Raw genomic sequence first — 70,769 nt, forward strand, 5'->3', positions numbered from 1 at the left:
CATTGAGGTACCCTCTCTCACAACATGGGGCCAGACTGGAATGAAGAACCAAGTAGAGAATGTCTCAGTATCCCATTGCAATTCTTCTGTGCCTCCTGTCCCATTCTTTAAAGCTACCCCCAGGCATTGCTTTTCAAAGCTTAGACGTCCCTGAACTCTCACACCTTCCCTCTAGATGATGCCCCATTTTCAGGTCACAGCCAAGTGAAGGTGGAAATCTATGGACTTTGAGTGTTCTCCAAAATTTCATTTAAGGACTTTTGGAAGATCTTATCGGGAAGGTTTACATTTCTTATCAGGGCTATTAATGCGATAAGAAAAGCTCTGGGCTGTGTTTTATAAGAAGCAGCACGCAGGCATTTCTCTACATTCACCACTCATCACCACTGGCTTGTGTGTCAGAAAACATCATGAAGTGGCTTCTGCTCCTGAGTTTGGTGGCACTCTCTCAGTGCCAGGTGACAAAGTGAGTATTGGGGGAACACACCACTTTGGGCTGCTGAATTTGGCTTTCTACATAGCAATGTGTGATTATCAAGGGGAGTGTCTGCACCGCTCTCATTCTCTTCTCTACTTTCCATTCATGTATAGGCAGCAGCTGGGAACTACCCCTTAGCTTTGTGTTGTAGCAGAGAAATGAGGAAGGAAGGTCTTGTGGTTAAGGCACTGGAGTGGCGCTTGAGAGATCTGGGTTAATTCCTGGCTCTAATACAGACTCCGTATGTGACCATGGGGAAGTGATGGAGTCTCTCTCTGGGGATCAGTTCTCTGTGATAATATTAGTGTTTATTTTGGATCATATGAACTGGAACCATAAACTCCCTGAACATTAAATCTCACCAAATGAGGGTCAATCCATCCTCATCATCATATCCACTCATTATACTCCACACCCGAACATAGCCACTCTATGAACTTCATACCCTCATATCTCAATGCCTGTACGTTGACCCATCAACCTTTTACCCCCAATCGGGGATATTGCAAATTATGTATTCCTTATGCGCGTGATCTTAAACCAAACTTTGCACCCTCGATAATCTGTGTGTTATTCCCTGATAACCACAAACTTCTATGCTCAAACTCTGTTCACTTTTTTTTTTAACATCATCTTAATAAAATTTTTAAATTTGTATTATCACAGCATCTAGGACCCACAAATCATGGACCAGAACTCCATTGTGCTAGGCACTGGAACACTGTCCCTTCCCTAAGTAGAAAACAACCTTAGTATGAGATAAGAGACAACAGATGGATACAGACAGACCAATGGGGGAGTACAAGTACATGAGGGACAGTGGTCTCTGCACACCAGCAGCCAAACTTTTATTAGTGTTGGGTTTTTTTATAGGCATCATGACAGAGGAGAGGTTTTAAGGAGGGATTTGAAGGAGGACAGTGAGGTAGCTCTGCAGATGTTTATGGGGAGGACCTCCTAACTGTAGGGGGCAGGTGGGAGGAAGCATGAAGGTTCTTGATTGGAAATTTTCCAAGTGGGCAGTGGAGGTTGGCCTCATGGGCCAATGGGAGGTGCGTATCAATAGCTTGATAGCAAATGAGGGATGAGAGGTAGGGTGGGATTGATTGAGTGTGCAGGGCCTTGAAAGTAAAGACAAGCAGCTTATGTCTGATGAGATAGAGAGATGCAAAGAGAGGACTTTAATGGTGTCACGGGATGCTATACTCACTGCTGGATAGTAACTCTTCCTGGCCTCTCTGGGGATTAGTTCTGTGGGGCCAACACCCCTTTCTGCAGTTGCACTCCATCTCTTTGTTGCTTCCTTTTGATCTGCAGACCTTCTGTCACTCCAGGAACTACTGCTGCTGCCTCTTCGTGACTTGGCCCTCTGTCCAGATCACCACTTCCCCTTCTGGGGTATCACAGTCCCTTCTTAGGCTCAGGCAGTCTTCCCATTCCCTGCACAGCTGGTGCCACTACCCCAGTGGCTGTTAGGGGAACCCGGACCCGTCCTCTACTCTGGGTTCCAGCTCAGGGACCCTCTAATCAGCAGCCAAGATCTTTGCTGCCACTTTCCCTAAGGCTTTCCTACCAATCTGGCTTCCTCCCCTCTCTGGGTTGGCCAGCCTCCCAGCTTCCTCCTCCCAGGGAGGCTACCTGCCTCTGTAGTCTCAAAACATGCCTCCCTTCTCCTAGGGAGTGACTGCAGCCTATTTCCCTGCAGCCCCCTTCTGCTGTCTGCTCCCGGGCTTTATGGAAGCCCTGCCTGTTCCAGTACAGGTGAGCTTCTTCTAATTAGGGCTATTCTCTCAGCTTTAATTTCCCCATCTTGCTGCCTAATAGGTTAATTGGCCCCTCTGGCCTACCTTAACCCCTTTAGGGGGAGTGTTGGGAGGACACGCCATCACACATGGTCAAAGTGACACACTAGGAAAATTATCTTTGCAGCAGCATTCTGAATGCACATGAGTAGGGCAAGATGGCATTTGTCAAGGCCAGGGAGAAGAATGTTGCAGCAACTGAGACATGGAATGAGGAGAGCTAGGACAAGAGCTATAGCTGTGTGAAGGAAAGGCTGTGTCTCTGAGAGCTTATGCAAGAAGATTTGGCAAGATTTAGACATAGCCCGGATGTGAGGAGCTAGAGGAAAGTCCATGTTGAAGATGACACCAGGTTATGGCCTGCGTGAGAGGCAGGATGGTGTGGTTGCCGACAGTGATCAAGGAAAGAAATAGCGGGGGAGGGCTTGATGGGAGGAGGAAGATTAGGAGCTCTGTTTTAGTCATTTTGAGGTGGAGCTGACAGTGAGACATCCATGGGGAAATGTCAGGGAGACAGGCCTGTTGGAATTTCTTCCGAGACCCCTTCCCACTTGACTTCCCAAGCACTCAGTTTGACTCCGGATTTCCTCACTCAGGTGTCTTTAGTTGGCATACAGTAAAGCTACGCTGGGCTGATCAGACTCAACTGCAGGGGGTGGATGCAGGGTGCATCACAGATCCAAAGTTACACAAATAACCCTGCTTCCTTTACATACTTTACATCACATTCGTTGCATTTACTATATGTTGTATCACACATTTTGGGATTGGCTTGGTTACTTTGTAGGAACCAATCTCTTTACAGCATACTCTATCCACGCCATGTGCGATTTACTCATCTTTATATTCCCAGCTTATCTTGTCCATTGTAACCCTGTCCTTTGTAAATAATTCCCTTGATGTTCCCTGCCTTATATTGGCTAGTTCAGCCATTCTGTCTCTTGGCTTACCACCCACTTACCTGTCCCGGTTAGCACAGACATTCTGTGTTCAGCCTGCTGATCTATTAACCTCCCTAATCCTGTCTCCCAAAAAATGAGGCCTCCCCCATGTTCAATTACTCCCATCAAGCCTGGCCTACAAGGCCAAGATTTCAATTTGGACATGAGGAGACAGGTCTAGTGGAGGGCAGTAGATTTGTGAGTTATCGGTATAGATACAGTAGTGGAATTTATGTTTGTGGATAAGATTGCACAGAAATAAGGGGTAGAAGGATAACAGACAGGGATGAAGGATCCCCACAGAAAGTTGAAGGGTGGATCCACTGAAGGCATCAAAGAGTGAATACAGATATAGGAGGGAGAACCATGAGAGTAGAGAGACATGGAAGCCAAAGGAGAATGTGATTTCAAGCAGAACAGCATGGTTGATGGAGTCAAGGTGGCGGATCATACTTCCTTTGTCCATTTTGTCTATTTCAACAGTAACCTCTACAGGGCAGGGACTGTCTCTTTCTATGTATTAGTACAGCTCCCAGAATGTTGAGCCATCTCTCTTCTAGTACATATAGGCTGGGATTTTCCAAGAGTCCTACAGGAATTATGTGCCCAACTCTCATTGACTTTCAGTGCACTGGGCACCCAACTCTTTTGCACTCCTTTCATAATCCTAGGTGTACTAAGGGGTCTCAGTGCAATGTAAAAGCTGGATTGCACTTTAGGCTCTGAACACAAGGCTTGTCTATTGTTTATTTCCTATTGATCGGTCTCTCTCTCTCCCCTTGTTGATTAGGGTCTCCCTGAAGAAGGGGAAATCCCTGAGGCAGAACCTTAAGGAACATGGCTTGCTGGAAGATTTCCTGAAGAAACACCCTTACAACCTGGCCTCCAAGTATTTCCCCAGCCTGTCCAATGAGTTTGCCAGTGAGCCCCTCACAAACTACATGGACGTGAGTATGGCAGGAGAGCAGGTCTTGTAGCCTCCCTTTCCTCATCAAAGCTTCCCACTCCTCTGCCAAGAGCTGATCTCTCCCTCCTCCCAAAAGTGCCCCAACCGCACTCCCTTACCCATGTGCTTCCAACCAAGCTCCCATCTTGCTGCTGCCAAGAACCTGTGCTGGGCCACCCAGCCCTGATTGGATGGGATTAAGAAGAGCACTGGGAACAGCACTCCCAGGGTCTGCTGGCTCCCCCCTACTCACCGCCCCCTCTCACACCCTGATATTTATGGGACTAGGGTTAAATGACTCTGTGCCTCAGATGCCAGTAGGTGCTAGGAGCCATGCTTGGCAAAGTGATGGCAGAGGAACACCAGGTCAGGCTGAGCCTGTAGCGAGGGCACCATAGTCCAGACCCTCAGCTGGTGTAAATCAGCTTGTGTAGCTATAAGGGTTTACACCGGCTACAGATCTAGCCCTTGGATGGCAATAGTTCCCTCTCTTTACATCGTTCTTTGTCCTGCTTTGGCAGATGGAGTATTATGGAACCATCTCCATCGGCACCCCAGCCCAGGAGTTCTCCGTCCTCTTCGACACCGGCTCCTCCAACCTGTGGGTGCCCTCCGTGTACTGCTCCAGCACACCCTGCAGTAAGTCACCTGTAACGCCTCTTGTCTTGGCATTCCTGCTGGGCGGGTTGATTGAAATCATAGAGATTTACATTAGCAAGGAGGAACCTTAATTGAAATAATTGATTTTAATCTTGCTTTGCATTTGTACTTTTTAGCTATTTTTCTAAAGGAAGTTGATTCTCACTGGTTTGTTACCACTATAAACATATTGATTTGCAACTAAATATAGCCTTTACATTATATTTGGTACTTTATTTAGCTAATCAGGGGATACACTTAGGGTTGCCCACTGTCTAATCACACAATCCCAAACACCCTTGCTTCGCCCCTGCCCCTTCCCAAAGGCCCCTCCCCAGTCCCGTCCCTTCTTCGAGACCCCGCCCAACTCACTCCATCCCCCCTCCCTCTGTCGCTCACTCTCCACAACCCTCACTCACTTTCACCGGCTGGGCCAGGGGGTTGGGGTGCAGGCTCTGGGCTGGGGCTGAGGGGTTCAGAGTGTGGGAGGGGGCACTGGGCTGAGCCTGGGGCAGGGAATTGGAGTGCAGTAGGGGGTGAGGGGTGTGAGCTCTGGGAAGGAGTTTGGGTGCAGGAGGGGGCTCTGGGCTAGGGTAGGGGGTTGGGGTACAGGATACAGGCTTTGGGAGGGAGTTTGAGTGAGGGAGGGGGCTCAGGGCTGGGGGTCAGGTGGAGGAGGGGGTGTGGTGTGTGGGCTCTGGGAGGGAGTTTGGGGGTAGGAGGGGGCTCAGGGCTGGGGCAGGGGTTTGGGGTGTAGGGTGCAGGCTTTGTCCGGGAGGCGCTTACCTCGGGTGGCTCCCGGTCGGTGGTGCAGCAGGGCTAAGGCAGGCTCCCTGCCTGCCCTGGTCCCACGCCACTCCTGGAAGCGGCCAGCATGGCCCCGGGGCGGGCGGGGGGGGGGTGTGTTTCCGTGCTCTGCCCTTGCCTGCAGGCACCAACCCCACAGCTCCCATTGGCTGGAGTTCCCGGCCAATGGGAGCAGTGGAGTTGGTGCTGGAGGTGGGGGGAGCGCACAGAGACCCCCTCGCCCTCCCACCAGGGGCCGCAGGGTCATGCTGGCTGCTTCTGGGAGCAGCATAGGGCCAGGGCAGGCAGGGAGCCTGCCTTAGCCCTGCTGCGCCACCAGACTTTTAGCGGACTAAAATCTCCCAGATTGACTTCAGTAGCCTCCGGGAGATAGGGCCTGATTCCGGGAGACTCCCGGCGAAACAGGAGGGTTGGCAACCCTAGATACACAATGTCAATACACATTTATTTACGCAATTATATAGCTTAATATACAATTATTCAGATAAATAATTTGTACGTTGTTTAATTATATTAGAGAATGGTGAGGGATGCATTTCTTATTTACTATGTAATTACTTTTTGATTTGTGTCAAACTCAATTTGGATGGAAATTGGAATTCACTTTAAAATGCAAAATCCAGCTTTTTAAAAAAATTAGTTAAAACTCCTTTGAATGGGCTGGATACATAAGAAAGAAAAATTTACCAAAACATGTTTTGCATTTAAAAATAACAGATTTATGAAAAAAAGGAAGTGTTATCTGTAGTTAGTGAATTGAACTGATTGTTTCTGATCAGTGTGTCCTTCAAGCTTTTAGAACTTGTAGATCTCATCCTCTCGCACCTAGCTTTTACTCAGAGAAAGAGGAAAACAAGCATTCCCGCTTTTCAATTTCCAATTAACTTCTTAAGATAGATTGAACTAATCCGTGAACTAAACTAGTTAATAAACAGATATAAAGAAAGTATTCACTCTGCACTTGCAGAAGAGGCTACTGCTGTCAAAAGCTTGTTTAGCACTTGAAGAAATTCTGTTTCCAAATTATGAGAGCATTGAAATTCCACCAGTTCTGTTGACTTTCTTTAAAGGCAGAAAACATGCGCTGCTTAATAGTAACCTTTGTATGTAATTTAAATTATTTTAGTGAATTTTAGTAAGTTTAGGCCTTAACATATGTTATCCTAATATCAAGGTTAATTTTAAATAGGATTTTTTTTAATCGTCTATTTTTATCCACCTCAGAAGCCAGACAGCAGTAGATCTCCCTCCATTGTTCCTCCATGTACTACATGGTGTTAGAGGGGAAACAGGCCCTAGTCAGACCAGAAGCTAGATCCAGAAAGGCACTTAGGTGGGGCAATGCTGAGCACTGCAATGCTTGCCTCTTAGGCACCCTGCCCCCACTAAGGAATTCATAGCCTGTTTAGGCATCCAGGCTCTCTATACAACACATGGGGAGAGTTACAAGTGTCAGTCTGTGACCATCTGACTCTTTTGTACTTGCAGCAAACCACAACCAATTCAACCCATCAGACTCTTCCACCTATGAGGCCACTAATGAGAGTCTCTCCATCCAGTATGGCAGTGGCAGCATGACTGGATTCCTGGCCTACGACACCGTCCAGGTAAATCACAAGAAAGGATCAAGATTAGGAGTTATGAGGACAAGACGCATCTAGGAATATAAAGAGGAATTCCACGTGGAGTAAACCGGGAGAGGGGGATAGAGAAAGGGTAGAGAAGAGAGCAGATAAAACCGGAGAAAGAGGTGGGAAACACAGAGCAAGCCAGAGATCATCTGAATTTTTGTATCATGTTCATTTAGATTCTGTTTTACCCACTTACAGAGTGCATCTCATAGGTTGACTCATATTGAAGAGGGTAGGGTGTACAGCACCTCTGCTCCCTACTGTATGGAATAGAGCTGCTCTGCTGTGTGCCGTAGGTCCTATAGAGTCAGTGACTATAGGAGTTTCTCCTTTGTATGGCAGGGAGGCTTTTAGAGCAGGAGGATCTCAGTTTTCCCTCTGCTGTTGGCATGAAGTGTGGAGTGAGTGTGGCATCCAGAATAGGAACAACTGCTAAATCCTAGGTGATCAAAGGGTTTTTATAGGATTGTTAATACATATAATACCCATTCAAACTATTCTCAATGCTGAGGCCTCATTCTGATCTCATGCTGGTAACTCTGCCCACTTCAGTTGAACGATTTCACAAAGAATGAAATCAAAGTCAGACCCATTAGCGCCTACACACGTAATCGTCATTCATAGGCTGCTCCTATATGGGGGGAGAACAGAGTTCAGCCTCTGAGAACTCCCCACCTAAGAAGTTCCCTCTGGTAGGACTTAAGAGCTTCTCCTCGGATGTAGCATGTGTCTGATTGTCCCCATCCCTCCCCCAAGGTTGGAGGCATTGTGGACACCAAACAGATCTTTGGCCTGAGTGAAACTGAGCCCGGCTCAGCCTTTGAGTACTCCCAATTTGATGGGATCCTGGGTCTGGCCTTCCCAAGCATCGCCTCTTCTGGAGCTACCCCGGTCTTCGACAACATGATGAATGAGGGTTTGGTGTCCCAGGACCTCTTCTCTGTCTACCTGAGCGCGTAAGTCAGGGCTGGAAACAGCCCATCTGCTGCAGTGAGATTACCGTTCCTATAGCGCCTCTCACACTGAGTGATCCCTGCAACATTTGCATCAGAATTCCCCAAAAGCAGCTGTGACGGGTTTGGTCACAGAGAACCCCTTGGGACTGTTACCTGAGGTGCTGAAGTTACCTCTGAGCCCCTTTTCCCTGCCAGCTTGGGACTCCAGAACCCTGCCTTGTTGAGCCAGACACGCTAACCTGCTGCAACACAGACCCATGTCTGGTCAACGCTCTTGAAGCTGCAGACTTTAACCAAAAACTGCTCAGCAGGTCACCTATCTCCAGCACCCAACACTCAGTTCCCAATGGGATCCAAACCCCAAATAAATTCGTATTACTCTGTACAAAGCTTATACAGTGTAAACTCATACATTGTCCGGCATCTAATAACACTGATAGAGAAATATGCACAGCTGTTTGCTGCCCCAGGTATTGATCACTTACTCTGGGTTTACTAATAAACAAGAGTGATTTTATTAAGTATAAAAAGTAGGATTTAAGTGGTTCCAAGTAATAACAGACAGAACAAAGTAAGTCACCAAACAAAATAAAGCAAAAGCACGCAAGTCTAAGCCTAATACATTAAGAAACTGATTACAGGTAAAATCTCACCCTCAGAGATGTTCCAATAAGCTTCTTTCACAGACTAGACTCCTTCCTAGTCTGGGCCCAGTCCTTTCGCCGGTACAGTCTTTGTTAGTTCCAACAGGCATCTTAGGTGGAAACTAGGCGTTTCTCATGACTGGAAGCCTCCTTTGTTCTGTTCCACCCCCTTTTATAGCTTTGATACAAGGCAGGAATCTTTTGTCTCTCCCTACGCCTCCTTCTAAATGGAAAAGCCCCAGGTTTAAGATGGATTGCAGTATCAGGTGACATGGTCACATGTCCTGTGAGACTCCAAGCCTTCATTTTTCCTGGCCTGACTGACAGGAAGGCTTGCAAGTAAACAGAGCCATTTACAACCAGTTGTCCTAGTTGATGGGAGCCATCAAGATTCCAAACCACCATTAATGGCCCACACTTTGCATAACTACAATGGGACTTCAGAGTTATATTTCATATTTCTAGTTTCAGATACAAGAATAATACATTTATACAAATAGGATGAACATACTCAGTAGATTATAAGCTTTGTAATGATACCTTACAAGAGACCTTTTGCATGAAGCATATTCCAGTTCCATTATATTCACACTCATTAGCATATTTTCATAAAATCATATGGAGTGCAACATCACACATTCTGTGCTGGTGATGTAAGTTTTTGGGATCAGAAATGAACACTACTATCTCTAATGATTACATTAAAGCATCAGGGCCATATCAAGCACTGCCCAGTGCCGAAGTAAGTCATTTGTATTACATTGACTCCAGGGGGAAAAGTTCCCCCAAACGTGTCACCCACATGGTTCCCTCACTTAGCATCTTCTAGCACCAGACAGTTTTAGGGCAGGTCCAATCATGATTAGCTTTTGAGATCTAGCAAGAGACAGGGAAAAGTGATATTAAAGTAGGGGGTGAGACACCGCTCTCATCCAACCATCTTGTCCTTACTCTGCTACTAGATGCTGATGTGCCCAGCTCTGACTCTACCCCAGCACTCCCCAGCTGTGGTCCTTTTCTAACAGATGGCGCGTTTCCTATTGTCTTGTTAGCCGATCATTCATGGATCTTCCTTGACTCTCCTTTCTCCCTTCTCCAGTGAGGAGCAGAGTGGGAGCTTCGTGATGTTTGGTGGCATCGACTCATCTTACTACTCTGGGAGCCTCAACTGGATCCCTCTCTCTGCTGAGACTTACTGGGAAATCACCATGGACAGGTATCACCCACCCCTTGGCCCTTCCCCTTCATTGTGCCACCTTGAGGAGACAGGCAAAAGGAGATGTAGGGGAAGCTTAAATTACAGAGTCTAGACAAGATGAGAGACCCGGGAGTCAGAATCACACCTTCCTTGGAGCTATAGGAAAGGGGCTCACCAGCGAGGAGGTTAGATCAGTCGTTCTCCACCTCGTCCACACCAGGAATCTTCATCTGGCCAGCTCTGCTTAGCAATAAAGGAAAGGGCTTGGTGGTCACGACTCCTTGACATCTGCTTGTGACCCCCTGGCTAGATCGGTCACAGTCCCAGAAGGTTGTAGGACGAGGAGCGACGGGCAATAGCTAAGGAAGGTTGAGGCTGAAACATCAGGGGAAAGTTCTTGGCAGTCGTAGCAAGGGGGCGGTGGGGCAGCTCCACCCTGCAGGCCTCTCACTGCTGGCTCGTGGGCTGAGTGGGAATGAGATTGGGCGTGTTTCTAGGGACGTCCCCCCTGACTCTCTCTTCCAGTGTCACCATGAACGGAGAGACCATCGCTTGCTCTGGTGGCTGCCAGGCTATCATTGACACTGGCACGTCTCTGCTGGCTGGGCCCCCTACTGGCATCTCCAACATCGAGTCCTACATCGGCGCCAGCGATGGCACGGTAAGGGCAGGGATCAGAGACGGACACTTTTAGAGCTGTCTGCTACACATGGATGTGACGCTCCATCTCTCTCATTGGAGAGCCTAGTGGCCAAGACACGCCTAACCTTTCCTCCATGTGTTAACTTCCTCCCTGCAGATCAGCTGCAGTGCTATGAGCAGCCTGCCCAACATCGTCTTCACCATCAACGGCATCGAGTTCCCTGTGCCCGCCAGTGCCTACATCATTGATGTGAGTGTTCTGCTCAGAAAGCCGCCTCGGGGCTCCTTAGCGAGGGCTTGTGCCTGAGGCCATTGCACTGAGCATGCTGGCAACTGCCCCCTGCACAGCCGGCATGAGCCTGCAGGAGCATCACTGAGACGCAGCTCAGACTCTGTCCCCAGTATGAGAGTGGGGAGGCAGAGAGCTCTTCCCCCAAAGGGATCCAAGGGGAGGGACGGTCAAAATCAAGGAAGGCCCACAGTGAAAGTCACATACCGCAAGAGAAGTAAAGCAGCCTGTAGAGCTGGCCACCGTAGGAGATCACCAGGGCAGGGGCCTTACTGGGCTGGGAGAGAATTAAATGAGCAGCTACCCAAGCTGGGAGGTTAGATCAAGAGAGATCACTGCCTTGCGCTCCAGGGCATGGGTACCTGGGCATCAGGAAGGAGTTTTCCTCCCCCATGATAAAAGTTTGCTCCCATCTGGGGAGGAACAGGTAAGCTGTTTAACAGCACACAACAACACCAGCTGATAGCAGGTAGAGGGGAAGTCCAAATCCACTTATAATCACAGCAGGATTTCTGGTGGCAGAAAGTAATCGCTCCCTTTGGAATCCGGCCAGGAGCCTGGGGAGAGCATGCTTTGTCTCCCCAAGGGATGTGTCATGAACAGAAGTGGTAAGGACCTTGCTTTTCTTCCCATTTGAAAGTTTGCATCCCTTAGCCTCAGGCCCTCACCCCTGAGGCTGTTCTGAGGCCCAGATCCACAAAGGTAGGTCAATAGGGGTTAGGTATCTAAATAGCTCCAAACATTGGGGACCAACTCACCAATGCCACTCCCTATGGCCCATAGAGATCTCCCATCAAAGCCCTGACCCAGCCTAATGCTCCTTAGCTTGGGAGCTTTGAGAGCCCAGCAGAAGATGGTACAGGCACAGGCACAGGTATGTGCAAGCTCTACAGGATGATAACTCAAGGGATTATTGAAGTTCCTGCTCAATAATTATGTCCTATTTTTCCTGGTGCAGGACTCTGGCTCTTGTAGCTCTGGCTTTGAAAGCATCGACATCCCCACCTCCTCTGGAGAGCTCTGGATCCTTGGAGATGTCTTCATCAGCCAGTACTACGTTGTCTTCGACAGGGCCAACAACCAGGTGGCCCTGGCTTCTGTGGCATGAACACAGCGCCATCCCTAGGACACTGCCATGGAACACTGACCCTGGAGAGTCTCTGTTTCTCTAGAGCCCCAACACTGCGTATCGGTCTAGTGACCCCACCCCACACTCACCCTCTGTCCTGTAATTTTACCCACAGTAGAATAAAGTAATATAAGTGCATTCGAGTGAATTGTTTCTCTTTGATGGGGTGAATGACTCAGATTCCACTGTGACGGGTTGGATCACAGAAACCCCCTTGGGAGCTGCCACCCGATGTGCAAAGACTACCCCTGCTCCTGTTTTCCCTGCCAGCTCAGGACTCCAGCACCCTGTCTTGCTGAGCCAGACACTCCAGTCTGCTCTAACACAGACCCAGGGTCTGAATCACTTGTCCCAAAGCTGCAAGTTTACCTGAAAACAGCTCACAGTAGTGTGCTTGTCTTTAGCACTCAGATGCCCAACTCCCAATGGGGTCTAAACCCAAATAAATCCGTTTTACCCTGCATAAAGCTTATGCAGGGCAAACTCATAAATTGTTCGCCCTCTATAACACTGATAGAGAGATATGCACAGTTGTTTGCTCCCCCAGGTATTAATACATACTCTGAGTAAATTATTAAATAAAAAGTGATTTTATTAAATACAGACAGTAGGATTTAAGTGGTTCCAAGTAGTAACAGACAGAACAAAGTAAGTCACCAAGCAAAATAAAATAAAATGCGCAAATCTATGTCTAATCAAACTGAATACAGATAATCTCACCCTCAGAGATGCTTCAGTAAGCTTTTTCTCAGACTGGACACCTTCCAGGCCTGGACACAGTTCTTTCCCCTGGTACAGCTCTTGTTGCAGCTCAGGTGGTAGCTAGGGGATTCTTCATGATGGCTCCTCCCCTCCTCTGTTCTCTTCCACCCCTTTATATATCTTCTGCATAAGGCGGGAACCCTTTGTCCCTCTGGGTTTCCACCCCCCCTCACTGGAAAAGCACCAGGTTAAAGATGGATTCCAGTTCAGGTGACATGATCACATGTCACTGCAAGACTTCATTACTCACTTGCCAGCACACTGCACAACGTCACATCCACCACTGTGAAGAGGGAGATGTACCTTCTGCGAGCGCCCCTCATTCCTGACGGGGAGCCCCTATTGCTATTCCTGCCTTGCCCCTCCCCATCTCCCTCTGTGCCAACACATCTCACTCCTGATCTGTTTGATTTGTTTACTTCCAACAGTAACTTGTGAAATGGCTTTCTGGGTGTGAGCCATGCTATCAAATCCTGATGCCTTAAGGAGGGCAGGACTGTTAATTGCTTATCACAGCAGGCCCCATCTATCTGGGCGGTGAGGTCTGGCTCTGTAGCCTAATGACCTGACCTCTGTCCTTCCCTGCAGTTTCCTACTGAGCTATCTGCACTGTAGCGCTCCATCCGAGGGGCCCAGAGGATGCTCATTGGCTGCAATGATTCACACCCACTCATTGGATGTGCCTATCCTGCCATCTAGCACCTTGGAGCTGGCTGGGAGCTGCCCTGTTGCCCAGCGGTTGGTGCTGTGCAGTCCCTGTGTTACCCCAAAAATTGGATTTTGGGGTCACTCCTAGAATAGCTTATCGCCCCCTTAATCTGTTCTTCCTGAGGTAAAGGTTTCCGGGATAGTTAGTAACATTTAAAGGACATGGATACAACCTTTCAATAAAATGAGTGACACAGGCAGTATTCTTTTCCAAAACCTGATCTTTTTATTAATGTAACTAGTAATCCCTATTGCGATATGATCTAAAATTAAAAATGAGACATGAATTCCCCTATTGCAAGTTAAAGATCATTTAAACCACAAGAGCATGCAGTTTAAATGATTCTAAGTGATGTGCTCTATTGCAGATGGCCAGTCTGCAATAGATCACTGACAGCAGTTCTTCAAATGTACTTTAAATTTTACATATTTAAACCACAATTAACACACGCATACATCCACATACTAATACCATTACTCTATCACTATACTAGCCTATGCCATGCGATACAATCTAACAGGCTTACGGTGATTTAACTGTATTGTCTCTGCCACTGCGGCTGCTTCAACTTTTTTGCCTGGTTGCTTTTCTCCACTCTTCTCCCAACTTTTCTCTCTTACAGCTGGTTCTTCCAATTGATCTTCTCTGTTCTATCTGTCTCAACTGTGTCATCATTTTATATTGTCCTGTCTGAACTTTCTATATGCTTTTTTTAAACTTTACAACTTCATTCATTTTTTTTTTTACTACACATTCATTGATGCTCACTGACACTTGTTTACTTCAGAGTTACTGGCTGCTGAGACATATCATGTGACCCTAAGCTTCCAATCGTATGTGGTCTACAGCTTCCAATGGTGGAGTGACTTTTGCTTATTTAAAAATGTAGGTCAGGAATACAAAATGTAGTCTGGGGAATTTCTGGTATCACCTGCTCTGATTCACGTTCGCTGACTGACAGACCAATTAAGGTCTGAGCCAGCGCCTAGTAAAGACTCCCATTGACTCCAGTGGGCTTTGGATCAGGCTGTTCTTTGCAAAGTCAAGTCCATTTCTTGCAACAACATTTCTTTGACCTGGTTATTGGCTATGCCAAAAATAAGTCTGTCTCTGATTAGTCCATCTGGTACTTGTCCAAATTCACATGACCATGTATTATATAATAGTCAGTGGTTTCAGATGGCCCCTTGTTCTTTGCAGAGAAAATGCATCATTCCCAGTTGACATATTTGTATGAATCACAGTATTCCTGGAATGCCTGATGTGATGTTGCACTCCATAATGTTTTATGGAAATATGCTTATGAGTGTGAATATAATGGAACTGGAATATGCTTGTCACACAAGGTCTCTTGTAAGGTATCATTACAAAGCTTATAATCTACTGAGTGTGGTCATCCTATTTGTATAAATGTATCATTCTTGTATCTGAAACTAGAAATATGAAATATAACTCTGAAGTCCCATTGTAGTTATGCAAAGTGTGGGCCATTAATGGTGGTTTGGAATCTTGATGGCTCCCATCAACTAGGACAATTGGTTGTAAATGGCTCTGTTTACTTGCAAGCCTTCCTGTGAGTCAGGCCAGGAAGAATGAAGGCTTGGGGGGTCTCACAGGACATGTGACCATGTCACCTGGTACAGGAATCCATCTTAAACCTGGGGCTTTTCCATTTAGGAGGGATGGGGACCCAGAGAGACAAAAGATTCCCGCCTTCTGCCAAAGCTATAAAAGGGGGTGGAACCAGTAATTAGCTGCCAAAATCTTAACAAACGGTTCCCTCCTCACCCCACAAGGGGGTCGTGGCCCGCCCCCCCGCCCCCCGGGACTCCTGCCCTATCCAACCCCCCGCGTTCCTTGACGCCCCTCCCGGGAGCCCTGCCCCATCCAACCACCCCTTCTCCCTGTCCCCTGACCGCCCCTGGAACCCCTGCCCCTGACTGCCTCCCACCGCCCCATCCAACCCTCCCTCCTTCATGACTGCTCCCCCAGGACCCTTGCCCCCATTCAACCCCCCTGTTCCCCGCCCTCTGACTGCCCCGACCCCTATCCACCCCCCCACCCCCGACCACCCCCCCGAACTCCCCTGCCCTCTATCCAACCCCTCCCCCCGCTCCCTGCCCCCTTACCGCGCTGCCTGGAGGTGGCTGGCGGCGCTACAGCCGCGCTGCTTGGCTGGAGCTGGGCCACACTGCCGCCGCGCAGCGCCTGGATCACGGGGTCAGGCCGAGCTCGCAGCCCCCCCGCTTCCTGCGAATCAGCTGTTCGCGCGGGAAGCCTGGGAGGGCTCCAGAAGCAAGCGGCGGCTTCGCGCTCAAGCCCAGGGAGCCGGAGGCGGAGGTGAGCTGGGGTGGGGAGCGGTTCCCCTGCGCGCCCCCTGGGTTACCTGCTGTGGCGCGGGCTGCCCCCCCCCAGCCCCAGCTCACCTCCGCCTCCATAGGCCTGAGCGTGAAGCCGCCGCACCGCTTCTCCGCCCTCCCAGGCTTCCCGCTCGAACAGCTGATTCGCGGGAAGCGGGGGGGAGGGGGAGAAGTGGGACGGAGCGTTCAGGGGAGGAGGAGGAGGCAGAGCGGAGGTGAGCTGGGGCTGGGGGGCGGGGCGGGGAGCTGCTGGTGGGTGCTCTGCACCCACCAAATTTTCCCAGTGGGTGCTCCAGCCCCGGAGCACCCACGGAGTCAGCGCCTAAGGCGCCACTTTTGGATAATGTGCTCAGGGGAGCAGCCGCTCCCCCTGCTCCCACCCTAGCTACGCTCCTGGGTCACTTCAACTTACTGGTTGCTAAATTTAGAAGCCCTTTTAGAACCGGTTGTCCCGCGCAGGACAACCGGTTCTAAAAGGGCTTCTAAATTTAACAATCGGTTCCCGCGAACCGGTGCGAACTGGCTCCAGCTCACCACTGGGTGGAACAGAACAAAGGAGGCTTCCAGTCATGAGAAACGCCTAGTTTCCACCTAAGATGCCTGTTGGAACTAACAAAGACTGTACCGGGGAAAGGACTGGGCCCAGACTAGGAAGGAGTCTAGTCTGTGAAAGAAGTTTATTGGAACATCTCTGAGGGTGAGATTTTACCTGTAATCAGTTTCTTAATGTATTAGGCTTAGACTTGGGTGCTTTTGCTTTATTTTGTTTGGTGACTTACTTTGATTCTGTTATTACTTGGAACCACTTAAATCCTACTTTTTATCCTTAATAAAATCACTCTTATTTATTAGTAAACCCAGAGTAAGTGAACAATACCTGGGGCAGCAAACAGCTGTGCATATCTCTCTATCAGTGTTATTAGAGAGCGGACAATGTATGAGTTTACCCTGAATAAGCTTTATACAGAGTAAAACAGATTTATTTGGGGTTTGGATCCCACTGGGAACTGGGTGTCTAGGAGATAGGTGACCTGCTGAGCAGTTTTTGGTTAAAGTCTGCAGCTTTGGGGGCATGGACCAGACCTTGGTCTGTGTTGCAGCAGGCTAGCATGTCTGGCTCAACAAGACAGGGTTCTGGAGTCCCAAGCTGGCAGGGAAAAGGGGCTCAGAGGTAACTTCAGCACATCAGGTGACAGTCCCAAGGAGAACTCTGTGACTGAACCCATTACACCTGAATAACTTTGTCAACAGTTTACAGTGTCCTTGGTGTTCTCATTTTGGAGATTTTCAATGCCACTGGGCCTGCCATGTAGAGGATTTCACCCTTTCTTGTCAACACCCCTTGCTTTCATGAGAATTTGCTCTTGAAGACAACAGAGTCAGGGGGCTTCATTCACTCCATTTTTGCCAAGGAGTTAACTTGGAGTTAACAAGGAGTTAATATGGGTCTAACACAGCGATTGTGGGAAGAAACTGATCTTTATTTCCTGGCTCATCATATGATCTGGGTTAACCAAGGTTATACATACCATTGTCACATGGTGGAGGTTGATATTCAATGCCTACAGTGGCTAATGTTATAATTTATTTATATTGCAACAGCATCTAGATGCACCAGTCATGGATCAGGATGCCAATTTTCTAGGCATTTTATACCTATCCCCCCATCACATCTTTATCTAATTCCACCCCTCTAGTTCTATGCCTTCTATATCTTTACTCTCCATCTGCATCTTCATGCTCATTGTGCTTATTTTGCCCCAGGGCAGACTCCTTTGCTGTTCTTCTTTGTTACTGACAGGACTGGACTTGGCAGGAATGTGTCTGATAGGAATTAGCTTTACTGAGTACAGAGGCATCGAACAAAGATGGGTTAATCAGTGCAAGATGAACTGTGTATTGGGATTCACAGGGAGCCTCCTTGTTCTACTGGAAGGTCCCAGCATTGCGGGAAGTCATCCAGCTCTGAAGAGACACCAAAGACAAAAACCTTGCATACACTGGGGTTTTGGCTCAATTTCAGCCACCAGTGTAAAACCCTAGTGTAGACAAGCAAAACTGCTACTTGTACTGATGGAGCTGGAGTGGCTGGGCCTGATAGCTGTACCCAGAGCAAATCCCTACATAGACGTTGATGTAAAGAAGGGGAGTGAAGAGAGTGATAGGAAAGCACCGACTGGATCTGCTATTGTTCAATTGTGCAGTGAGTCAGTTAACTGGGGAAGCAATTATATAGTGAATCAATTATGATCTGCAGCAATAACACAAGGAATCAATAATGAAACAATTATGCCGGGAGTCCATTAATGAAAGAGTCAGTTGTACACCAAATCAATTATGCAGAGGGCAGTCAAGGGAATGAGGACAACAGCCAGCTAGTCGGGAGCTGATACAACCAGGTCTAGACGATCAGGGAAGGAGTGATGTCAATAGTCAAGTAAAGTTGTAAAGACATGACTACGACTCTGGTGTTGGTTGGGTGCCCGGTTCCTCCAGCCCAGCAGGAGACAGGGAGAAGATAGCACTGGCATGGTGATGCCTGGAAGAAGAGGTAGTGAGGGCCAACAGGGGTCTCATCAGCAACACCTTCATGATTGGGAGCAAAGGGGAAGGTTGGGAAGAATCTGGATTCCATGAAGGCTAAATCCATCAACTCTCCCCTCCCCCCAAAAAACAAACAAAAAATCCTAGATAAACATTAAATGAGATCTGAATCCCAGGGTCCCTGTTTCCCTTGATAGTTTCTAACCACATCTCCCAAAATCTACATGAGGAGGTGGGGATGGAGGCAGAGGTATTGTTCCCAGCTCCCTTTGTTTCTGCGGAGTAAACAGAAAAGGTCTGGGCCCAGGGGCCCGAAGCCTGTTAGCACTGCTGCTGCGCGATCACATCTGGTACTAAGAGTTTCCCAAAAAACCCCTGCCGGGCTAATCCATGTGCGGAAAATGACTCGGCAGCAATACCGTCGAGCGGGGGTCCTGGCGGCAGCTCGGTGTTGCGTGTGCTGTGGTTATCTCAGCATGATGGTGCTTGCTCTAGGTGCCACGGTTGTCTCCGGGTTCACGCCTGCCCACACCAGGCAGGGACTGTCTGGAATCGAATTAAGTCTTCCTGTGCCAAGGCTACGCCGTGCCCAGGAGTTAACGAAGCAGGGAGTCAGCTGGGGCCTGGGAGGGTTGTGGCATATGCAGGAACCATGGGCAGGGCCTAGTGCTTGGGGGAAGGGAATGGAGGCGTCTCCCCACCAAACATGCTTGGCCCCTCAGCTCCAGAACTCCGGTGCTCTGCGCCAGGGCCGGATTAACCTTTTGTGGGCCTGGCACCAAACATATTTGTGGGCCCCCATGGGGGCAATGGAGCGTGGCACGGGAGGGGTCAGTCCACGGAGCGACGGGCCGACCTGGTGCCTAGCCTGGGCGGCCCTGCTCCGCCAAGCCCAGTGCAAGGGCACTATTTACAAACCGGCAGTTGCCAGATGCACAGTGGCCCACCCAGCCCTGTGCTGCCAGCATGCCCCTTACCCATGGGGGTGGGCCCATGCCACACCACAGAGCCCCCCCCCCCCAACACTGGAACAGCCCTCTGATTCCCTATGGCCAGAGCCCCCCCAGACCCACTATGCCCAGCACCCCCCACAAATGCACAGCGCCCTGCACAACACCACACCTGCCTAGCACCCCCTGCCCACAGCCCCACCACAACTGCCTAGCACCCCACACAGAACCCCCATTCCCTAGTGCCCCAGCACATAGATCTTCCCCACTCCCTCACAGCCCAGCAACCCCCACTGCCCATATCCTCCAGACACCCCCTCCCCCACGCCCTGCCTCCTGGCCCTGCTGGGAGGCGACTATCTGCCGGGTTGAGTTGCCAGTGCAGGTCCCGGGGCAGGGAGTAGCTCTGGCCCCTCGGGAGAGGTGCGATCAGCCAGGCCAGGGCTTGCCCCAGACAGCCTCCCTCAGGACCCAATTGCCTGAAGGGGCCCAGCCAAGCCCCCCACAGTCATCCCCCCAACTGGCTGAGACTGGCCAGGCTTCTGCACCAGTCCCAAGTGCCTCAGCTCCAGGGAGAAAGGTGGGGCCCCAAAGGTGGTGGGAAGCAGAGACTGCCCGGAGCCTGAGGTGCACTGGGGACTGGCCAGGAGGCAGAGAGAAGCCGGCGGGTGGGACCAGGGGGTGAAGAGGAGCAGGGCCGGCTCTAGGATTTTTGCCACCCCAAGCATAAAAATTTTTGCCCGCCCCTCCTTTTTTTTCGTGCCCTCTGGCCCCGCCCCAAGTCCACCCCTTCTGAACCCCTTCCCCAAATCCCCAGCCCTGCCTCCTCCCCCGGGCGTGCCGCATTTCCCCCCCCCATTGCTTCCTGGGGGCCCCCCGCGACCTCCCACCCTAGCTCACCTCCGCTCCACCTGCTCCCTCGGGTGCGCCGCCACTCTGCTTCTCCCCCCTCCCTCTCAGGCGAGGGAGAGCGGAGAAGCGGAGCAGCGGCGCATTCAGGGGAGCAGGCAGAGCAGAGGTGAGCTAGGGTGGGGGGGCGCAGGAAGTAACGGGAGGTAGAGGAACCGCTCCTTGCTCCAGCTCACTTCTGCTCCACCATCGCCGCCTCCCCCGAGCGCCCGCCGCTCGGCTTCTCCTCCCTCCCAGCCTTGCTGCGCGAAACAGCTGTTTCGCACATGGCAAGCCTGGGAGGGAGGGGGGAGAAGCGGAGCGGCGGCGCGCTCAGGGGAGCAGGTGGAGGCGGAGCGGAGACGAGCTGGGGCGGCGGGGGCACTTTTTCCCCATGCCCTGGAGTCGGCACCTATGATGGCCGGCGCCAGAATGCCGCCCCTAGAAATGTGCTGCCCCAAGCACCTGCTTGTTTTGCTGGTGCCTGGAACCGGCCCTGAAGAGGAGCCAGAGAGGAGCTAGCGGTGGGCAGGGTGGGGAGAGCCAGCGGGCTGGTGGGGTCTCAGGGCGCAGTGCAAGCAGCGCAGGCTGGGGCCCCTTCTGAGCATGGACCCGGCTCCATGGCGCCACTGGCATAGGGTGACCAGATGTCCTATTTTTAAAGGGACAGTCCCATTTTTTGGGACTTTTTCTTATATAGGTGCCTATTACCCCCCCACCCCCGTCCCGTTTTTTCACAGTTGCTGTCTGGTCACCCTACACTGGCGCCATTGTAAACCCAGCACTGGCTCTGCCCCCACACGGCTAATGGTGGTGTTAGGTAAAAAGCAAGTCCTTACTCACCTCTCTAGCACCCGAGTTCGTGCGGAGTTGGTATGGGGCTCACAATCTGTCAGAGACCAGACACCAATTCGCTGATCAACGGACTCACACTATCCTTAGCTTAAAAGGCTTCGGAGTAAGTGTGGCAAGTTTATTAGGGGTGAGCATCAATATTTATACACAGAAGTAAACAAAGTGATTAACAGATCATAATGGTCATGCATAATCAATCAAGATTCTACAGGATAAAACAGGTTAAAATGTAAACTTAAAAAGACAAAAGGGGAGATGGCTACTTAAGGGGAGGGGGGTGTCATGAGTAGTTCGCAGGTCAGAGCTTTGATTAAAAGTTTCAGACAGAGACATCAAGTCTGGGTTAAGTTTAAGCTCATCAAAAGTTCAGACTCAACAGTGGCAGCCGAGCCCTGGAGGGATTCGGCCTGTTGTGGACATGGGTGGTATTAGCCCAGGTCAGAGCTGGGCCAGGTCTAGGATTTACCCTCCCCCCCCATCCTGGGGGTGCCCCGCATCCCACACAGGGCACGGGCTGTCGGGGGGAGGGGCGCTTAGTGACAGCAGCTTGAGGCCCAGCCCCACCCCCTGCTGTGGGAGAGCGCTCGGATGCCTCCCGCCCCGCCCCTTCCGCAGCCTCACTGTGGAACAAAGATGGCGCGCGGCTGAAAGCGCTCTATACCGGGCCAACTGCCGGAGCGTACCATTCTCCCAGCGGATCATCTTCTTCCCCCCCCCACCTCCACAGCAATGGTAAGGCTCACTTCCGGACGAGGACCGGAACCCGGAAGTGTGTGGCACTGGAGGTTCCCCGGCTGCTCACAGGTGAGTAATTTCTTACTGATTATCGGCTCCTTATCGCTTAACCCCTTCCCGGTCTTGGTCTCGCGAGAACAGTGGGGATTGGCTTTCTTCCTCCCCTGCCCTCAGCTGGCGACAGGGGCGGGAGGCTTGATGGACTGTGCGCGCGACGATGCACCGACGTTCCATGCGCCCCGCCTTCCCCTCTCGCACGCCGATCTCTCTCCTCCTCCCCAGCTGGCGTGGCACGTGCATCAGCCCCAACTGTCCAGCCCAGCACGTGCCCTTCGCCGGCGGTGGGGGGAAGGGAGAGGCTGTTACGCTGCGATGCCCCCTGACTGTCTCTGCCCACACCCCACCCTGCTCTCGCACCAACATCCCCGGGGCAGTGCCATTAGGGTGGGTAACTCGCCCCCGGTGTGCCCAGCGCTGGCCTGTCCTCGTGCGGGTGACTTGCATCAGTGTCCAGTGCAGTCCCCGTGTGGGTGAATTATGCCAACACACCCAGCTGCACCCTGTGTTCACGGATCACACCATGCTCTGCCCACCTGGGAGTGGGCTGTACCCAATGTGCCTAACACCAGCCTAAAGTGCCAACACTCCTATTGCTGTGGCTGGGTGAGTGACATGTGCCATTGCACCCAGGGCCCCATGCATGTGACTTGCACAAACCCGCCCAGACCTGGCCTGTGTGGGTGACTCATGCCAACACGCTCTGTGCATCTGACCCCATGGGCTGCCCCATAAACCACTTGCTTTCACTATTACTAATGAATGGTCCTCATCAGCTGAGAAATAATATTGCTACTCATCAAAGGGCTTAATAAATAGCGCCCCCCCCCCTATCCCTTTCATACTGTGCTTTCCAGGCTTCTGATTCTAGGGCCTCTTCAGCAGAAGCCAGTTCTACCAGTGAACATCCTCTATTGAAATTATTCTGATATAGGTGTGGCCATACCATTAGAATTGCTTTTGTTCTCTAGGAGATTATAGATACACTGAAGCAGGGGGTAGGGTTTCCAGCTGCCCTGGTTCTCACTGCCCTGTATCATTCATCTTGTGAGTGTGGCTCGTGGGACAGGTAAGAGCACTGAGTTTGTTTCAGAGTCTACAGCGTGATGGCAAAATTTGCTGATGCACATATGCCTTCTGGTTTCACAACATGATTATTAGATGGGTTTGGTTGTGAGACTGATGCAACATCTCCAGAGGCAGAATCTATGAGATGTTTCACTTGAACCAGGGGTAGAACAGACAGCCGCAGCTAGTACTAGGTTAAAATCTGCACTAGTTGTCTCATTGGTCCCTTTTCGCACCTCTGCAGGAATGTACCTCTCTTTTTTTTTCCTGTTTAGTTTTTATTTTGTTCACAGTTACTGTGTATAGCACTTTTCTGACAAAGTGTGACCTTACTGTATAACAAAGCTAAATGGCACAAGACAGCCAGAGCATATATAAATGATGGAAAAGAGTGCTGCAAAGGGTTTATTCCACTGACCTCAGTAGAGTTAATCCTGATTTACAAAGGTGTGAGAGCCCATTGCATGGAAAAGATGAAAGTATTTATTCATAAAGGGAAAAGAAAGGAAAGAGAAATTCAGTGTGACATAGGCAAGAAGATAAAAACTTATTGTCAGACATAATTTGAAAAGGTAGGGAGATACAGGAAGGCTGTTCCAGGTGGCAGGAGTGCCAGAGTGGAAAGCATTTACATCAGGTGATGTGTAGAGGATTAGCATGAAAATGAGCAGGGAAGTGTGTCCAGAGATAGACGATTGGTTTTAAAAACAAAGGGGGATCATATTGAGCAGAATCCTGAAATAAATGGCCAGCTAGTGAAGTTATTTAAGAATTGGGTTGATATAGCCACACTATTTGATATGGCTGAGAAGGTGTTTTTCTCCACTCTTAAATGCCTTTGTCCTGGCACAGAGGAGGAATCACCTCCCTCTTTTGTCCCTGAAATGGAAATGCAATGTTGTTGTAGCCGTGTTTGTCCCAGGATATTAGAGAGACAAGGTAGATGGATAATATCTTTTATTGGACCAACTTCTCTTGGTGAGAGTGACAAGCCTTCGAGCTTACCTCTCTCGCCAACAGACGTTGGTCCAAAAAAAGATATTACCTCACTCACCTTGTCTCCCTAAAATGGAAAGACAGTTGCCAAAATCAAAATGGCTAGATCTGCTGTGTTTTCTTTTTCTCTCTGTCCTCAGACTCTCCGTTGTCTGTAGTATGACAGAACCCCCCCCCACCACTGTTGGTTGACATCATTTATCAAAGCCCCTTGTTAAGTCTGTCGTGGGATTAATATCTATATATTGTCAATGTGCAGCTGGCTTTGTGAAACCTAGTAATTGTCCATTTACACTCCTCATCTCTTAGGAATTCACATTCCCCAGTGAAAATGGAGACATTAAGGGACCTATCTGTGAAGGAGCTCCAGGAGCTGCAGGAGAATTCTGAGGAGATCGAGCGTCTGGCACTGGAATCAACAGAGGTAAACATTAACATGCGTGCTGCAGGGTGAGGAAAGTGTGTGGATGCAGATAGGAGGTGCTGCTCCTCATTGGCTGTGGCTTTTGATCTCCCCTCTCAGGTCCAGGAACTACAGCTGGAAAGGGAGATGGCCTTGGCCACAAACCGAAGCCTGGCAGAGCAGAACCTGGAGTTCCAGACGCCGCTGGAAACTGGCCGCACAAACCTTTCCGACAGATACCAGAAGCTGCAGAAGCTGGCAGAACAGTGCCAGGAACAGAAGGCAAAACTTGGTACATGTCTCTCAAACCACTCACCCCCCCAGTGCAGTCAGGTTGTCTGTAACCAGGGCTTCTTCCCTATCTCTCCCCCCCCCCCCCCATTCCTGCTCAGCAGACTGAGGAGCTCCCTTTCTGTACAGGGGGTCTGTATTCTGAATCTGTCTTCTCCTGGTGTTTGTTCAGACTGACCTGGACAGAATAGAGGTGATTCCCTAGTCAAAAGAGACTGCACAATGTTGGTTTTTCCTTCGGTTTTCTTCCTATATTCAAACTTCCCAAGGCAGCAAAGGTTCCCATTGTGAATGTGAGGGGTTTAACAGAGTCTTGGTGGCATGGGGCAGGAAGGTGACGTAGTTTCTACTTCTTTTGCTGGGATCATGAGTCAGAGCATAGAGCTTTGGGATAGGTGCCTAGTATTGTCTCTGAGAGAGCTGGAGACATGGTAATTTTGCCTAGTTTCTGTATGTCACGTTTTGATCATTGCATTTTTCCTCCCCAGAGAAATTCTCTGCGGCGATGCAGCCTGGAACCCTGTTAAATCTTCTGCAGGTGGAGGGCCAGAGGATCGAAGAGGAATCTGAGGTGATTCTAAGATTTAAGTCCAAATTAAAATAAAATTGACTAATGGCAATCTCCCTGAAAACTTGAAATTATCCTCCCTAACCAGCACCCTAAATTGGAGATTATCTCCCATAGATTGAAGCCATTGTCCTAAAGATTGGGATTATCACTCCTTTACGGTTGAGTGGTTTAATTGTTTCCATGTGATCTAGGCCATGTCTGAGAACATGGGGTCTGAGCTGGAGCTGGGAGAGAACATTGGAGGGGGCAGCAATGGTATCAGTGGTGTCTTGTGTTTCAGACTATGGCTGAGAAGTTCCTGGAGGGCGAAGTGCCACTGGAGATATTTCTTGAGCAGTTTTCCTCCATGAGGAAGTTGTCCCACCTGCGACGGGTCAGAGTGGAAAAGCTCCAAGAGATACTGAGGAAGTCTGAAGCTTCACAGGAACCAGCCAGTGACTCTCATTTTAACCACCAGCCTCCTGCTCCTCACATAACTCCTGGGCCTGCTGACGAGCAGCAGCCACAGCCCTTCCTATCAGGAACACCATCCTTCCCTTTGCCCTATAGTCCAGCCCCATGCATGCCTGTAGGCCCTACAGCCCATGGAGCTCTCCAACCTGCTCCTTTCTCTGGAGCACCAGTTATAATGGGACCCCTCACCTCCTCTCAGCCAAGCACCCAACCCACATTTCCCTATAAACCAGCTCCTGGATACCCACCTGGAGGCTCGACACCAGGATACTCCCAGCCTCAGACAAGAGGCTCATCTTCGGCCCCAGGGTACCCTTGGTCTCCATGCAGAGGTCCACCACCTGCCTCAGGTTACCCTCAATCCCAGCCCAGAGCTCCATCTGGACTAGGGTACCCACAGCCTCCATATTTCCCACCAGGAGGCGGAAGACCACAGTGTCCATACCCAACCCAGCCACCGCTACCTAGTTTCCCAATTCCATCCCAGCCTCCGTATCCCCCAGCTTCACATTCTCCCTTTGGATATCCACCACCTCCACCACCTCGAGGCCCTGCTTGGCCTGGATACTAGTCAGTACTTCTGGAGAGCTTGCTTCATCATCCTCTCCTGTGTCATGGTTTGAGATACCGATACTTGCTGAGAAAAAAGCGAAAGAAGAAAGAGCTGGGAGTGTTGTCCTCAGACCCATACATGTATAAGGATTATGTATGATGAGAGGTGTGGTTCTGGCGTCATATACACGCTAGCAGCATGAGATGTAAGACAAAGTGACACTATAACAGCACATCCGAGGATTGCACTATTTTAGGTTTTGGTTAATGAATAATACCGTGTGATGACTGCTGGCATTCTTCAGTGGCCACTTGTACTGATTGGTCATTCGAAGCTGTGTTAGAAAATACAAATAGTGGGCCAGATTCTCTGCTACTATAAATGGGCAAAACATGCACTGATTTACACCAGCTGAGGACCTGTGTGTGAGATGCCTGTGTGTATATGGATATATACCAAAAGAATTCTAAACACACAGGTGTGTGAGAGATGGAGTGAGAATCTCGAACAGTATTTGACCAGAAATGCTCATATTGCTTCCCAGGGAACTCACTTGGAAACTAGATTAGCAGAGTCAGCCAGATTTAGAATCAATGCATAATTTATCTTGTCAATGAGAAGCGAGTAGCTAGCACGTTGGGATAGGTCAGCCCTTGATATGCCCCATGTCACTGTAGCATAACTCCCAAACCAGCTCCAGTCCTGCCATTCCCAGCACATTGCAGGGCCAACGTTTCCTTACCACTACAATTTTACTGCAAAGCAAAGGTCTGTCCAGTGCTGCCACTGTCTATCCACTTCAGCTGTTTCCAGCCTACTCGTAGGGAAAGGCCTCTTTAGCACTGGCCCCTTTTAGCTATGAGACAGGCCTCCTTTGCAGGATGTGGATTATCACAGAGAAGGCATCAGGGTCATGAAATATCCCTGGGATTCGATATGTGGAATATCAGTTCTACCATGGAGATAAAATGGGTTGGCGTGATGCTTCTGGAGCTGCTAGTAATTTGGAGGCAAGGCAGCATGTGCCTTGACCTGTAGAAATCTGGGTGACTAAGCCTTATTTGCTGATTGATGGTGGAAAACAACACTACTATCCAAACTTTGGTAATGGTTCAGTGAAACACTGAGGCGTGTAAGGCCTCCTGCAATGCCTCTTCCTCCTCTCTAGTGACCTGCGGTAGGGTTGAAGGTACACTGGATCACGAAGCATCTAGTATCCCTTGCATTACCCCCCCCCTTCCTCCTATGTTGACCTGAGGAAACAATGGACCCAACAGAGAGAATGAAGGATTCTGAACATAAATGGTATTTTGCTTTGCTCCGCACTTACCTACCAAATTCTGTTTGCTTGCCTGTAAGTTATTTATAAAGATAGATGACTAATGGACTAGACCAGGTTGAATGCTTTTGGAATTTGATGGAAACGGTTCCCTATCTGTGATTAATTAGAGTATTAAACTTGATTAATTGCACACAGGGTTGCAGCTGTGATTGTTTTGGGACATGAAGTGGTGCCTGGTTGAAATTTTTTATTGATTTTGTTTTTTTGCCAACTCAGCATCCTTCCATTGATTTCCCTTTGATCATGTCCATATAATCTTTCCTCTTCTGTCTCTCGCTGCCAAATTCTCTATGCATCATCCTTCCTGCCTTTCAGTCTGCAACCTACCCTAGGCGCCCATTTGTGCAATCCTCTTCTCCAGGGGCCAATTGATCTCATGCTTCAGGATCATTTCTCCTTTACCTTCCTCTTCTGTGCACTGTAGTTTCTATCCTCCATTTTCCCTTCCTGCGCCTCATTCCTTTGTCTCATTCCCTTTCTGTCTTGGTTTAATACTGACCTCCTCAACCCTCATTTCTGCAGCTTTGGGTGTCTCAAAGCTGACCTGAACGGACCCTCTCTCTCAGCTTGAATGAGAGGGTAATTTCCTCTCCATGGTTACACACACCCAGTCACAATTACAAACCCAGCAAAGACTATTGCCAAAGTTTTAAAAAAAAAATTTTTTTTTAAAGGGCGGGTCCTGTCATCTCCGTATTGTTTGGTCTGTTCCATCTACAGCACCAGCTGAGCAGTTCTTTAGCGCCCAGAATGCATGGTGTGACCTTCACTGTGAAGAGCATTCTGTGAAAGAGAATTAGTCATTGATCTTCTGGTATTGGTTTTGTGAAGTTTTTCTAACTAGTTCCCTAAATTAATGGAAATATAAGTTCTCTGTGTGTTCCCCCTTGCTCACTGTTTCTTTATCTACTGGAAACGGCAACAATAGCACAAACTCATATGTTTCAAACAGATGTAAGGAGTGAGCTTTTTCTTCATTTTGTCTGGGTAAGAAGAGCATAGCTGGGTTTTGTTGTTTATTTCACAAGTAACATCATATGCCTGTCTGTGACATAACAGCTGGCTGCTGAGGAGATAATGAAATTACAGGACAGTGAGTTAAAACAAAGAATGGTTGGATTAACTCAGAATCAGATGTGATAATCTGTTTTCACACAAATGTTCTTTAGTCATAGGGAAGGAGACAGAAGCAGAAACCTAGAGTGATAGACTTTAAGGGCAGAGGGGACCATTATGATCGTCTAGTCTGACCTCCTGCACAACGCAGGCCAGAATTGGTTTGGTAAATTTTCTGCATGGTGACACCATATATTTAATAGCACCACAGTGTGGGGTAGGGTGTGAAGTATATTTCAGGAGTAGTCTAAAAAATCTGCAAGTATCTATCTTATTTTTCTAGGAACTTATACTGCATTCATTACAGTGGTCTCTGGATGAGACTGAGTCTCCTTTTAGATTAAATATATTAAAGCATAATTTTGCTGTGATAAGTGACTACATAAAAATGTTACTGCCTTACTCCACAGGCCTGCTCCCTGTGTGTAGTCAGAGTTGGATCTGTTGATTTCAGTGACAAATAAGGCTTTAGTATTTTTGACTCCTTAGCCCCCATGCAGCTTTGGAAGAGTTACTTAAATTCTATTCTGGGTCTGGCATCATCAGCACACATGTCAGCTAAGTTCCAGGTGCTGAATCTTTATTTATTGTCAGCGTTATGCAAGTCAGTAAAATCCCAGCTTAACTGTCAGATAACAGGCTGAGCTTGTGGCACTTAGTAGAAACATCTTTTCTCATGTCATCTGAGAGAACTGATATGAAATTCGCTGTAAGAAATAAGCATGGAGCTCGACAGTGCCTTTTTGCCATGTCACTTCAGAACCAGGTTTTAGGAAAATCTTCTTCTTAATTTGTTTTACAATAGTGCCTGAATTGTGCTAGGCACTGGAGATGCACCAAGTAAGAGACAGCCCTGGCTCCAGAGGGCTTACTTCTCTTGTCTATATATAGAGTATTATCATCACCATTTTACAGATGGGGAACTGAGGCCTAGAGAGAATAAGTGGCTAGCCCACAGTCACCCAGAGAGTTTGTGGCAGAACCATGATGAAGCCAAGTCTCCTGAACTCCAGTCTAGTGCCTCAGCCCCCCCCCCCCCCCGAAGGGTATTGCTCATTCTGTTGTATTGAAAAAAGAAGCATAACTACTAGAAAAAAAGTTTTATTACAACTGTTATTGCTTATTAAATATCTCAGTCATGTTTGTGTTAAACATTAGCTCCTCCCACTCTCATCACACATCCAGCTTGCCTCGATCTTACATATGCCTTCTCTTCACAAACCTAGCCACGCACACCCCCACACATACACACCAGCCCCACTCACATACACATTACCACAGGATATTGTACTCCTTGGGTACTTCAGCCATCTGCTGAGCCAAACATGCATCATCACAGCTTCCTAAGTGATGTAAGAAGACAGTTTATTCATAATCTTTTCCATGGTGCTTATTACTCTGGTATCTGAGCACCTCACAGACGTTAATTAAGTTAGCTTCACAATATCCTTGGAAGATAGTGAAGTATTCGACTGATTTAGAGTGGGAGAGCAGGCATGGAGACTCTGCAATCCACTCCTCCAGGGACTAAGGCCTGGTATACACTTAATAATTAGATCAACCTAGCTACATTGCTCAGGGCTGAGAAAAATTTTGCACCCCAAACACCATAGTTAGGTTGACCTAACCCCCACTGTAGATGTAGCTAGGTTGATGAAAGAATTCTTCTGTTGACCTAGCTACTGCCTCTCGGAGAGGTGGATTAACTGCATCAATGGAAAAAAATCTTCCATTAATGTTGGAAGGATCTACACTACAGCTTGTTATGTAGACATATCTTAGGTAAACAAATATCACCACTTCACAGCCCAAATGTAAAACACAATTTGGATATAAACTGGCCGTCGGGAAGTTTAGGCTTGAAATTAGACGACGGTTTCTAACCGTCAGAGGGGTGAAGTTCTGGAACAGCCTTCCGAGGGAAACAGTGGGGGCGAAAGACCTCTCTGGCTTTAAGATTAAGCTTGATAAGTTTATGGAGGGGATGGTTTGATGGGATAACGTGATTTTAGTCAATAGGTCAATAATGTGCCATCGCTGGTAATTAGTATCAATGGTCAATGCGGGTCTGGCTGGAGAATCTTGCCCGCATGCTCGGGGTTCTGCTGATCGGCATATTTGGGGTCGGGAAGGAATTTTCCTCCAGGGTAGATTGGCAGAGGCCCTGGAGGTTTTTCGCCTTCCTCCGCAGCATGGGGCAGGGGTCGCTTGCTGGAGGATTCTCTGCGACTTTAAATCACGATCTGGGGATTTCAACAGCTGAGTCAAGGGAAAGAATTATTCCAGGAGTGGGTGGGTCAGCTTTTGTGGCCTGCATCATGCGGGAGGTCAGACTAGATGATCATAATGGTCCCTTCTGACCTTAAAGTCTATGAGTCTATGAGAATTCTTACACTTGCTTGCCCTTAACAAACAACAACAAATCAACTTAAACACACACACAAATTTCCTCCCAGTGAGAGGAATGGAGAAGAAACCACAAGCAATGAATGCTAGATGAATTTGTCATAGGAAGGTGCTCACATACCATAGTGATGGGCATAATACAAGAACCCGAATAGAATAGAATACAGAGGTTAATGACCAACATGTAAAAATTAAATCCACTGATCATGGGTGCCCCAAATTTTAGATGCCTAGCATGAAACACACAAACCCATTGACTTCAGCTGGAGCTGCGAGTGCTCAATACTGCTGAAAATTAGGCCCGGTGGGTCTGAAGCTATACACCAAAAAATAGAGACATGCACAATTAGGGATGCTTTTGACATGTTGGGCCTAAGTGACTTGCCAAAGGTCACTGGGGGGAAAAGAAGGCAGGCATCCTGATTCTCTTTGCCCCTATGCATGGAAAGGGATGTGTAATTTGGGGCTGCACTGACTCCCCCATCTCATGTCTCTGGCAGTGTGGGAAAAGCCTTTACAGCTGCATGTAGTAACACGGAAATGATTCCAGTGCAGGATCGTCTCAGGTATTTTTTTTCTTCTCTTCTGTCAGTTTTTCCAGTCGCCAGATGCCCACCTCTGTCTGCAGGGCAAGAAAACGAACCACGTAGAAAATCACTTAACATCTGCCAGAGTTTGAGAAGCGCAAATACAGCGATTGATTCAGCTCTCGTGTCTCCCCTCCCCTCCTTGGGTTTGATGATGACATGATTTGGGAATGGCTCAGCCTGGCGATACAGTGCCAAGGTTAGGGAATGGCTTACCTGGGGGAAAGAGGCTAAAGTCGCCGAGCAGAATGCAAGTCATAGTCACTGTCGGAGGAGTTGTCTGGAGGGTTGGAAGACCTGATCGCCCCTTCCAGAGCTGTAAAAGAAAGAAACCATCACTCTCTTCACTATGCAGCCAGAGATCAAGGTGCTAATGACCTCTGTGAGGAGTTCCAGGGATGTAGGAATGAATATCAGGTCCTCCATCCACAGTACCTCTTAAGTCATGCAGAAATCATAAGAGGTAACAACTACATCATGCATTCACATAAGTGCCTTTCAGCCAGCTATCACAAAGGTGGTTATTCCCCCTCATTTACAGATGGGGAAACTGAGGCACAGAAAGTTTAACTGATCTGCCTGAAGCAACAGAGTGGAAGAGCCAGAAGAAGAACCCCTATAGAGTGATTCCCACTCTATTCTAGGGAAACACTGTAGTCCATTTCTGCAAAGCAGGCCTGACTGTCTCCCTTCCCTGCTCCCTTGTTCTTGCTGTCCCACACCTGGTCACTATACACTGTGCTGTCTCTTACCTGGATAAGCCGAAAGGTAGGAGTTCTTCTTAGGGGTCTGAGAATAGTCGTTGTCCTCGCCCTGTGCGCCTTGACCTTCCTGACGGGGCCTGAGAGTGACAGTGCTGTTGCGGTGGAATGAAACTAGATGGCAGCACAATGGAGAATTGTTAGTCACTGCATCTTTAAGGTAGAATCATAGCAATGTAAGAATCTACTCCAGTCCCCCCACGCAGAGGCAGGATTAAGTGTACCTAGACCATCCCTACTCCCTCTCCTTTTGAGCTGCAGAATTGTCTTATTGTTTAACCAACATACTGAGTCTTCTTTCAACATTTCCCCCCAAAGTCGTGGTTGAAACTCCTCACCCACATTCACCAACTGCCGGTAGCACCTCCCAAACCCAGACAGGCCAGCGTTTGTGAGTCAGCGGGGCTGAGTAAGAACTGAACCAGCGCGGGAACGCGGTGGAAGTGTGTACTGTGCCACTGGAATTGGAGTGTGACTCAACTATCCCATCTGAGTCACTAAAGAACCATTGAGTCAGCATGGGCCCAGGATGGGATGCTGCACTACGCGAAGTGATAGCGGTGAGTCATGCGTGGTGCTAAGAATTACAGTCCTGCAAGAAGTGATCAATAGGGGGCGTTTTTCCTTCTGAGCAAATATGAAACTGGCCACTAGTCTGGTGAGGAGGGGGTGTTGTGTTGCTGGAGGTGCTGCCTTTTGGTTGAGGTATAAAGCTCCAGTCCTGACCACTTGTGGTCATTAACATCCCCATGTCATTTAAGCTGGGTAATGACATTCTCCCTGCTTAAAATTCCCAGCAGTTTCAATGGGAGAGATTATCCTTCACTGCGCCTCCTTAAAGCTGTACAATGCTGCTGTGTTCCACCCCAGAGATGGCTGCATTTCAGAGGTGGGTGTACGATCCTTTTCTATACAGTGTTCTGGGATACTTAGTAACATTTCAAGGGATAGGATCTTTTGTCCCAGAGCCCTGTCACACATGATGTTCCTGAGGCCTCGGCCATATTTTCCACTTCAGACACATCTTGTACCTGGGCTGTTTTCTGGCCCTGAGATCATTCAGACAGCCTGAATGAAGGTGGTGAAATGGTGGGACCAGAGGGAAACCTCAGCACCTGGGGTGGTTGTTGGCTGTAAACCACTTAACCCTCAGGCTGAACAGTAGCCATCCTGTTGCTGAGCTGCGGAGCCCAGGGGGCCTGTGTGCCTGAGATCAAACTGACCGCAGCAGTGCATCAGATGCTTCAGAGGAAGCTGAAGAGATGAGAGTGTTAGGGGTGACCTGCAGAGACCTGCCTCTGTCTTGTGCTTGCTCCTTACCGTTTTGCTGTAATCCAGTTGGGCCTATCCACTGGCGCTGCTGCTTCTTGGCGTCTGCAAGGACAGGGAGAGGAAAGTGGGGTGGAGGAGGGAAGGGTGAAGTTAGATGGGCACAGACCTGTCTGTCATTTTATACGCATCACAGAATCACAGGCACTAGGGGCTGGAGAGCCCCATTAGATCAGCTTGTCCCAGGGTTGTCCCTATGATGCATTTTCTAGTGCTTTGTCCGTTTGGATTTCACACAGCTCCAGCAATGGGGTTTTCCTTGGAGACCGTTCCCCATCCTGATTGATCTCACTGTCAGGAGCAGAGTTTTCTGAATGTTCTGCCTTAATTTCCCTTTTGTCTCCACCTAGCCCCATGAGCCACATCAAATAACCCCTCTGCTTCCTGGCTAGGCACTTGAAGTGCTAGAAATCATTTGGATAAGACAGGGCCTGGCTGTTCCTTTGTGTCATTTCCATGTTTAAGCCTCTCAGGAGCCTGTGAAATACACAACACTGAGTGATTCAAGAGGCTTTTCCATTCTGAACTCCTTTCTTATTTTGCCTGCATTGTGTGGACTAGACAATTATGGATCCCAAGGAGAGGCATTTGTGGTGTGTTTCAAAGAGTGGGAAAGGGACAGCTCCAAACCCCTCTCCCTCAGGAACTCACCTTCCAAAAACTGCTGTACAAGATCAACAGGAGAAACGTGTGTGTGTCTCCTGAATCCTCAAAGGGAACAACATATAAAACTCCTTTTGTTTAAGAGCAATGCATCAGCCAATGTAGCTCTGTGATGCCACTGCTCCAGAGGTGATGGAGTGGGAAAGAGGCCGAAAGAAGGAGAGGACAGGGGAAGACAGCCAGCAGCAGAGCAAAAGGAAGAGAGAGAGAGACTAGGAGAAAAAGAACAGGAGTACTTATGGCAGAGGGAGAGAAGAAGACGGGAAATAGACATAGGAGCTAGAGGCTCCCAGCTGTGTGAGTGAGATGAAAACTTGCCCCAGACTCCTTGGAGGAGTGAAGCTGAGGGAGTCATACCATAGCATGTCTAAGGGCAACAGGATCAGTGGTCTCACATCTACAGCAAGAGTTTGTCACGTACATTTCTTCTGTAGTTTCTTGTAGGCGGGAGGTCCACAGATAACGATGAGAACTCCAAGGAGGATCAGAGCCAGGAGGATGCTCACAATGGTTCCTGCTCCCACTCCAGCTGAGCGTGGCTTGAAATTCTGGCCTGGGAAAAGGAGCTGCAGTTACTAATTAATTCCCATATCTTCAGAGACATGCCAGTGCTTCGGACAGGTTTGACAGCTTAGCCAGCCTCTGGTGATCCCCAGGAGAAGAGTCCCACCTTAAACCCCAATCCCTCCACTCCACCCCAAATACTCAGTTACAACCCAAAATCCCCATGTCAAGCCCTTCCCAAACTCCCAATCTAGATCGCAAACCTCACTCAACTCACATCTTCTGCCCTCAAACACCACCTTCTACCCAATTTCCAACCCCTGCAATTTGCAAAGGTTGATTGTAGATCAGGCAAATTTCTCTTCCTCCCCATTTCCTTAGTGCATCAGCCACATGTGGGTCTTTGTCCCCTTTGAGTGGCTGGTCCACGTAAAAGATTTATGAGTCTGCTACTGCCACCAGGCTAATGGCATTAGTTCTTTAGCCTAAGCGTAGCAGCTCATGTGAGCTCCAGAGATCCTGTGTTCCATCCCTATGGATGACCTAGCCAAAGGGTCATCACCGGCCTGTTTCCTGATGTAAAGTGGTCCCACCCTGTGAGGGACAAGCGCTGCTCTAAAACACAAGAGAACCTGTTGGCTTACACGTGACTCTGGTTTTGGAGCAGGTTGTTCTTTGGAAAGTGGGACACTGCTGGAGGTGCTCTTGGCGGCAGGACACTCCCCGTGTCTTGGCACCTTGGACTTGGACGCTCGAGGAGAGGTTCCCGCACTGCAGCTCTTGGCACACCTGCTGCCCTCTAGATTTCCTCCATGGACTGGAATCGCACAGAACTTCCCATTTCCCCTTATGGAACACCTCCATGACCCCTTCGCAGGGGCTCTGGCTGTCCCCAAGCCTTTGCATTATCCTTGGCTGGAAACCTGGGGAGGAGACAAGCAGGGATTGGTGAGACTCCATGGCCAGTGGATGTCTGAATGACCCAGCTGACTATAGGCTATGTGGCCTAGTGGGTAGAACACTAGCCTGACACTCAGGAGACCTGGATTCTGTTCCCATCCCTGCCGCTAAACTCTTGGGTGATTGTGGACAAGGTACTTCACTTCCGTGTCCCCTCCCACCCTTTGTCCTGTGCAGTGAGAATGGAAGCTCTTGGGGGCCGGAGCTGTCTCTCATGATGTGTCTATACAGCGCCTAGCATGATGGGATCCTGATCTCATATGAGGCCTTCAGGTGCTGCTGTTATACAAATAATTCATAACAATGGGCAGCCTGATGGGATTCCAGTGCATTTGATACCTAATGCTGCTAGTTAATAGTGTTTTATGTGGTGTACGTGGCCATGAAAACCACCCCATTCACTGCTGCATTTCACAGCCCGTGGTACTGCACTAAATTCCTATCTATTCCAGTGTTGGTTAGACCCCAGGCTGGGGTGGCAGGTGCTCCGAGTTCTAATCCTGACTCACTGTGTGATCCGGGGCAAGTCCACGTTTTTGCCTCCTGTAAAATGGGGACAATAATCATGACTCATAGGGAAATTATAAGGGTTAATGATTAATGTGTGAACAGTGCTTGGAAATCCTCATCTACAAGCGGCTAGAGAAGTACAGAGTATTAGTAAAGCAGTATTGTACTGCATCATATGGGATATTAATTGCACTGTATTGTATCATATGGCCTTGCATTGCAATGGATGCTATCTATGGTACTGTGTTTCAATGACATTGCATTTCCATGTGTTGTGCTGCAGAGTATTTATATTATATTTGCATTGTATTGCATTTTAACCTATAGCATTGCATTTGTACGGTGTTGCGTTGCATTGGCTTGCACTGTTCTCAACCCAAGAGTCTGAAAATTCTCGGGCAGAAGTAGTTGTTACTAGAAATAAACTCGGTAATAATTTTGACTGACAGTCGGCATTTCTGAGGCTAATGCAGATGATGCCGTTGTGTGGAAAAGTGATGCCAATCTTGACACTTTTAGATTTGCAGACTAAGGGATGAGGGAGGAAAAGAAGAGCTGAGGGTCAAAATTGCTGGCAGTTACAGGCAGCAGAGGCCAGAAGTAGGTGTGGAGATAGAAGAGAGGGGGATATTTTTGAGGAGTTTCCTTGCTATTCTAGAAATGTTGCACCACAATCTGACACTAGGTTCACGGCCATGCAGGCTGCCAGTGGAGTGAGTCCCCTCTGCCCACCTCGTGCAACAACTGGGTTACTGGGATGGATTGGCCTCTTTAGAGTGCACAGGAATAAAGGTGAAACATGGCAGGAGAGGAAAGCAAAAAGGAACTTGACTTGGCTGTCCTAAGATGGACTCACTCACCGGAGCAGATGACAGAGGCTGGGGTTTTGTCCTGAGAGTTCCTGGTTCTCTTGAAACAGTCTGGGATAGAGTTACTTCTACATGATGCCACCATCTCCCAACGGACAGGTAGATGCTGACTTTCATTTTTCATGAAGAAAGGCCACTCTTTCCACTCTAAGGCATCACCGCAGCCCACCTTCGGGCAAACCCAGCGAGCCAGCTCCATCTCGTTTTCTGGACTTGACTGGACCGTTCCTGAGTGGCCTCCCATGTAGAGCTCCACAATCCCTGAGCAGTGGAACCTCCCATCTACCAGGTTCAACCTGGGTGGGCCTGGGAGAAGGACAAAGAGAAGGAGATTGTTACGGACAGTGACACCTTCTCTACACCATGGCACATAACTTACCCACATTGCCTGCGATAAAGGCCCGGGGATGCCTTTCTGCTGCTTTTTTTGGTCATATTAACCAGGGGAGTATTTTGGTATTTTCTCTCCCTAGTCATTTGATAGGCGTAGCCTGGTAGGCTCCAGCTGTGGTGAGCTGTGGGTGATTGTTAGGAGACAGCTCGGGCCCAGTGGGTAAGTGAAATCCCACTGGGGGCACGTACCTGCATTGATAGCATATCCCTCCCCACCACCTTCCTTATTCCAGCTTCTCATCTACTCCTGACACAATGGGAACAACTGTTGGGGGTGTTTTCCAGCCCGCATCTGCTCAGCCCTAGGGGGCTGCTGTGACCCTGTGGGGTAGTTCAGTTCCTGAGCAGAGTTTTCATCAATAATTGAAATTAAATCACCCAAATGCCCATTAAATTGAAAATGTAATGGAACTATCTATCATCACCATACAGATCTATCTATGTAATAATCAGAGTAACATAGAATTTGCCATACTAGATCTAATTACTGCTCCCTTCCCTGCTTTACCATAACAGACCATTTTGTCTCATATCTCACCCCCTGCCAATGCCATACTAGATTAGACCATTGATCCATGGAGTTCAGTATCCTGCCTCCTGCTGCACCAGTTCAGACAGCTGTCCACCTAGTCCAGTATTGTGTTTCCACTAGCAGCCTGTACCTGATGCTTCAAAGCCAGGTGAAACCCCCATAATCCAGCTTGCCCAATGTGCAGTGCTGTTCATTGGGGTGGGAAAGGGGAATTATATTCCAGTCCCAGGATGGATCTGTTTATGCCCCTGAAGTATGAGATACAATTATCACGTTTTAGCTGGCCTCCCTACAAATGTTATTATCCATCATAAGATCATCTGTCCCTCTTAAAAACCCATACACAGATGGCTTCCTGCAGCAGTGAGTTCCACGGGTAGATGTCTCACTGTGCAAAGAAGCATTTGCTTTGATTTGCTAGATGTTAATTTCACCAAGGGACTCCTTTCATTTCTTGCATCATCTCTGCTAATGATAACCTATAACTATGGTAACTTGCAACCATTTCTATCAGAAGAGTGAATGTGGATCTGAATGGATTTGGTGAACCTGGATTTGTGGAGTTTCCTTACCGGTGGGTTCTGGTGTAGTTGGTGGTGGTGGTGCAGTGGTGGTTTTTTCCGGTTCTGAAATGATAAGGATGTCCAAAATGTTTTAGTAGGTTGCAGACCCAGCCCCAGGCAAAAGTTCTACGGGAGGCAGCCAGGAAGGGTGTTATGTTCACTGAATAGACACAGAGAGAAATTAAATAAAAAAGATAAATTCCCTTGCTGGAAGGTTGCAGTGTAATTCTACGTTATTTCTTAGAATTCAGAACAATAGCACATGAAAACTTAAGAACACACAGAGAGAACACAGGCCGCTCCCTAAGGTAGCGAGACACAACTCACCCACCTTGCTTTAAGCTGACTCTTTTCTGCCTGACTCTGATTGTAAGCAGGACCAAGAACATCTGTTCCTCTGCTCTTAGTGGTAACTTGTAATTCCAATACAGTCCTCAATACACCACAAAGGGGAAGACGAGACCTACCTTTGCAAATCACGGTCAGAACCTGCGTGCAGTTGGATTTCTCCCAGCGGCAGTTCCTCAGGTCAGCCCCATTCCCCAGGCAGTCCGGCTTCATACTTTCCATGTGTTTCTGTTCTGAGTCTATTTTGAGAACCTCACTGGAGGGGGAGCCACAGCCCAGCTCTGCACAGACTATTTCTGTGACCATCTGGTTCCAAACACTGCTACAAACTCTCTCCCAGCGGCCCATACGGTTAACCTCCAGCAGGCCTGAACATCTGCAGCCAGAACCTGTGAGTCTCATGCGCCACACTGCTGAGAAAGTAAAACAGCACGTTAGAGAGAAGAGCAGTGTTTAGGAAATCTCTTCTCTCTCTCCCCTTGTGTCTGTCTCCCTCTCTTTAGCTTTCTCTTCTCTGCCTCAAAAAAGTGTGTGTTTTATGGCAGGATAACTAGTACACGTTAGCTCCCCTGCTGTACAATTCCAGTGGAGACAGGGCACTGTAGTTTTTAAATATGCAAGACTGATTGAGGCTGAGCAAATAATCGATTTTTCAGTTTGTGGGCTGAACTGAAACATTCAGGAAAAAAATCAGTTTGGTTTGTACTGAAACAATTTTTTTCCCCCCTGAAACGAAACAACAACAAATCTTTTCAGGTCAATCAAAACATTTTTTTTTTTACCCCAAATGACATTTGTTTTAGTTTTTTTTCATATCAGGTTAAACGAAATGTTTCATTCGATCCCAAATGAATTTTTTTTTAATTTTCCTTTCAGTGTTTTTCACCCTTTGTTTTTAAATTTAGCTAAACTTTGAAATGCAACAAGGGAGGGAAGGTAATATCTTTTCTTGGACCATCTTCTGTTGGTGAGAGAGAGACAAGCTTTCGAGCTTACACAGAGCTTCAGACTTGAGGAAGAGCTCTGTGTGAGCTTGAATGTTTGTCTCTTTCACCAACACAAGTCGATCCAATAAAAGCTATTACCTCCCCCACCTTGTCTCTCTAATATCCTGGGACCAACACGGCTACAAAACACCACAAACAATTTGAAAGGAAACATCATTTTGAAATGGCTAAAATGGACTGTTTCGACATTAAAAAAAAAAAATCATTTTTTTTCAGCCAACACTATTTACCAAATTTAACCCAATTTTGTGAATAGTTCTGGTGCCTCGAAAAATGCACTTTTCTGCAAATTAACTATTCACCAACCCTCCCCCCCCCAAAAAAAAATTATTCCCAGAGCTCTAGTGCTGACCTGACCCTTGTAAAAGCTACAGGTGCCTTGTCTCCACTAAGATTTTATAGTAGGCTAGTGAATGCATGTTAATTATCCCCATGTAAACCCCCACCTTTTCTGCAGTGAAGTCAGCCTTCAGCTCACTCTGTCTCCTGTTAGTTCCCTTTGCTCCAGTGCTGTCTGAAATGTCAGCAGGTGTTTTGCGAAGCAGAGCAGGAAGGAAATGGTGCTCGTTTGTTTGTGTGACTCTCAGATGTGTAGTAGTGCGTGTGTGTGTCTCTGAGTGTGTAGACACACTAGTATGCATGGGGAGAAAGCCTGCCTGTCTAGCTGGTCTATACTAGAGCAATGTTGCTGACGCTGTTGCAGCTCCATGATGTTAAAACACTGGGAGCCTTGGGATAGATGGGCTGCCAGGTGGATTAGCCTTGGGGTGATCAGCGATAGAAGACATGATGCTAAAAGCCCTGTGGCAGTTAGCAGTATGTCTGCATTAGGGCTCCCAGCATCGCTAACCTCAGTGATGCTGTTTGCAATGGTGGGAAATTTTTGCAAAACTTCCCTTCTGTAGCTGAGGCTTCTGTGCCCCAGAGGTGTTGAGGGGTAAATATAGTCATCGGAGCCCGGGTTGCTTGACTCAATCCCCCGCAAAGATTTCTCAGGGTCCGAGTCGTCCCAGGACTACGAGGGGGGAGCTGTGCCTGGTTGGCTAACCGTTGCTGCAAAGACATCCTGGGGACATGTCCACACCAGGGCCGGGAACCCAGCATAAGTCTCTCTCATGGTGCCGCAGAACACTAAGCCGGTTGCTGACAAGCTAAGTAACTGACGGCTGCCTGATGGGATTTTATTTTATATCCAAGATCAACATGGCTTGAAAGAGGCTTCAACAGATGCACTGACCTGCAAAGTTCTGGCCTTCCCCACCGTGGCAGGAGGTCACTGCAAAGAGAAAAGACTGTCAGGAAAAGTGAGGTGGGCAGGGCAGCCATGACTTCAGTTCAAACCTACTTCTCATTAGGAACCAGGCAGCTAATGCCGCGCCATTCCCCTTGGCCAGGGACCCTTGGCACCTGGTTCTAAACTGTGCTCCCACTGAGGGACATTTCCTGCTAGAAGCATCCTCTGCATCTTCTGTCCATCCCTGCAACATTTTTGGAAGAGCCTTCGCTATCCTTCAATAAAACCATCACACCATCTCGCAATGGAGCTAAGCACAGACTATCAGGCCTCAGCAAAGGATTTCTTAGGGCCCAATGAGGCCAGTACAGAATCATTCCCTATATCAAGCCTGTTTTAAATGTCCTGAGTGATAGAGCTGCTGCTGCTTCCATGTCTGGAGCCTTTTCTGATCCACTGTTTAATTATTATTATTTATATTACAAAAGCACCTCAAGTCCCAATGGAGACTGGGGCCCTGTGGTGCATGGAACAAACACATAGTGAGGGACAGTCTCTGCCCCCGAAATGCTTAGAGAGACAAGACAGGCAAAGAGTGGGAGGGGAAACTGAGGCACGAGAGGGGAAAGGACTTGCCCAAGGTCACGCAGCAGGTCAGAGCTGGGGATAGAATCCAAGTGTGAGGCAGCGACCTCTTGATGCCCACTGGGAGAGGGCACAGGGGTGCATAAGGGTTCCAGGAATCTCAAAGGGCGTTATGTAAGGGCTCTGCTGAAAGCTTGTGTCATGCTGATCAGCATCACCACTGTGAAATGTAGGTGTGGATAATACGTAAGGCCCTGTGTATATATTCTAAAAATTAGGCTCTTCGGGTTTGTGAGTTGGGGGTGGTCACCAAAAGGTGACAAACAACTTTCTTTCCAGCAGGAGACGCTTATCTAGCTGTCTGGCTATATGCAAATTGGGTACTGTTTGCTTCACAATGAACTAGTTACAGTCTGAGTCGAATGCTAATCAAGAGATGGCAAAGTCTCCAGGGTTGATTCTAGACTGGAAATAACAAGCAGCAGGGGGGTACCCCATTTACAAGCGAAGACACTGGATTGTTGGAACTCTATCTGGGAGTACAGAAGTACCCCCGTTATCCATCACCTAGGAGACAAGCCTCCAGCATGCTTGTTTAGTTGGCCTGGTTGTTAGGTGCTGGGAGAAAGACTTTGGGTGAGCTAAACTTCATGAGCCAGAAAAGTGTCTTGTTAGTTAAGTCTAGGCCAGGACAGCAGGAGGTGGTTTTATTTGGCACGTAACCAATTGTTTCCAATATTTCTACTTACTTGCTATGACTTGAACCTCTGTTCCTTGTTAAATACACTTATCCTTGATTCCCATATAAACGTATTGACGTGTTGTGAGTTGAGCCGAGCGGTGAGCTGAAGTGTAACTGGGAAGCTACAGGATACTGTTCCTTTGGGAACAGCGGCTGTGTGAATTCTTTTCAGAGTAGCAGCCGTGTTAGTCTGTATCCGCAAAAAGAACAGGAGTACTTGTGGCACCTTAGAGACTAACAAATTTATTAGAACATAAGCTTTCGTCGGCTACAGCCCACTTCTTCGGATGCATATAGAATGGAACATATATTGAGGAGACATATAAACACACATACAGAGAGCATGAACAGGTGGGAGTTGTCTTACCAACTCTGAGAGGCCAATTAAGTAAGAGAAAAAAAACTTTTGAAGTGATAATCAAGATAGCCCAGTACAGACAGTTGGATAAGAAGTGTGAGAATACTTATAAGGGGAGATAGATTCAATGTTTGTAATGGCTCAGCCATTCCCAGTCCTTACTCAATCCTAAATTGATTGTATCTAGTTTGCATATCAATTCCAGCTCAGCAGACAGACTCCAACGAGAGACTGCAACCTCACAACCCTGGAAACCCCCGGGAAGTGTCACATCAGGTCTCCTGAGTCTCCATCTGGGGCCCTATCCACTAGCCCACCCTGCCTCTCAGTGTGTGTGACACATGCCCTGCCAATGGCTGGCCTACAGACCTTTATGAATCTGGCCCTGCTTCTAGGGGTAGGATTCACTCCTGCAGCTCGTGTCCTTAGTGCTGAAGACCCTGGGTGCAAGCCCTGCCAGCACCCCAGTGGGATCATATTCACATCTGTAAACCCCATTTTAAAGGAACTTTGGCCCAGCTTGCTTGAAAGCATTCGGAGTGAGATGGTAGCAGCTCCAGCACCTTCAGCGATCACCAAAGGCTGGGTGCGGGGGTAGCTGCAAGAAGGATGGTGAGGCTGTAGCAAAACTAAATGCGTTCTCTGCCTCGCTGTGTGCTACTGAAGCTGGTGGAAAGCTATGCATTGCAGGTGGATTCCTACCCCAAGGGCTCTTTCTGGAAAATCACCAGGAAGCCCTCCCCAGCTGTGATCTTGAGGAGGGAGTGGGCAGCGAAGTAAGGACATCTGCAGAGCACACAGACTTCGCTGGGTTAGTACAGCTGGTGGTGGTGCGCCAGGAGCTCATGGAAGTGGGGGAGGAGATCAGGCTCGGGGAGAGGAGTCTGACTCTGATCTAATGTAAGACAATGCATGCTGGAAAGAATGGTCAGAGTGTCTCACATGCGCGGATGGGCTCCGGTCTCATGGGTTACTTAGGGGAAAAGGACATGGGGCCAGAGAAAGGCTGTGGAATAAGAAGATACTAGTCCATTACTGAGATCAATAGGGTGATCTACATCAGCTGGGGATTGGGTGCATTGACTTGTTGATTCCCATTGAGCTATGGCCAATTTACACCAGGTGGGGATCTGGCCCATTATATCTATATGGTCACTTTTCAGAGTAAACCTGTGCTTTTGAACCCTTATCAAAACCAGCTCTGTATTCTGCAATGAAGGCCTGACAGTGCCACCGTAACACCAGGGTAAGCTGTAGCCGTTGGGCCCAGCACGGTAGAATATTGTCATGTATTTTTATAAGCAAATATCCCCAGGCTCTTGGCTCTTGTGAATTTTTTGTTATTATTATGATCCTTGTATACAATCTAGAATTGTAACAAGATGCAATCAGTGGATAGACAAACAGGGGAGGGATGGGGTAGAGGACAAGGTATCAGGAAAAGATGGATCCATGATACAGAATGGCTGTTTGTACCTAATCCACAGCCGGTGTAAATCCGCATTAGTATTTAGGACCGATCGCTTTGACTGGTTGAATTCACAGGTAATTTCTGTTTGGATGCATATTAAAAAATCACTACTAGACCTCACTCCTAACTGCTGTGAGCTAGTCTGTTAGCATTTCAGATTTCTGGAGGAAGGATATGCTTTGATCTCTTGTGCATCCTAGCCTTCCTTTCCCCAGCTTGACTGTAACTCAAGATTTTTGCTATTGATATAAAGACTCAGGGCCAAAGCCCTAGATGGTGTAAATCAATCTAGCTCTATTTGATGTTAACGCAGCTACATCAATTTACACCAGCTGAGCATCTGGCCTTCAGTTTAATTAAATGTGTAACATGCTTAACGGCTTTCCCTGTTGGCACATCAGTTAGTCACTCCCCCTTCCGTTGGGTGATGCTAAGTTAAAGCCTCTGTGGAAGACACTGCTGCTAGTATTTAAATGGTGGTTCTAGTCAGTCTGTTCCAAAGAGATCATGGTGTTCCACACTGATTCCCACCCGTGAGTCTAGATACGACGTGCTCAATTCGCAAATCCACAGCAGATTTTTCTAACCACTGTAAGCGCCACACGCTCCCTGCGGGATCTGGAAATCCAGCTTAGCCTTTCCTGCCTCCTGCACCATTGTCATTGCCAGGAATACAGAGTCAGCGCAGGCAAGCCTGCTGATGTTGCCCCCCGCTCACTCTTCCACAGCTGTGCAATGCTCACAGGACTGGTGCAAGGACAATCTGCGATGATTTAAAGACACCGTGAGGAAGGGGCCATGTTTCTATGCACCTGAATTTTGAATTTTGGGATATTTTTAAATACTTGGACCCAGATCTCCAGCTGGTGCAAATCAGCATAACTCCATTGGAATCAATGGATCAGAACCCCAGCTGGTGTAAATAGGCCCTAGCTCCATTAGAGTCAATGGGGCTACATCAGTTTACCTCAGCTGAAGATCTGGCCAATAGTATCCTTAACACAGAATGTAAATAGGACATGGGGTCTTGGGCAGGACGTCTGCACTAGCGTGACTTTATAGATTCACTGGTGATCAGCTAGTCTGACCTCCTGTACAACTCAGGCCTTATAAAATCATTCCTAGAACAGATCTGTTAGAAAAACATCGTATCTTGATTTAAAAACTGTCAGCGATGGAGAAATCCACCACAACCCTTGGTAAGTTGTTCCACTGGCTAACTACCCTCAACATTAAAAATTGACACCTTATTTCCAGTCTGAATTTGTCTAGCTTCAACTTCCAGCCGTTGGATCATGTTCTACCTTTCTCTGCTAGACTGAAGACCCCATTGTGATGCTGGCAGACCAGGTGCCAGTGCTTGCCAAAGCCCCAGGCTTCACTGAACACTTACAAATGCAGAACAGGAAGCTAGGCCGGTGTGTTTCACTCTATGCATCTGAAGAAGTGAGCTGTAGCCCACGAAAGCTTATGCTGAAATAAATTTGTTAGTCTCTAATGCCACAAGTACTCCTGTTCTTTTTGCGGATACAGACTAACACGGTTGCTACTTTGAAACTTGTGTATTAGTATAGATCAAAGTGATTGTTAAATGTATAAGAATGTCTTTGGTGTTTGAATGTCATGAAAACGAATGGGATGCTGCGTGCATTGTTATCACTTATCTGTATCCTGTTATAATGCAATGGCAAACATTTACATTTTGTGCGTCGCTGTAACTAAATAACTAGGGCTGTCAAGCGATTAAAAAAATGAATCACGATTAATCGCGAGATCACGATTAATCGCACTGTTAAACAATAATAGAATACCATTTATTTAAATATTTTTGGATGTTTTCTACATTTTCAAATATATTTCAATTACAACACAGAATACAAAGTGTGCAGTGCTCACTTTATATTTATTTTTGATTACGAATATTTGCACTGTAAAAAAACAAAAGAAATAGTATTTTGCAATTCACTTAACTCAAGTACTGTAGTGCAATCTCTTTATCATGAAAGTTGAATTTACAAATATAGAATTATGTACAAAATAAACTGCATTCAAAAATAAAACAATGTAAAATTTGAGAGTCTGCAAATCCACTCAGTCCTACTTCTTGTTCAGCCAGACAATCGCTCAGACAAACAAGTTTGTTTACATGTGCAGGAGATAATGCTGCCCGCTTCTTGTTTACAATGTCACCTGAGAGTGAGAACAGGTGTTCTTATGGCACTGTCGTAGCCAGCGTCGCAAGAAATTTACATGCCAGATGTGCTAAAGATTCATATGTCCCTTCATGCTTCAACCACCGTTCTAGGGCACATGTGTCCATGCTGATGATGGGTTCTAAGATCCAAAGCAGTGTGGGCCGATGCATGTTCATTTTCATTATCTGAGTCAGATGCCACCAGCAGAAGGTTGATTTTCTTTTTTGGTGGTTCGGGTTCTGTAGTTTCCGCATCGGAGTGTTGCTCTTTTAAGATTTTGAAAGCATGCTCCATACCCCATCCTGATCAGATTTTGGAAGGCACTTGAGATTCTTAAATCTTGGGTCGAGTGCTGTAGCTATCTTTAGAAATCTTACATTGGTACCTTCTTTGCATTTTGTCAAATCTACAGTGAAAGTGTTCTTAAAATGAACCACATGTGCTGGGTCATCATCCGAGACTGCTATAACATGAAATATATGTCAGAATGCGGGTAAAGCAGAGCAGGGGACATACAATTCTCCCCCAAGGAGTTCAGTCACAAATTTAATTATTTTTTTAACAAGCATCATCAGCATGGAAGCATGTCCTCTGGAATGGTAGCTGAAGCACAAAGGGGCAAACGAATGTTTAGCATAGCTGGCATGTAAGCACAAAAGTAGAAGCGTTGCCAGTAGATCGAGGGAAGTGATTATTCCCCTCTATTTGGCACTGGTGAGGCCACACCTGGAGTATTGTGTCCAGTTTTGGTCCCTCCACTACAGAAGGGACGTGGACAAATTGGAGAGAGTCCAGCGGAGGGCAATGAAAATGATTAGGGGGCTGGGACACATGACTTATGAGGAGACGCTGAGGAAACTGGGCTTATTTAGCCTGCAGAAGAGAAGAGTGAGGGGGGATTTGATAGCAGCCTTCAACTACCTGAAGGGGGGTTCTAAAGAGGATGGAGCTAAGCTGTTCTCAGTGGTGGCAGATGAGAGAACAAGGAGCAATGATCTCAAGTTGCAGTGGAGGACATCTAGGTTGGATATTAGGAAAAAACTATTTCACTAGGATGGTGGTGAAGTACTGGAATGGGTTACCTAGGAAGGTGGTGGAATCTCCATCCTTAGAGGTTTTTAAGGCCCGGCTTGACAAAGCCCTGGCTGAGATGATTTAGTTGGGGTTAGTCCTGCTTTGAGCAGGGGGTTGGACTAGATGACCTCCTGAGGTCTCTTCCAACCCTAATCTTCTATGATTCTAAGAAGCGGGCAGCATTATCTCCTGTAAATGTAAACAAACTTGTTTGTCTTAGCGATTGGCTGAACAAGAAGGACTGAATGGACTTGTAGGCGCTAAAGTTTTACATTGTTTTGTTTTTGTACACTTTTTGATTTCAATTACAACAAAGAATACAATATATATGAAAATGTAGAAAAACATCCAAAATATTTAATAAATTTCAATTGGTATTCTATTGTTTAACAGTGCGATTAAAACTGATTAATCGTGATTAATTTTTTTGAGGTAATCGCTTGAATTAACTACGATTAATTGACAGTCTTATAAATAACCCTTCAAACGAGAAAGAAGCCTTGTGGAATGCAAATGAAGAACTTTAACAGGAAAGTGCTAATTTCAAAGCAAGTGGTCACTGTGTGTGATGATCGGCGATCAAAGACTCTAAGTGCTCTCCTCACTCTCTGGCATCAAAGAAAGAGCCCATGTGACAGCTTGGTTTCTGTGAGAAGCTATAAGTATGGACACAAGGAAAAATTCTTCATCTCTGGACTGTTTAGATTCTAACAGGGCAGAATAACTGAACAAGAAGATGGAGATCCCCAGAGTTATTCTGGGTAGCCCTGAGAGACTTTTGGAAACTGACAGATTACTACATCTCTGCCACCATTTGGAATTATAGACTGTACAGATATTTTCACCTGCTTTACCCTCTCAGTAACTCTCATTCCTTTTTCTTAGCTAATAAACCTTTAGTTAGTTTACTATAGAATTGGCTACCAGTGCTGTCTTTGATGTGAGATCAAGGACACAAATTGGTCTGGGTGAGTGATTGGTCTCTTGGGACTGGAGGTAACCTGGATATTTTGTGATTTATTTATTTATTTATTTTGGTGTAAGGGACCATTTGTCACATAGTCCAGCTTGCCTGGGTGGCAAGATAGACTGGAGAGTCTAAGGGGACTGTCTGTGACTCCATTATAAGACTATTATAGTACTCTGGTACTGGGTTGGTGAAATCTAATTATAGAACATACCACCAGTTTGGGGTGTCTGCCCTATTTTTGACAGTCTGCCCTGAACTGGGCACTCATAATCACAAGCTACCCCAGACAACATAACACCCATTATTAAATATTTGTCCCTCATGTAGGTACTTATAGACTGTAATCAACTCACCCCTTAACCTTCTCTTGTTAAGTGAAATAGATTGCACTCTTTGAATCTATCACTATAAGGCATGGGTTCTAATTCTTTAATCATTCTTGAGGCTTCTCTCTGAACCCTCTCCAATTTATCAACGTTTTTCTTGAATTATGGACACCAGAACTGGACACAGGATTTCAGCAGCGGTCATGCCAGTGCCAAATACAGAGGTAAAAATAACCTCTCTACTTCTATTTGAGATTCCCAGCTAAGCATCCCAGGATAGCATTACGCCTCTGGCCACAGCATTGCATGGGAGCTCCTATTCAGCTGATTATCCACCATAACCCCCAAATCTGTTTCAGAGTCACTGCTTCCCAGGATAGAGTCCCCCATTCTGTAAGGATTGCCTACATCCTTTGTTCCCAGGTGTATACATTTACATTTAGTCATATTAAAACATTGTCTGCTTGCCCCCAGTTTACCAAGTGATCCGGATTGCTCTGCATCATTATTTACCACTCCTGGATTTTTATGTCATCTGCAAATGTTATCAGTGATGATTTTACATTTTCTTCCAGGTCATTAATAAAAATGTTAGTAGCATAGGGCCAAGAACTGATCCTGTGGGACCCCACTAGAAACACATCCATTTGATGCCAATTCCCTGTTTGCAGTTACATTTTGAGACCTATCATTTGCCAGCTTTTAATCCATTTAATGCGTGCCATGTTAATTTGATCTCTTTCTAGATTTTTAATCAAAATGTCATGTGATACCAAGTCAAATGCCTTACAGAAGTCTAAGTATATTACATCAACCCTATTACTTTTATCAACCAAACTTGTAATCTCGTCAAAAAAAAGATATCAAGCTAGTTTGACAAGATCTGTTTTCCATAAACCCATATTGATTGGCATTAATTATATTACCTCCCTTTAATTCTTTATTAACTGAGTCCTGTACCAGCCCCTCCATTATCTTGCTTGGGATCGACGTCATGTTGACAGGCTTATAATTACCCGGTTCATCCCGTTTATCCTTTTAAAATATTGACACAACCAGGGCCGGCTCCAGGGTTTTTGCTGCCCCAAGCGGCGGAAAAAAAAAAAAAGCCGCGATTGCGATCTGCGGCGGCAATTCGGCGGGAGGTCCTTCGCTCCGAGCGAGAGTGAGGGACCGTCTGCCGAATTGCCGCCGAATAGCTGGACGTGCCGCCCCTCTCCGGAGTGGCCTCCCCAAGCACCTGCTTGGCAAGCTGGTGCCTGGAGCCAGCCCTGGACACAACATTAGCTTTCTTCCAGTCTTCTGGAACTTTCCCTGTATTCCAAGATATACTGAAAATTAGCATTAATCATCCAGCAAACTCCTCAGCCAGCTCTTTTAAACTCTTGGATGCAAGTTATCTGGACCTGCTGATTTAAAAATGTCTAACTTTAGGAGCTTTAACCTGAAGAGATCTGTGAATGGGACTATTTCAATGAAGGGCAGCTCTGAAATGATTTACTGTTTTTAACTTGATGGCCAAGATTTTCAGGAGCGACTAGTGATTTTGAGTGGCCAATTTGAGATATCTTAAAGGAACCTTATTTTTGGAAAGGGCTGAGCACCCATCCTCTTGCAATCGGATCCCTTTTGGTCAGCCAGAAATCAAGGCATCCAAAAATCACTTTGCAAATTTTGTCCAACAACTAGTTAAATTCCTCTCTGGGAAGCTCTAAGTCAGTGAGGTTCCCACCCTCCCCCCCCCCCCCCCCCCAGGTTCTGCTGTCTGATGCCAATATCACACTGGTTTGACTTTATGATCCCTCACCTGATACTTTGTAAATGTCGAGAAAACCCATGGACACAAAGTTTAAGAATAGGAGGCACAGCGAGGAAGACAGAGCATGTTTCAATGACAGTATTGCAGCCATCTGGGGGATAGTGTCCAGCTTTGGCTGCTTCATTGTAAGAACGACAGCTGAGGCGGAAAAAGTCCAGAGAAAGCAAAAAAGTTGAACTAGTTTTCGCAGCCCTTTGGATATGCAGAATTAGGGTGACCAGATGAGAGGAAGAAAATATTGGGACACATGGGAGGGGTCGCCGGCAGAGCAAAAAAAACCAACGGAGTGCCGCCGGCAGAGGGGAAAACAAACAAACACCGGAGTGCGAAATATTGGGACAAATTGCATCGGTCGGGACGTGGGACAAACGCCTAAATATCGGGACAGTCCCGATTTTATCAGGACGTCTGGTCACCCTATGCAGAATGCTCTGTAAGTGTTAAGTGATAATAGCAATCCCTAGCTCTTATCTAGTGCTTTTTTATCCATAGATCTCAAAGTGTTTCACAAAGGAGGTCAGTATCATTATCCCCATTTTACAGATGGGGAAACTGAGGCATGGAGCGGTGACATCCCCTATGTCACTAGCAGACCAGTGGTAGAACTGGGACTAGAACCCAGGTATTTTAATTGCAGCATTATTTATTATTATTTGATTCTATTTATTTATTTTATCATTATCATTAATTTTAAGGTCAGAAGAGGGCCATTATAATCATCCAATATAACAGAGGCCATGGAATTCACCCAGTGATTCCTGCATCAAGCCCATATCTTGTGGTTGAGCTAGAGTGTAATTTTAAGACAGGCATCCAATCTTGATTTATTATTGTGAGTGTGGCTGCTATAACACTTCCAGATCCCAGTCAGGGATCAAGACCCCATTGTTCTAGGCTCAGTATAAACAATTCAAAAGCAGCCGTTGCCCCAGAATGCTCACAGTCTAGGATTTAGACAATATTTAACCTTGTCTACACTAGAAAGTTGTATCACTTTAACAATGCCAGTTTAATTAAAAGGGGCACAATTCCTCTAGTGTGGACATAGTTATATCGGCATAACTGTGCTTATACGGCAGCTTATTTCCTTATGAGAAGGAGAATAAAGTACAAACTGGTATAATGTAACTTGACACTGGTATAGCTGTGTACACACTGGGGGTTGTGCTGGTAAAAATCACACCTCTAAATGAAATAGATAGACCAGTACAAAAGCTGCCTGTAGACCAGGCCTTTAGGCAGGAGCCCTTTGTTTGTTATGCATGTCTGTACAATGCCTAGCACAGCGGCGCCCTGATCCATGACACACAGCAGGAGCGTGAACAGACAAGTGGTGGGGAGGACAAAGTGGCCTCCGATGGCCAGGACTGTGTTTTATTAATGGAGCCTCGCAGATTTCAACTCTTCCGGCGCCAGCGATTGTGGTTTTTATTTTAGTTTTCTGAGGGGTGAGTCCAATAGAGTTAGATTTCTCTTTCTCATCGCTCAGGGCCGTGAGCAGATTTTGTGCCTGGGTTGGCAAATGTGCCTGGTGGTTTTTTGCAAAGCTGGCTTAGCTACACGATGAGGTTTGGAACCCAAATCGGTTTGCATCACTGGCACACGCAGAGCCCCACTGACCCCTTTGGGCACCTCTAGGGTGAGTAAAGCAGGCAACGTATGGCCCCATGCAAAGAGATTGCTGCCTCCAGGGTAGTTGAGCACCAGTGGGAGAAAAATTTGAGGGGGAGAGGCCTAAGGTGTATCAGATAAATGGGGGCAAGAGGGCAACTGGACTGAGCCCTAGGCTTACTTGGTCCTGCCACAGTGCAGGAGCCTGAAGTCGATGAAGTCTCAATGTCCTTTCCAGCCCTACAGCTCTATGATTCTATGATCCCTCCTTGATCATAGAATCATAGAATCATAGAAGATTAGGGTTGGAAGAGACCTCAGGAGGTCATCTAGTCCACCCCCCTGCTCAAAGCAGGACCAATCCCCAACTAAATCATCCCTGCCAGGGCTTTGTCAAGCCAGGCCTGAGGAGATTCTACCAGCTCCCTAGGTAACCCATTCCAGTGCTTCACCACCCTCCTAGTGAAATAGCTTTTCCTAATATCCAACCTAGACCTCCCCAACTGCAACTTCAGCCAAGCTCCACCCTCTTTGGAACCCCGCTTCAGGTAGTTGAAGGCTGCTATCACATCCCCCCCCACTCTTCTCTTCTTCAGACTAAATAAGACTAGTTCTCCTCATAAGTCATGTGCCCCAGCCCCCTAACCATTTTCATTGCCTTCCGCTGGACTGTCTCTCTAATTTGTCCCCATCCTTTCTGTAGTGAGGGGCCCAAAACTGGACACAATACTCCAGATGTGGCCTCACCAGTGCCGAACAGAGGGGAATAATCACTTCCCTCGATCTCCTGGCAATGCTCCTACTAATGTATGCCCTTGTCTACGTGGGTTTGACTCCTGCTTCTGGCACAGCCCTTCCTGAGCCATGTCAAGGCCTTTAGATCAGGGGTTCTCAAACTGGGGATTGGGACCCCTCCGGGGGTCATGAGATTTTACATGGGGGGTTGTGAGCTGTCAGCCTCCACCCAAACCCTGCTTTGCCTCCAGCATTTATAATGGTGTTAAATATATAAAAAAGTGTTTTTAATGTATGGGGGGGGTCGCACTCAGAGGCTTGCTGTGTGAAAGGGGTCACCAGTACAAAAGTTTGAGAACCCCTGCTTTAGATCTTGTATTTGGTGCCTAGATGCCATGGTGATTGGCAGACAGATGCGTTCTGTAGGGGAAAGCATCTTGCCTTCCTCCCAGGCATCAGGTCTCAGCTGCAGACTGGCTGGGCCAAGAGCCTGGTTCAGTACAGCAGTCTAATTTATCAAGTCCTGTGTCTCCTCCCTTCCCTTGCTCTTCCAGAATCCCTCGCCTGCTTCTTCTTTGGCTGGTGTTGGAGGTGGTGAGGGGGGCTTATTATAGGCCTGAAATTACTATTCAGGCCAAACGCCCATTGAAGTCGATGGGCTACATCCTGACTGGTGCTGTGCTAGCCCAGCAGAAATTTCGCCCAAACAGGGACTAAATAAAGACCTAGAGCCAGGTTGTCTCAGAGAGAGAAGAGATGGAAAAGACCTAGACATTTGCCTCTTCTCGAGTCAGCCTGGGCCAGAGTAGGATTAGTCCCTCAGCTGTTGTTATCAATGAGGAGGTTTGTTATGCATTTGTTTAGCACCGACAGTGCAGCGGGCCCCGCGCAATGCCTCCAGAATATGCGCTTCTTGCCTTAAGGTGCTTACGACCTCAGTTAGACTGACCGTGCAATCTGGACACAAGCCGTGGGCTGTCTGGGGAACAGGGGGGCCGGTTTCCCAGTGGCACTGTGGTGAATACGGTGCGCCCTGTAGCGATTATATATTAGCCTGGTTATTGGGATGGTGTTTTCTGCATGGACATTTTGGTCTGAGTGTTTCTTGTGTGGGTCAGGCAGGAAGGAGGAGGTGGCTTGTGATGGTCACTATCATTCGCTGCTTAAGAGTCATTATTGGACAATGCCGAGCAATTAGCTCCAGTGGCTCTCACTTGATCCCCTTTGAGCCTTCAGGACTGGTTTAGCCAGGAGGGGCCAAAACCCACCAACCCTGGAATAAACCTTCTGAGGAGCAAAAAAACCTTGGCAAGGTTTAAAAAAGGGATGTCCGAGGGAACCAGATTGAGACATGGGAGCCTGCGGGGTGTTTGAGGAAACGTGACCTGCTTTGGTCACCATGGTGGGATGGCAGAATTTAGGTAAGGGCTTGTCCACATGTGAGAGTTATTCTGGATTAATAAGGTAGGGTGTGAATTTGAGGTGGAATTCCTGAATAGCTCCTTGTAAGCCCTAAATTAGACACGCACAAAGGCTGGCTGTTGATTTCAAATCCCTTTTTCTCTCATGCTTTGTTCCAGCTGCTAAATAAAAAATCCTGTGTTTAAGGCGGCTGTTGGCCACTATACCTGGTCATAGGTTCCCCAAGCCCAGTGGGGCCTGCAGGATGGTAAGTGGTTTGTGTAAGCAGGACAGTGTTCCTAGCTCCTGGCCTAAGAGTGGAAGAATTGCAAGATCCCACCCTGGGACGAGGGCAAGAGGTCCAAAACCTGCTGTAGGTGCACTGAGAGAGACGAGACAGGGAGATAGAGGGGCAACCAGCCAGCCCGCCCTGTGTTTGGGACACGTGCATCAGTACATTTTCAACAGAGCTGGGCGGGAAATGGTTTTCCTGTCCTGCAACAATGTTTGAGATTTCAAAAAATGCTCCTATGATGCACTGGGACAAAGCTGAGGTCTTTTCAACTTTTTTCAGAAAAAATACAGGGAGAGAGACCTCAGAATAAGCCAGTGGTTAGGGTATTCACCCAGTGTATGAGAGGTGCCGGTTTAAATCCCTGCTCTGCCTCGTTCAGATAAAGGAGCTGAAATCAGCTGTCTCGCATTGCAGGGAAGTGCCCAAACCGGAAGGCTATTGGCTATGCCCTGGTGGGGCTCTGTCTCTCACTTTGACCAAAAATTCCATCCTGGACCTGAGCAACCACCCCAAAGAATGTTTCCTTTCCCACGTAAATATTCGGTTTTGACGAATCAGCATTTTCCGGTGAAAAACCACTTCGGCGAAAATCTCCTGACCAACTGGAGCTCGGCCCATCCAGTTTGAAATGACTCAAGAGGAACTGATGCTGCTTTCCCTTAGTTCGAGTCCTCGCTCGCACCCTCTTTATAGGGCTCACAAAATTACCACTTTGCATGTTGTTATGCTTCTTATTTGTATTGCAGAAGTGGCTACAGGGCCCAGTCAGTGAACAAGGCTTGTTGTATTCAGTGCTGAACAAACAAACAGAGAGAGAGACTAATTCCTGCCCCAGAGAGCTCCTGATCTAGGATTACAACAAGATGCAATTGGTGGATAAATAGACAAACGGAAGGGATGGAGGACCCGGTAGTTGCACAAGACGGAGCCATGGCATAACTGCTTTTTGCACCCGATCCTCAGGCGGTGTAACTTTGCACAGCTCCATTGCAGTCAATGGGCCAGATCCCCAGGTAGTGCTCATCGACTGTAACTCCATTGAAGCCAATGCCCTTTTACACCTGCTGAGGCTCGGCCTCATATTTCTTCATGGTTTAGAGCCCTGCTTTATTTCAAAAGGTGCAGTGCTAAATAGCAGGCTGATTTCATTTATGGGGCTCTGCTCATTTTATTGGCTGATGTTTTGACCATCTATGTTTGGTTTTTAGTCCTTAATCAGCCTATGTCGAAGAGTAGATCACCAAACACACTTTGGCGCCATGTAAATATGACGTATCGTTATTATGTTAAACAGCTAAGCACAATGCCCGACCGAGGCAGCAAATACAAAGACACAGCAGACGTTCTTTGGAACTCCTCATCTGGTGTAAATCAACCCCAGTGGAGTGAGACAGATCGACCCCAGCTGGGGATCTGGCCCATTGACACCAATGGAGTGATGCCAGTTTACCACAGTTGGGGCTCTAGCCCATTGTTTTAAATTCCTGAAAATCAAAACTAGGACAGGGTGAAATCTACCACACCACCTAGGGGATCTCTGCATTTCTGCACCAGTTCAGTAGGGCCTCATCTATCCTGCCCTGGTTCCCCTGGCTGGACACCTGCCGCGGCAAGAAGATGTGTGATTGCCGCATGCCCCGACTGCAGAGGGAAGGGCGCTCACACACATGGGGACTCCTCTGTAGATCAGGGCAGCCGCGCTGAGTCCCTGAATGGCAGAGGCCAGTTCGAGTACTCACCCCACATCCCCACCAAGACCAAGGAGATGAATGCTGGCTGCTGGACTCCCATCGGGCTGGGTCTCTCCCTCCTCCTCCCTGCCTGAATCTGTGAGCTCGGGGCTGAGCGAGCGGGCGTTTGCACCCCAGCCGGCTCTGCTACCTGGCACGGGGAAGGGGAGGGGGCCGGGAGGAAGAGGCTGCTTTTCCTCCCTCTGTGGTTCTCTGCGTCACGGCTCGCTGAGTTGAAGCCCAGCCTGCCAGCTTCCTTGACAGAGCCTGTCGAGCACAAGAGAGGCTCAGAGGTCTCGCAATGAAGTTCATGCTCATGCCTCCTCACAGCCAGTATCCCCAAGGCCCGAGACATGAATTCCCAGGGCCGGGGGCCGGGGGGGAGCACTGTGTGTGTCACGAGTGTAGACTGGGTATCTATGGAGCCCACACTCCCCTCTGAGCATCAGGGAAGGGTCCCACAGTAAGGGGCTGGGCTCCCATTGGAGGGGAGCAGGACACAACAGAGCCCAGGGCTGAATAAACCTAGGGGCAGAATCCCCCTCCCACTCTAGGAGATGGGGACTCCTTCCCAGGTCAGGGACTGGGGTCCCACTGGAGTGATCAGTGTAGGAGCCCCCAAGACTGAATCACCATGGAGATTGAATTCCTCTCAGAACTGAGGGGCAGTGATGGGATCTCACTGAGCAGGGAATGCAGGGGTTGACCCAGATATGGGGGTGAGGAAGGGGCTGTGGGTGACAGGGGAGACTAAAGATTTAAGAGTGCCAGATCCCCAGCTGGCGTCAATCAGCTATAGCTCCATTGGAATCAAAGGGCCAGATCCCCATCGGGTGTAAATCAGTGTTACTCTATCGGAGTCAGTAAGCCAGTTCCTCAGCTAGTGTAAATCAGCATTGCACTCTCAGAGTCAAAGGGGCCAGCTGGTGTAAATCAGTGTCACCCTATTGGAGTCTATGCTCCACATCTTGCAAAGGTGTAAATCCGCATCGCCCCTGCTAAGCATCTGGCCCTTGTTGTCAGTGGAAGAGCCACTGCTGAGGAGATACTGATGTGGTTTTTACGTAACGCCCAGCCCCGACAGAAATAACCTGATCCATTTCAATAATAACCTCCCCTTGTCCCTGAGGCGGTGTGTTTTTTTCTCCCTGCTATATTTACTCTCTTATCTCCGCCTGTGGTCGCCGTTTGAGGTGAGAAAGTTTTCTGCTCAGTGGCAGGAAATTTGCAGCCAAACGCGCAGTGCAGCAAAAGTCCCAGAGCGGGGAGTGAACGGCGCCCCCACTGCTCAGCGCCGGCTCGCTGTTATCTGCACAGTGGAGACACTTGGCGGGGACAGGACCCTGCAGGCACACGCATGAAAACCAGCACCGTTATCTGCACAGGGCCACGGCAGCAACCGACGCACGGCGGCAATTTAGCTTCATCTTGATGATTTGTGCACCAGTCCCCTCCCCTGTGCACCGCCAAAGGTCACTGAGGTATTGCTCACCTGCGCCGCCTCGACTGGCGCCAGGAACTGGCTTTCAAATGGCAGTTACTGAGAAACAGGCATGCAGAATTCCTGCGTTAAATGAGAAGGTGAACCCCAGCCAGGCAAGTCGGGCAGTTCCTGGAGACATCCGAGACTCACGCGGAATCCGGTTCATGTGCCCATGATTTCTATAGCCTGGGGCTAAACACAGGGGCCAGGTCCTCGCTGGGGTAAATCAGCATTGACACAAATTGAGCAATGTTGATTTACACCAGCTGAGGCTCTGGCCGTGGACTCCAATGGAGCTATGGCTGATTTACTCCACTGCGGATCTGGCCCATTGATTCAATGTAGAGGTGTTGATTTACCCCCAGCCGGAGATCTGGCCCATTGACTCCAATGAGGCTGTGGCTGATTTACCCCAACTGGGGATCTGGCCCATTGACTCCAATGAGGCTATGGCTGGTTTACCCCAGCTGGGGATCTGGCCCATTGCCTTCAATGAGGTTATGGCTGATTTACCCCAGCTGGGATCTGGCCCATTGACTCCAATGAGCCTATGGCTGATTTACCCCAGCTGGGGATCTGGCCCTTTGACTGCAATGAACCTATGGCTGATTTACACCAGCTGGCACCCGTGCTGCCAAGGCCCCCCAGGACCCAGACGAGCTCAGTCTCTATGGACTGTTCAGCCCTCTGCTTCTCTGAGGAGGTTGCCAGCAGCTGGCTTTGGGCTTGATCAAAGGCCGTTGGGACCAGTGGGATTCTGTCCATTGTCTCTGGCCCGTCCTGTCCACCATGGACCTGCACTGAGTCTCCTGGTTAATTTCACATGGGGTCGTTGGGGGAATGCACCCTGCAGGTACAAACCTCGGTCTCCTATTCACACTGCGATCCCAGGGGCAGCTGTTCTGACCTGAGCTGTGACACAGGCGCTGGACTGATCCATTCTCCCCCAGACTCCCCAGGGCACAGATCACCCCAGAGACACCCCCCTGAGAAGGGCACAAGCTGCTATTGCCTGTAAGGGGAGTGGAGGGGGGGGAGGGCGATCAATCATCTCCTAATTAATTTTCTGGAATTCAGCTCAAGTATGTTAATAAAGGAGGTCGTTTCCCATCGACCGGCTGGCACTTCCACTGCGGGGAGAATTGCCCATCCATTCCTGGGTGCTACAGCCACTGGGGTGTGTCCCAGGCTCTCAGAGGGCACCTCTCATTGACTGGCATGGGCATTGCGCCCTGGCTGGAGACAGCAGGATTTGACCCCAGGCAGTGTCTGTTTTAATTGTCTCCTCTCCTAGCTCCCTTTGCCTTCACACCTCTTGCCCCGCTTCCCTCCGCCCTGATCCTGCTTCCAGTGGAGTCAGCAGGAGCTTGGCCACTGGCTCCAATTCCTTCTCCCCCATGATACAGAGATCTAGGCATGCTGAGCAGGGCTGAAATCAATGCCATTACCACAGGGAAGGAGCGGGCCCAATGGGCCCGATTCTGATCTCGTATGCACAGATAGGGCCTGATTCTGATTGCACAGCAGCTTTTCTCATGTGCAGGGGACTGGATTTTCACTGGTAAACATGGGATTAAGAATCAAGCATATGGGACCAGATCCTCATCGGGTATAAATGGGCATAGCCCCCCTCCCCCAAGCTTCAATGGAGCGACACTGATTTACACCAGCTGCAGATCTGGCCCCTTGAAGGGCACAAGGGTGTACCCACAATCCCCCCACCCCTGTGACATCCTGGTGGCAGTGCAGCAATACGTGTCCCGGGTGCCCTGCTATCACCACATGCTCCATCCCTTTCGGGCATTTCCTGCAGTCACAACTATTGACAAGCTAAAGATTTTCCATGACACAAGAGGAAGTTTGCTTGCACGGGCCGGGTGTGTGGTACATGCCTGTCAGCCGGCAAGGTCACGAGCTGGGGTTTGGAGGAGGGGGACAGAGAGAGCTTGATATGGAGCTGCAGGAGACACAGCCCTGCTGAGTGCCTCCGGCTCCTGGGGCCAGAGCGGATGGGAAGTGGCACCTTGGAGAAGTTCCAATGAGGTAAATAACATTTTGAGCTTATGCCTCTCTGCTCCTTTCACTTCTCTCCCCTACCCAGATCTCCTCAGAAAGCAGAGCCAGGCCCTGCCACCCCGTGGCCTGGGCAAAACCCGCAGGGGTGGGGACAGAGAGGAGATTGTCTGGCCTGGCAGCTGTGTAGGCCCAGAAACATCCTGTTCCCAGGAATGGTAGGGAGTGCTGGCCTGCGGCGTGACCCAGGCTCTCCAGCCCCACAGGTGTCAGAAGTGCCACAGGGAAAATCCCTCGTGGCTCGATTCTTGAGCCATCTGCATAGAGGGCTGGGATACACCAGCGCCGAAGGGCTGTCCCTGTCTAGCACTCCCCCTGCCCTAGTCCCAGGTAGAATGGCTGCAGAGCACCTAAGCCAGATGTTGCTGACTACATCCGCTGCTTCATGACTGCGGGCCGATTCCGGTCTCCCCACCCCACACGTCCTGCGGCTGGGTTGTTCCACTCCAGCATGGAAGGTGTGGCTGAGGTGCAGCTGTGCTCGGGCTATTCCCAGCTTCAGCAAGGGCCCTGGGAGCCGTGGGCAGCTGGGTATACATTAGAGCAGCCACACTGAGGGCCAGATTGGTGCCTGGCCAGCCAGAGGGCCTACAAAAGGCTGAAATATAAAATCCGAGGGGTAATTTCACATGTGGTGGAAGATCACAGAAAAAGGCCTGTTGCCTTTGTATCTAGCTCTATGCAGAATGTAACTTTGCTCAGGTTGACATGGATGCTCCAGTTTAGTCTGGGGAGCTAAAAAGTGTCACCGCTATGTGGATGGGAAGCGATTTCCTTTGGTCATGGACCTTCAGCCTCCAGTTTCAATGAACAACCCGCAGAGCACAGCTCGGACGATGGCTGCGGCTCGGTTACAGACAGGGGCGGGGTTCTCGGGTACTCACTGGTAGGAGTTCAAGTTTGAAAGCACCAGCTGCTAGCCCAGTACCGCAGAACAGTCTGCTGCTGGAGCTAGCGGACGGAGGGCCAACTTTTCCAAGTGATTTAGGCCCCTAAAGATGCAGCTGGATGCCCTGCGGGATTGCCAAAAGCCCCAAAGCAGGGTAGGTGCCTAAGTCCCATTAAAACCCTTTGTAGGGTTTACCAGTCGTGCACTTTAAATCCATCTTTGGCCCCCAGGCTCTGCCTGGGCCGAGGGCAGCTGGGCCGGAGCAGAGAGTCTAGGCCTTATTGCAATGCCACAGAAGCACGAGGCAGAAGGGCGAAGGTTAACGGTGCAGCCTGACCATGCTCTGACTGCAGTTGTTATTGCTGCATGGGACGGACGAGGCGCCTTTAAAAAAGAAACGAGATAAAAAGCAGGCGCTTCCCTCCCTAGGGCTCTGCAGACCGGGCCATCGCACGGGGCAATTCTGCAGCCTAGACACAACGACCTGTGCCCATCCACCTTAGCAGGACCCCTCCCTTCTCCAAGCCTTAGGAGCTGCAGAGCTCCCTCCCTCCCATGAACCTCCTGGGTATATTGGGAGCAATCCCCATCCCTTTTTGGCCCTCCGTCAGCCTGCCCGTCCCGTCTGTGCATGGCTCGCTCTGCACGGCCGTGGGCGACCTCGGCCTCCGGCCTTACCCATGCTGGGTGTTGAGTGAAAAAGCCTGTACTAAACGTACTGGGTATGAGCAGCATGGAGAGAGAAGGGAGCAGTCGGGAGGTCTGATCCTAGGCTGGGCTCTCTGTAGTGTGAATGACGGGACAAGATAGATCTACCCCTGCTGCCCTCGGACAAGTCAGTTAGGGCTGGCGGTTAGCAGCTAACCCCCTATCCAGGCAGATGTTAAAGCAGACTGGAGAGGGAGGGAGAGCTCCTGCCCCACCAGCCCAAGGAGGAGAGTGAGAGTGGAGGCCCAGGGAGAGGACAGGGAGCTGTGTTCCCCTTCACCCCTGTATTTAGGGATCTAAATAAGTGGCCACGTGGTCAGAGGTGCTACAGCCCCAACCGCCCCCACTGGCTTCTATAACCAATTGCACACTCAGCACTGGCATTCGTTCCAGTCCATCCCCGCCAGAATGAAAGCCCAGGGGCCACGCACATGTGAGATGGTGTAAGGCAGACCCCCTGCACTCCGCAGTCTCCCCTCAGACCTGGTTGAGATTGTGCGTGAGCTTCCGTGCCAAGGAAACAGACAAAAGTGCAACTGAAAGCAGGGAGGGGGCTGCTCGGCCTTGCCCCCACATGGGAGTGGCTTTCCCTGTGGCACTTCTCTCTCCCAGTCCTTCAGCTCCAGCGAGCCCCTGGACTGGGGGGGGGGGGGGCAGATTGCGAGGTGATACTGTGTCAGAGGGGATGAATCTAAGTGGGATAGGAGCAAATCCATCCCTCGGGGTAACTTCCCTGAAGTCAGTGGAGTTACCCTGGGGAGGGTTTTGTCTCAGGGAGTCTAATAACATGATTAGCAATTGTTATTATTTCCTGTAGTGCCAAAAACCCCATGAGAAATCCGGGGCCTGTTGTCCTAGGCGCTGCGCACACACATACACACTAAGATACGGTCCCTGCCCTGAAGCGCCGATACTCTAACTGGACAAGACAAAGGGAGCATTGTTATCCCCACATGGAAAATGGAGGCCCGGAGAGACTCAGTGATTTGCCCAGGGTCACACAGGGAGTCTGGGGCAGAGCCAGGAATTGAACCCAAATCTGAGGTGTGTGTGTCACCCACTGTCACGCCTTCTAGGCTGACCTGAGACTTTCTTCAAACTTGCTCTGCGTTCAGCCCAGCGTCTGTATTTCAACGTGTGCTGAAATGGGACAGATCCTGCTCTCACTGCCATGTGAACACAGTAAATCCAGATTAGCTGCACTGATGTCAATAGGGTTACTCCTGGTTTACACCAGGGCAACCAAGAACATGATCCACTCCCTCCTGCTTCTGTGTCTATCTCCCTGGAGCTCAGGGCCTTGTTTGAAGTTAAGAGAAAGTCTCAAAACATGTCTAACTCTGTGGAGTCCTACTAAGGTTTGTCTACACTACAAGTGCTATGGCGGCACTGCTGTATTTGGAGACACTTGCTTAGAAAGGGATTTTCCATCGCTGTAGTAAATCCAGCCCCCTTGAGAGGCAGTAGCTAGGTTGGCAGAAGAATTCTTCCGTCAATCTCCCAGTGTCTACACAGGGACTTAGGTCGGCTTCACTATGTTGCTCAGGGTGTGAATTTTTCAAATCCCTGAGCAACGTAGCTAGGTCGCCCTACATTTTAGGTGTAGCCCAGGCCCTAGAGATGGGAACGATCTGTTAGCTTCAATTCAATCCCTTGGGGTCTGGTGCAGGCTTGTCTCCCACACTGGGCCAGATCCTTGGGGTCAATGGGTGAAGCTCCATGAAGCCACTGTAATGGGCCGTGGAGACCCAACTCCCCTCTGGCTCCTTATCAGTGGCCCTCCAGAATAGGGCTGAGACCTGCACCTTACTCCCTGGGTGGCCCTGGCTGGCAATCGTTTCACCTCCCTGCCTGTCTGTTCCCTATCATCGTATATGAAGACACAGGCCCTTCCCCTAAGAGTGTACATGCTAAATAGCCAGCAACAGATGAGGGGTGAGAGGAAGGGGATGTAACACACAAGCAAAGTGATCACGGTCTTGTGAAATCGAGCTATCTGTGTTTGTACGTATTCCCATCCATCACTATCATAGCTGTCCGGCAGATGTTCTAATCCATCTTTCTTTCTTCCCTCCTAAGGGACAACACACACCAGAGTGGAAGAATGGTAAAACAATGCCATAGCACCCATGGGCCAAACTCAGATCTGGTGGAAGCAGCTTCGGTGGGGTTTACATGCAAAGGACAGCAGAATTTGATTCTGTGGGACAGATACTGAGCTAGTGTAAATCAGTGTCACTCTATTGACGTCAGTCAATTTGGATCAACTGGGGATTTGGCCCATTGATCCCAGTGGAGCTATGCTGGATTGACACCAGCTGGGGATCTGGCCTATTGACCCCAATGGAGCTGCGGCCAATTTAAACCATTTGGGGATCCATCCCTGTACAATTAGTGGCACGTTCCAATGGGACGCAGCGTTAGATCCTTAGAGGGAAGGCAGAGGCTGTTTTCTGCCCTAATGTTCTCACTGCATTGCTCCTATCTCTATGTGATCTGTTGCTGAATTGCCTTTTATGAAGAAACAGAAAACTGTCACAATTGGGCTCAAACCCTTTGATCTCTGCAATGCATGAAGCACCTTAGCCTGCCTGCTGTGTCATTCTCGTCCTTCTCACACACCCCTTTTCCTAATAAATGAAATAGTTAATGACAGCCGCAGAAATCTCCAAACAAATCTTTCACTCCCACTTCCTTGGCTGGGTCTAAATTTAGCAGCAGCTGCAGCCGCTCTAATGAAATCCAGTGGGGTTGCTGGGGTGACGGCTGCTCACAAATCATCCTACCAACAAATCAAATCAGCAAAAATCCAAGACAGCACAACACAGGGCTCGGTGCCACAGCCTGAAGCCCACTGACTTCAGTGGGAAAGGCTGCAGGATTGGGACCCTTTACTCAGCTCTTTTGAAGTTGGGATCTGGCAGTTTCTACACAGCCACAGCTCCAAATTTGGCCCTTAAGACTTTTGCCTGGCTGCAAGGAGACTGGGGAGCACAGTTAAAACATGGGCTGGTCCCATCAGATGCACATCACATTGTTAATTGTAGCCAGATCCCTTGACATGGTGGAAATGACCTTATTAGGCTGGGCTTTAGCCTCAGTAAATGGGGAGGAGGTGAAAGTTCTAGCTCTGGGGAATATGAATGGGTTAATTATCCCATGGGGTTAATTCCATGGGACATTAGTCCCAGAAAATCAGGGCCGAAGGAAACTCAAAGAGCTGATACTAAAAGCTGATCCCCAGTGGACATAGAGGAGATGCTTTTTTATTTGGGTCATAGAATCATAGAATATCAGGGTTAGAAGGGACCTCAGGAGGTCATCTAGCCCAACCCCCTGCTCAAAGCAGGACCAACCCCAACTAAATCATCCCAGCCAGGGCTTTGTCAAGCCAGGCCTTAAAAACCTCTAAGGACAGAGATTCCACCACCTCCCTAGGTAACCCATTCTAGTGCTTCACCACCCTCCTAGTGAAATAGTTGTTCCTAATATCCAACCAAGACCTCTCGCCACTGCAACTTGAGACCATTGCTCCTTGTTCTGTCATCTGCCACCACTGAGAACAGCCGAGCTCCATCCTGACTTGTTTTTCATGTGATCAGTAGAGACGGATTCATGGGGCGGATCCCCGACTGGTGTAAATCAACATTGAAGTCAAGGGTTTGTACGCCAGCCTGACCCATTAAAAGCGAAACGAGAGAAAAGCTCCCACCTTCATATCAGGATCGTATAGAACACTGCGCTGAAGTTAGGGCCTGATCCTGAGAGAGTCAGGGCTTCCTTGACTTTAAAGGCAGGTGCCGGTCATCGACACGTGTTGGGATTGGGCCCTTAGAGCATTAAACAGAGAGGGGTTGTTATTGCACAGCTCTGGCTGCACAGTCATGCCTAAGCTATTCACCTAATGACTGATGGGTGTTAGTAACACCACTGACCCCAAAGGATTTTGCAGCAACAGTGTGCTTTGGGGATGCTGCTGTTTTTGCACGCCTGGGGGGTGGGCGTGCGGGTATTGATTCTTTGCAGCAGCAACTGCTCTGCCGCAGGAAGTGGCTCATGACAAACCCAAGCTGCAAGAGGTTTTTAACGATGCAAAGCCTGCAGAATTGGGGACAGATTTCCCCCCACCCACGCTTGCTCCCCTTTCCCCTCAGCTCTTTCTTCAAGCACGGCTGAGTGACAGAGTCACAGAACTTAGAGAGACAGGGAATAGATCCTCTGGGGTGATTTTGTCTACCCACCAGAGTCAATGGGTTTGTTCCCGCGCTTGTCCAGTGCTTTGGCGGTTCTAGTATTAAATTACTCTGAAGAGGAAAGTATTTGCTGGAGAAAGAAAAAAAAATAGATCCTCAGCAGGTGTAAACTGTCGCAGCTCTGTGGAAATCCATAGGTGTTACGGGGTAGATGTATATACGGCCAGGCTGGTTTGATACTGTGTTACTTCAGTTGTACACCTGGTAACGCCACCGAAATCAGTGGAGCTGCACCCATTTATGCCAGCCAGGGATCTGGCCCACTGACTCCAATGGACTTATGCCAATTTGCGCCAGCCGGGGATCTGGCCCTAAATCTATCAGGGCTTTTGTAAGAAGGCAGTTCAGTTCCAGAAATGCTGATGTATCCAAGTGCTCTTCAGAGCCTGATCCAATAACAAAACGGACAGGCACCTAATCACAATGGCCCTAATTCTCCTCTTGCCTATTTTGGTGTAAAATGGGAGTAACTGGTGTAAATCCAGAGTAATTTGCACCAATGAGAAGCTGGTGCAAGTGAGTGAATGTCCAGGGCCTGATTTTGCCCTGTGTTCTACCACTTTTACACTGGGGTAACGCCATGGAATCCAGTGTAAAACTGGAGTCATACAATAGACTGCCAGACTCACGCTGTATCTAGCTGCTCTCTGAGAGGCTCTGCTGTCAGCCCTTACTCATGCGAGCAGGCTCAATAAGTTGGACTCTGCTCTCACTTACACCAGTGCAGGTCAGGAGGGCCTGATTCTGAGCTTAGTTGTGTAAAGCCAGATTGGCATGACTGGGTCAACTCCCCAGCTGGTGTAAATCAGCAGAGCCCCATTTAAGTCAACTGAGCGACATACGACAATGACATACACCAGCTGGGGATCTGGTCCACTTATGCCAACAGCCTTACTCTAGATTTATACCAGTGTAACTGACACATTGGATCCACACATTGGACCCATTGACTTCAATTGGACCCAGTCCAGAATAAGGGTCCTTATTCTTATTTTGATAGCATTATTCTCTCCCCTGCCCCAATATGATTTTCAGGTGTGCTGGTCTGAGCTGCTAACAGGCTGCATGTGTGATTGATTCATAAATGCTGTTCTCTGAATTTTTACTAGGTTAAGTAAAAGCCTAATCTCAAGATTGGAAGCTTAAATTCATAATTTTGCTGGACACTAAAAATCACAGACACAATCAAGACGCTGGATTTATGGTTCATTATAACAATCTGTAACCCCCTAGCCCTGCTTTGTCCTAAAACTGCAGAGGTGTTAACTGCCCACCTCACCTTGAATGATCTCTTACAAGGTGTTAACTACTTGTGCTAAACAATCTGTCCCACCTGGTATTTAGCTGTGACACTCTGAGTACCTTTCCCAGCCCTGAAGAGCTCAGCATAAGCTCAAAAGCATGTCCTTTTCACCAATAAAAGATATGAGCTCACTCTCCTTGTCTCTGTACTATGTTTAGATCATTTGATCATTTTACTCTGATTGAGCTGTTACCCTCAGAATTTTGTACTGATTTGGGTACCAGCCCATCAAAGCCAGTGGGAGTTTTGCCTGAGTAAGGACTGCACAACTATATCTCATTTAAAATTCGTTTGCTTATTTGTGCATTGGTCCAGATTAGAGCTCGATAAATAATTTGTAACAACTTCTTCAATGATTTTTGCCTATTTTCCTGTTCACAATTTTTCTGCAGACAGATGGTGAAATTCTCAGATGTGTTTGTTAGCTGGAATCTCATTCACAAGTGTCTTCAGCAAACAAGTCTCAGCCTGCAGATTGCAGATGAAATGTGCATTGCAAAGATTCAAAAGGAGTACAACTTACCCCCACTAAAGTGTAGGCATCACCTATGTGAGGGAAAATTAACCCTTTAGCACAAGGCTTATACATCAATGTCCCACTTCAGCCCTGCATAAAGGTGAATTTCACACATTAGACGCCTACATAAATACCTGATCAAAAAATGTCAGCTGAATTTCTCCCTCTTTCCCCATCAGAAAATATGGTTGTGTTGAAATTAACATCTTCCACGGGAAGATGTCAGTTCAGATGTGATTTTTTTGATTTTCTGATAGAGAAAATCAAAATGAAAGAATTTATTTTGAATCATCATTTGAAAGAATTTATTTTGAATCATCATTTCAAGATTAAATGAATTTTTCATTTTGATATGTTGATTCAAACTGAAAAAAATTCATTGTGAAGGGTCGATTTGACTCAAATTTAGCTGCAACTTAATATGTAGTTTTGCTTCAGTTTTTGGAAAGAGAAAATTTTTGGAGACGGTTATTTTCAATTTTGGGGTTTTCAGGGTTATTCCCCCCCTTTGTCCCTCTATTTTATCCCAACCTCATCCCCCCCCCCCTCCACACACACTGTAATAAGGAGTAAAGGGTAAGAATGTGTGTGAAAATGGGGGAAAGTTAATTTTTCACACCTTTTCTTTTTTACTATTTTCCACTTGGAAAAAATTGGAAAACACTAAGAAAGTAGGTTTCCCACTACTTTTCACGCTCTTACTATTTTCAAATTTTTCCAGTGGAAAAAAGGGTGAAAAATAAAAAAGGAAAAGAAAAGGGGAAAATATATTCCCAAATCCTCAAATTTGAAATGGAAATAAAAATCTTTCTATTTCCATAAACAGTAGTTTAAGTCAAAATGAAATGGAAATTTTCATTTGGATTCTAAATGTAAATTCCTGTGGAAAAGCCAAAATATTTTCATTTGAAATGAATTTGAATGGTGATTCTTCCTGAAGAAAATTGTTTAGTTTTCTAATTACATAATCAAACCATGTTTATCCTTTCTGATCCCTTATTTGTTAGTTCAGGGTACATTATTAACGACAAAATCCTAAGTAATTCACAATTTAATATATGGAGATATATCTGTCTCAGAACTGGAAGGGACCCCAAAAGGTCATTGAGTCCAGCCTTCACTAGCAAGACCAAGTACTGATTTTGGGTCCAGCCCCCTACCTTTACTAGCAGGACCAAGTGTTGATTTTGGGTCCAGCCCCCTACCTTTACTAGCAGGACCAAGTACTGATTTCACCCCAGATTCCTAAGTGGCCCCCTCAAGGATTGAATTCACAACCCTGGATTTAGCAGGCCAATGCTCAAACCACTGAGCTATCCCTCCCCCAATTTGCTCTCTTATTGGATAGTTATATACACTTGGGGTAGATACTTGAAAATTCAAGTGATACGCTCATTTTGTAACTATTTGAGCTAGCAAAGCTCTAACATTTTAATGTTTGATCATACTTTATAATAAGGGGACATTCATAAATAATTTATAAAATTAAATAATTAATAGATCCCATAAGCATATTAGAGATATGAGTAGCATGTGTTAGAGATGGTTATAAGTACATCAGTCACTCTTTATATTATAAGCAATCTATTGAGCTAGAGTGAGCAAATGTTTGCATTAAAAGGTCAAATCGAAATGTCCTTTTAAAGTCATTAATAATTTTCAATGCTAGTCATGTGTAGCATGCCCAGACCAAAAGAATTGCTTGCTTTTTTTCTTGTGCTCCACTCTGCATCAGTGACGCCTGAATTATTGGTTTGCCCTAATTATCATCTAGAAATGCTGGAAACACTTATTTTCTGTATTTATACCCTGTAACTATGGCACTGCCTTTTTATGGACCAGCTGAAAGCTGGATCTGTTACAGTTTTCAAGTCAACACTGAAAAGGTTCGTGTTCAGTTGTGCAGTTCAAGTAGTTTAAGACCAAAATTCAGCTTTGGTTCAAAATAAGTGTTTTACAAACCCCTGTATTAATAGCAATGTTCTCACAAGGCAAAAAGAACCCAAAACAAACCACTTCATTGAAAACAGGATATTTTTGCCTTAACTTTCCCCAGCAGTGTTTTCAACCAACCTAAACAGTGTGATGCACACTGCACAGTGAAATGCCAAATGCACAGTGAAATCGACAAAAAAATGACGTCCTCTTTTCATTGTACAAAAGAGTGAAAAGCAAAAATTAAACCAACAGACTAAAAGGTGAATAATGAACTGAATATTTTAAATTTCTGTAGTTGGAATAATGCAAGATCCTAGTAAGGAACTGGGCCAGATTTTCAGATGGTGTAACAATCCAGCTCCATTGATTTCCATAGAGTTATGCCAGTTTACACCAGCTGGGGCTCTGGCCCCAAAAGTATTTTAACAACTCATTCTGTAAATGTCTGAGGGGACCTCTAAAACCTGGAATATTTGGAGTTCCACAAACCACTGGAAGTTAGGAGCTTAAATACCTTTGTGGATCTGGGCCCAGGTGAACAAAATTCACTTTGGATATGAATTTCAGAGCTGGAGAGTTAATACAAACGTTAGGTGATCTGAAATCTAGTTAACCAGGGTTTGGATAAGGTTTTACCTTATATGGGTTTGAATGTTACAGTGTCCCTTTCAATTGGGTTTGAAATGCAGATCAGCTTGGCCTTTTATTTCTTCGGGTGGATGGTGTATTTATGCATTATGTGATATTATTATTATATCTTTGTTGAGCCTGATTCTCATTTACACTAAGGCAACTTTACACTGCTCTTGCCGCATAAAGAGGCCTTAAAGTGAGTGAAGAGCAACCTTACTGTAAATAGGAATGAGGCCCAT

General features: G+C 48.0%; 3 protein-coding genes across 3 annotated transcripts; 2 read left to right on the forward strand and 1 right to left on the reverse strand.

Moving 5' to 3' along the window:
- Positions 1 to 410: 410 nt before the first annotated feature.
- LOC135877085 (pepsin A-like) lies at positions 411 to 12,081 on the forward strand. Its single transcript, XM_065402436.1, has 9 exons — positions 411 to 466; positions 4,012 to 4,168; positions 4,689 to 4,806; positions 7,102 to 7,220; positions 8,001 to 8,200; positions 9,944 to 10,060; positions 10,568 to 10,709; positions 10,842 to 10,934; positions 11,932 to 12,081. The coding sequence occupies exons 1-9, from the start codon at positions 411 to 413 to the stop codon at positions 12,079 to 12,081; spliced, it is 1,152 nt and encodes a 383-aa protein (XP_065258508.1).
- A 9,852-nt stretch (positions 12,082 to 21,933) lies between these two features.
- VPS37C (VPS37C subunit of ESCRT-I) lies at positions 21,934 to 27,756 on the forward strand. Its single transcript, XM_065403759.1, has 5 exons — positions 21,934 to 21,974; positions 24,336 to 24,450; positions 24,550 to 24,721; positions 25,209 to 25,291; positions 25,572 to 27,756. The coding sequence occupies exons 2-5, from the start codon at positions 24,358 to 24,360 to the stop codon at positions 26,313 to 26,315; spliced, it is 1,092 nt and encodes a 363-aa protein (XP_065259831.1). The 5' UTR covers positions 21,934 to 21,974; positions 24,336 to 24,357; the 3' UTR covers positions 26,316 to 27,756.
- Positions 27,757 to 30,777: 3,021 nt separating this feature from the next.
- Positions 30,778 to 56,794, reverse strand: CD5 (CD5 molecule). Its single transcript, XM_065403994.1, has 11 exons — positions 56,743 to 56,794; positions 41,425 to 41,463; positions 39,300 to 39,593; positions 38,842 to 38,895; positions 37,336 to 37,650; positions 35,650 to 35,928; positions 34,923 to 35,054; positions 33,830 to 33,883; positions 32,501 to 32,623; positions 31,965 to 32,064; positions 30,778 to 31,783 (listed from the first exon to the last, which is right to left on the reverse strand). Exons 1-10 carry the CDS (start codon positions 56,792 to 56,794, stop codon positions 31,979 to 31,981), a joined length of 1,428 nt encoding a protein of 475 aa, XP_065260066.1. The 3' UTR covers positions 30,778 to 31,783; positions 31,965 to 31,978.
- Between the last annotated feature and the right edge of the window lie 13,975 nt (positions 56,795 to 70,769).

Source organism: Emys orbicularis, chromosome 4, assembly GCF_028017835.1.
Source record: "Emys orbicularis isolate rEmyOrb1 chromosome 4, rEmyOrb1.hap1, whole genome shotgun sequence".
NCBI classification, from domain to species: domain Eukaryota; kingdom Metazoa; phylum Chordata; order Testudines; family Emydidae; genus Emys; species Emys orbicularis.

Coding starts and splice junctions, on each gene's coding strand:
- LOC135877085 (XM_065402436.1), top strand. CDS start 411: ATGAAGTGGCTTCTGCTCCTGAGTTTGGTGGCACTCTCTCAGTGCCAG. Junction 4,169..4,688: donor CCCTCACAAACTACATGGAC/GTGAGTATGGCA, acceptor CTGCTTTGGCAG/ATGGAGTATTATGGAACCAT. Junction 4,807..7,101: donor CTGCTCCAGCACACCCTGCA/GTAAGTCACCTG, acceptor TTGTACTTGCAG/CAAACCACAACCAATTCAAC.
- VPS37C (XM_065403759.1), top strand. CDS start 24,358: ATGGAGACATTAAGGGACCTATCTGTGAAGGAGCTCCAGGAGCTGCAG. Junction 24,451..24,549: donor TGGCACTGGAATCAACAGAG/GTAAACATTAAC, acceptor CTCCCCTCTCAG/GTCCAGGAACTACAGCTGGA. Junction 24,722..25,208: donor GGAACAGAAGGCAAAACTTG/GTACATGTCTCT, acceptor TTTCCTCCCCAG/AGAAATTCTCTGCGGCGATG.
- CD5 (XM_065403994.1), bottom strand. CDS start 56,794: ATGGGAGTCCAGCAGCCAGCATTCATCTCCTTGGTCTTGGTGGGGATG. Junction 38,896..39,299: donor TCTGACCGTGATTTGCAAAG/GTAGGTCTCGTC, acceptor TTATCATTTCAG/AACCGGAAAAAACCACCACT. Junction 33,884..34,922: donor CAAGAAACTACAGAAGAAAT/GTACGTGACAAA, acceptor CTGTCCTTGCAG/ACGCCAAGAAGCAGCAGCGC.